Consider the following 60,948-nt stretch of genomic DNA (forward strand, 5'->3'; position numbering starts at 1 on the left):
GAAACAGTATTAATAACAAACTTTTTTAAGTCAATTGTGGTAAACTATCACCACAAACAATGAAGAGATAAGTGAAGACAAAGCGAACAAGAGATGTGCGCTGCTGATGTACTGCAAAATCAATGCACTTGGAGCTGGAGCCATGCTGGTTAAAGTGGACGGTTCGGAGGGGAAAAGACAGGATGGAGGAGTTCTGATGCCCACCCAGCTTACCTGGATGCAAGAGTGTCAGTTTTGTAGTGGGCTTAATGATGCACTAAGAATTCGTTTAGTTTGTGGAATCATTAGAAGAAAGCAGTCAAAAACGGTTTATAATTGAAGCACAACTGACATTTAAAAGAGCAGTTGAAATAGCTGAATCAATGGAAACTGCAAACAGCTGCGATTGAGCTGCAGTCAGCAATGAAGCTGAGCATGAACAAAATTGCAATGTCTAAACAGAAACCAGTCTGGCTGAACAAATTATGTTACCACTGTAGTGGGGCTCACATCCACCAGACCAATGCTGGTTTAAAGTTGCAGTTTCAAAAAGAGCCCTAATCTGCATGCTGTTGATGAAAAGTCTGATAATGATGAGAGAGATACAGCCTTGAAATTTACAATGTGAAACCTAACAATAGACAAACAATGTGCTTCACACCAGAAGTGAAAGCCATATTAACTAAAATGGTATTGGGCTCTGGCTTGGCTGCTTCAGTCATTCCATAAAATTAATTTGAACGACATGGAGGCTGAGGAGGTTGGCGAGGTCCTAAATGAATACTTTGCTTCAATACTCAAAACTGAAAAGGACTTTGATCAGGGTGAGGTCGAAATAGAACAGGCCTGTGTGCTGGACAATGAGGAGATTAAGGAAGAAGAAGTGTTGGATCTTCTTAAAAACATCAAGATTGATAAGTCCCCAGGGCCTGATGTGATATACCCCAGGTTGCTGTTGGAATTGAGAGAAGAGATTGCAGGAGCATTAGCTATGATCTTTGAATCCTCTTTGGCTGCAGGGAAGCTGCCGGAGGATTGGAGAATGACATATGTAGTTCCCTTGTTTAAAAAAGGTAATAGGGAGAATCCTGTGAACTATAGACCGGTGAGTCTTACGTCAGTGGTCTGCAAACTACTGGAAAGGATTCTTAAGAATAGGATCTACGAGCATTTAGAGAAGTATAGTCTACTCAAGGATAGTCAACATGGCTTTGTAAAGGGAAGGTCGTGCCTCACAAGCCTAATTGAATTTTTTGAAGAGGTAACAAAAGAACTTGATGAGGGTAGGGCAGTAGATGTGGTCTACATGGATCTTAGCAAGGCATTTGACAAGGTCCCTCATGAGAGACTCATCCAGAAAGTCATGAGGCATGGGATCAGTGGAACCTTGACTGTTTGGATAAAAAAATTGGCTTAAAGGAAGGAAGCAGAGGGTAGTAGTGGGACCCCTGCTCTTTGTGATTTTTTATAAATGACCTGGATGAAGAGGCAGAAGGATGTGTGAGTAAGTTTGCGGATGACATGAAGATTGGAGGAGTTGTGGATGGAGCTGTAGGTTGTCGAAGGGTACAAGAGGATATAGACAGGATGCAGAGTTGGGCAGAAAAGTGGCAGCTGGAGGTCAATCCAGATAAGTGTGCGGTGATGCATTTTGGAAGGACAAACCAGAAGGCTGAGTACAGGATTAATGGTCGGTTACTTAAGAGTGTGGATGAACAAAGGGACCTTGGGGTTCAAATCCATACATCCCTCAAGGTCGCTGCACAGGTTGATAGGTTAGTTAAGAAGGCCTATGGGATGCTAGGCTTCATTAATAGGGGATTGAGTTCAAGAGTAGAGAGGTCATGTTGAAACTCTACAAATCTCTGGTGAGACCACACTTAGAGTATTGTGTTCAGTTCTGGTCACCTCATTATAGGAAGGATGCGGAAGCTATGAAGAGGGTGCAGAGGAGATTTACCAGGATGTTGACTGGATTGGAAAACAATCTTATGAGGCAAGGTTGGCAGAGCTGGGACTTTTCTCTTTGGAGCGTAGAAGAATGAGAGGGGACTTGATAGAGGTCTACAAGATTATGAGAGGCATAGATAGGGTGGATAGCCAATCCCTGTTTCCCAGGGCACAAATAGCAAACACCAGAGGGCATATATACACAATTAAGCGAGCGAAGTTTAGGGGAGACATCAGGGGTAAGTTTTTTACACAGAGGGTTGTGGGTGCCTGGAATGACTTGCCAGGGATGGTGGTGGAGGCTGTATTTAAGGGGTATTTAAGAGCCTCTTGGACAGGCATATGAATGAAAGAAAAATAGAGGGTTAGGGGGCAGTGTGGTTTAGTACTTTTTTTTAGGAATATATGGGTCGGCACAACATCGAGGGCCAAAGGGCCTGTACTGTGCTATAATATTCTAGTGTCTAGTGTCTAGTGACATTTCAAGGATACTGAACTGAAGCCAGTAGATATCCTAGAGAAAAATAACTCCTGTGGTAATGACATTTGTAACATTGCGATACAAGAGCCATCCAGCCAGATTGAGCTTCTATATGGTAAAACCAGAAGGGTCAGCATTCTTGGAACATGAATGGCTGAGGCAACTACAACTTCACTGGAGATCAATCCATCATTTGTACGTCACATCCCCTGCAATAGTCAACTGAAAGTGAATTAAGGAAGGTACTGGATGATGCTGTACACCATGAACCGTTCCTCAACTGAAGGCAAACAGGTGTTGTTGCCAACCACTGTGCCTCTAGTTGGAAAGCATATTGGACCATAAGACCATAAGAAATAGCAGCAAAATTAGGCCACCTGACCCACCGGGTCTGCTCCACCATTCAATCATGGTTGATCCCTTTTTTCCCTCCTCCTCAAATCCAGTTCCTGGCCCTCTCCCCAATACCTTTGATGCCGTGTCCAATCAAGAACCTATCAATTTCTGCCTTAAATACACCCAATGACCTGGCCTCCACAGCTGCATGTAACACCAAATTCCACAAATTCACCACCCTTTAGCTAAAGAAATTTCTCTGCATCTCTGTTTTGAAAGGGCGCCCCTCTATCCTGAGGCTGTGCCCTCTTGTCTTAGACTCTCCCACTATGAGAAATATCCTTTCCACATCAACTCTATCTAGGCCTTTCAACATTCGAAAGGTTTCAATGAGATCCCCCCTCATCCTTCTGAATTCCAGTGAGTACAGACCCTGAGCCATCTAATGTTTTTCGTATGATAACCCTTTCACTCCTGGAATCATCCTTGTGAACCTCCTCTGGACCCTCTCCAATGCCAGCACATCTTTTCTAAGATGAGGGGCCCAAAACTGTTCACAATACTCAAGGTGAGGCCTCACCAGTGCCTTATAAAGTCTCAGCAACATATCTTTCCTCTAGTATTTTAGACCTCTTGAAATGAATGCTAATATGGCATTTGCCTTCCTCACCACTGACTCAACCTACAAGTTAACCTTTAGAGTTCTCTGCACTTGGGCTCTCAAGTCCCTTTGCATCTCAGACTTTTGGATTTTCTCCCCATTTAGAAAATAGTCTGCATATTTATTTCTACTACCAAAGTGCAGGACCATGTATTTTCCAAAATCTCCTTCTCATTATCTGTTTAGGTCCTTCTGCATCCTACCTGTTTCCTCAACATTACCTGCCCCTCCACCAACCTTCATATTATCTGCAAACTTGGCAACAAAGCCATCTATTCCATCATCTAAATCATTTATATACAGCATAAAAAGAAGAGAAGCCAACACCGATCCCTGTAGAACATCACTAGTCACTGGCAGCCAACCAGACAAGTATCCTTTTATTCCCACTTGCTGCCTCCTACCGATCAGCCAGTGCTCTAACCATGTTAGTAACTTTCCTGTAATACCATGGGCTCTTAACTTGGTAAGCAGCCTCATGTGTGGCACCTTGTCAAAGGCCTTCTGAAAGTCCAAATACACAACATCCACTGCATTCCCTTTATCTATCCTACTTGTAATCTCCTCAAATAATTCCAACAGGTTCATCAGGCAGGATTTTCCCTGAAGAAAACCATGCTGACTTCGTACTATCTTGGTCTGTGTCACCATATACTCCATCACCTCATCCTTAACAATTGACTCTAGCATCTTCCCAACCACTGAAGTCCAGCTAACTGGCTATAATTACCTTTCTGCTCCTTTCTTAAAGAGTGGAGTGACATTTGCAACTTTCCAGCCCTCTGGCACTGTGTCAGAGTCCAATGATTTTTGAAAGATAATTTCTAATGCCACCACAATCTCTAACGCTACCTCTTTCAGTACCCTAGAGTGCAGTTCATTTAGTCTGGGTGACTTATGTATCTTAAGGTTTTTTAACTTCTTGAGCACCTTCTCTCTTATAGTGTGTGGCATGTGGCCAAGTGGTAAAGGTGTTCGACTAACAATCTGAAGGTCGTGAGTTCGAGCCCCAGCGCAGGCAATGTGTTGTGTCCTTGAGTAAGGCACTTAACCACACATTGCTCCAGCCCACCCAGCTGAAAATGGGTACCGGCAAAATGCTGGGGGTTAACCTCGTGATAGATTGGCATCCTATGCCAGGGGACGTACTCTGGTACTCTCAGTCACTTCACGCCACAGAAACCGGCATAAGCCCTAGCCCGATGAGCCTAAAGGCTCGGGACAGACTTTAACTTTAACTCTCTCTTATAATAGTAACTGCACCCACTTATCCCTATTCACACACTACAATATCAGGCACACTGCTAGTGTCTTCCACAGTGAAGACTGATGCAAAATACACATTTAATTCAACAGCTATCCTTGTCCCCTGTTATTATTTCTCCAGCCTCATTTTCTAGCACTCCTATTTTTCTCTTTTATTTTTAACATACTTGAAAAAACTTTTAATATCCGCTTTGATATTACTTGCTAGCTTGCTTTATATTTCATCTTTTCCCTTCTAATAATTTTTTTTGGTTGCTCTCGGTAGGTTTTTAAAAACTTCCCAATCCTCTATCTTCCCACTATTTTTGCTTTGTTGTATGCCCTTTCTTTTACTTTTACAATAGCTTGAGACTTCCGGTAAGATGGCGATAGTTTAGTCGCTTAAAACTGCCGCTCCGTTTCATTTCTTATCTCCGTACTCCTTATCTCCTTTTTTTCTACTCCAGACTGTTAAATTTTTTGTTCTCCTACCTGCCTGTGAATATGTCTCCCCTACAATGGCCTCAAAACTCCCTACATCTGGGAAAAAAGAAGTCTTTGTGATTGCGACTGTCGCTGGTTCCTCTGCCGAGATTATCTCCATTTTGGAACAGCACCGACAAGAGATTATATCTGAACTTAAGTCTGAATATAAGTCTTCTTTCGGTTCGTTGGAGTCAAAATTGGATCAAATTAATTCCAAAGTGGAAGATCATGCCAAGTTAGCTACCAAAGATTTAAAATGTCGTGTTCAGCAGCTGGAGGCCATTTGTTCCAATTTGAGAGAGCATAACACCAAGTTAACATCCAAAATAACTGATCTCAAAGGTCGGAGCAGACGTCATAATCTACAAATCATATAACTATATAACCATATAACAATTACAGCACGGAAACAGGCCATCTCAGCCCTTCTAGTCCGTGCTGAACGCTTACTCTCACCTAGTTCTACTGACCCGTACTCAGCCCATAACCCTCCATTCCTTTCCTGTCCATATACCTATCCAATTTTACTTTAAATGACAATCCTGAACCTGCCTCCACCACTTCTACTGGAAGCTTGTTCTACACAGCTACCACTCTGAGTAAAGAAATTCCCCCTCGTGTTACCCTTAAACTTTTGCCCCCTAAATCTCAAGTCATGTCCTCTTGTTTGAATCTCCCCTACTCTCAATGGAAAAAGCCTATCCATGTCAACTCTATCTATCCCCCTCATAATTTTAAATACCTCTATCAAGTCCCCTCTCAACCTTCTACGCTCCAAAGAATAAAGACCTAACTTGTTCAACCTTTCTCTGTAACTTAGGTGCTGAAACCCAGGTAACATTCTAGTAAATCTTCTCTGTACTCACTCTATTTTGTTGACATCTTTCCTATAATTCCGTGACCAGAACTGTACACAATACTCCAAATTTGGCCTTACCAATACCTTGTACAATTTTAACATTACATCCCAACTCCTATACTCAATGCTCTGATTTATAAAGGCCAACATACCAAAAGCTTTCTTCACCACCCTATCCACATGAGATTTCACCTTCAGGGAACTATGCACCATTATTCCTAGATCACTCTGTTCTACTGCATTCTTCAATGCCCTACCATTTACCATTTCTGTCCTATTTGGATTATACCTACCAAAATGTAGGACCTCACACTTATTAGCGTTAAACTCCATCTGCCATCATTCAGCCCACTCTTCTAACTGGCCTAAATCTCTCTGCAAGATTTGAAAACCTACATCATTATCCACAACACCACCTCCCATCTGCATACTTACTAATCCAATTTACCACCCCATCATCCAGATCCTCGGTCTGCCGGAGGCTATCGAAAGTGGATCTCCTGTTGAATTTTTTTCCTCTTTACTCTGTGAGATATTTGGGAAGGATAATTCTTCTGACCCCACCCAACTTAGACAGAGCTCACCATACATTTCTGGCTCTAGTTGGGCTCTAGGCCACACCCAGTTATTCTCTGTTTTCATCAATGTCAGGTGAAAAACCTTTTGATCATGGAAGCATGTCAGAGAGGAAAATTAGATTACAAGGGTCATTCTATCCGTATTGTTGAGGATTATGCTCCTCAAGTTCTGAGGCTGCGTGCCGAGTATAAAGAAGTTATGAAAGAGTTTTACAATCATGGATTCAGGCCTTCTCTGCGTTATCCAGCCCATCTCCAAATAACTCTTAGTACTGGGGACAAAAAATGGCTTAGCTCGGTTACGGAAGCTCAGAAATTTATCGAAAGTCTCCCTGCCATTTCGACTCCTTCAGACTCGGTCTGATTATTTAAAATGGCCGATAAGTACTTTTTTTTCTCTGTTTTTTTCCTGTATTCTTTTAAAATTACTGAATTTTTTTTCATAGTTTCTCACAGGTAGGCTGCTCTGGATTATTACTGAGTTAAGTTTAATACTCTTTGATGGAACTGTTTCTCTTTTCTTTATGTATAATTTTAGTTCGTAGTGCATAAGTTCTCTGGTTTTTGAATTGTTAATTAAACGGAGCTTGTGACGAAGTTAAGAAACTGGAAGTTGGTTTTTGGGGTGGTTATTTTTCTGAAGAGCCTGCTGCTGTTTTTTGGTAGCTTTCTTCTTCTGGGATTTAAGCAGGGACTCGCTAGTGCCAACACCATTTATAGAACCTTTAGTTATTCTTGTTATTCAGGACATTTCTTTGTCCTGATTCTCTTGTTTTATACTTTTGCCCCAGAGCTGTTAATTTGAATGTTTGATCTTGTTTACGCCTACTAACCTTTATGTTTTTTTAAATGACAATGGTTAGCCCGTTGAATCTTATAAGCTGGAATGTTAAGGCATTGAACCATCCTGTTAAAAGAAGGAAGGTGTTTTCACAACTTAAGCAGCTCAAAGCTGACATTACTTTTTTGCAAGAAACACATAGAGTTTTGATGACTCTTGTCTTATGTCAAGGTGGGTAGAAAAGCACTTCCATTCTGCCCTACTGGCTAAAGCTGGGGGGGGGGGGGGTCTCAATCCTTATTAATCAAAATGTTCTCGTTGAGCTTCACAACAAAGGGTCATTTTATTATTGTCTCTTGGAAATTGTATAATACTAGGGTTGTCTTGGCTAATATGCATGCTCCCAATTTGGATGACGTGGACTTTTTTGATAATTTTTTCTTCTTTATTGCCCAACTGAGTTTATATTCTCTTATATTGGGTGGTGATTTTAATTGTTGATTAGATCAAGTTTTGGATCAATCGTCCTCTGTTCCTAGACTACCTGGTAAATCTGCTTTATCTATTCATTCTTTTCTTTCTAATTATGGTATCTCTGATGTGTGGCGTGTTTTCGATCCTACTGAGAGAGATTATTCGTTTTTTTCACATGTCCATCATACTTTTACTATAATTAATTATTTTGTAATGGATAACCAGCTGAATCCATCTGTTCACTCTTGTGATTAAAATCCATTGATTTTGGATCATGCCCCAATTACCCTGTCTATAAATTTTCCTGGTTTCCCTCAAATGAATAAAAATTGGCATTTAAACCCAGCCTTGTTGTCGGATAATGATTTTGTAAAATTTATGAAGGACCAGATAACTTTTCTTAAAATACTGACATGTCATCTGAAATCTCATCCCAGGTTCTCTGAGATGCCATGGAAGCGTATTTGAGGGGTCAAATAATTTCATATACTGCGAATCTGAAAAGAAAGTCCTATTTAGAGCGATTAGATTTGATTAGTCAGATCAAAGCAATAGACCAACTATATGCCCAGACCAAAAATCCTGAACGGTACAAGACGCGTGTAGAACTTCAAACTAAATTTGACCTTATTTCCACTCATCTAGTTGAACGCCAACTTCTTGAAAGTAAGAGCCAGTTTTATATCATGGTGGTAAATCTGGTAAATTTGTAGTCAACCAACTAAGACGCTGTAAAGCTAAACAACAAATTACAAAAATTTGAATGGGAAGTGGGAATATTACTTTGAACCATTCTGAAATTAATAACACATTTAAGAATTATTATTCTTGACTTTGTACCTTTGGATCTTTAAATGATTGTATCTCTGTTGAGCATTTCTAAAACAGATTAAATATTCCGTTAATGCCCCTCCTCCCCTTCTTACCCCATCCCTGACATATTTAGTTGTTTGCCTGTTCTCCATCTCCCTCTGGTGCTCCCCCTCCCCCCTTTCTTTCTCCTGAGGCCTCCTGTCCCATGATCCTTTCCCTTCTCCAGCTCTGTATCACTTTTGCCAATCACCTTTCCAGCTCTTAGCTTCATCCCCCCCCCCCCCCCCTCCGGTCTTCTCCTACCATTTCACATTTCCCCCTCCCCCACTACCTTCAAATCTCTTACTATCTTTCCTTTCGGTTAGTCCTGACGAAGGGTCTCACCCCGAAACGTAGACAGCGCTTCTCCCTATAGATGCTGCCTTGCCTGCTGTGTTCTACCAGCATTTTGTGTGTGTTGTTTCTAAATATTCCTTCGTTTTCTTCCGATCTTAAAGCAAAACTCAATGAGTCATTATCACTAGAGGAAATATCCTCTGCCATTTCTGCACTGCAGTTGGGTAAATCTCCTGGACCTGATGGGTTTTCTGAAGAATTTTATAAATTATTTTCCTCACTGCTTTCGTCTCAATTATTCTTAGTTCTATCTGATTCGTTTAAACATGGTAAATTGCCAGCATCATTTAACAAGGCATGTAGCATTCTTTTAGCCAAAAATGGTAAAGATCCAACAGAGTGCTCTTCGTATAGGCCGATTTCTTTGTTAAATGTCGATGTTAAAGTTTTGGCTAAAATTTTGGCTTGTATTCTATTATTTTTGAAGATCAAACTGGTTTTATTAAAAATCACCTTCCCTTTTTTAATATACAGCATTTATTTAATATCCTATATTCACCCTCAATTGGGACTCCCAAATGTGTCATTTCTCTTGATGTGGAGAAAGTGTTCGATCGTGTGGAGTGGAATTACCTTTTTGCCCATTAGAAAAAGTTGATTTTGGACAAAGTTTTATTACATGGATTAAATTGTTATATTCATGTCCCACCACTTCTATTTTCACCAATTCTCAGCAATCCCAGTCTTTTAGCCTTAAACATCGCACATGACAAGGATGCCCTTTAAGTCCCTTACTTTTTGATTTGGCCATAGTGCCACTGGCGATTGGGTTTTGTAGCTGTATTGATGGGGATTTGGAGGGGAGGTGTTGAGCATAAAGTTTCTCTTTATGCCGATGATCTTTTATTTTTATATCAAATCCGACTACTTCCTTACACCCAATGTTTTTACTTCTTAATAAATTTAGTCAGCTTTCCAGTTACAAACAATTTACACAAGAGTAAACACTTCCCAATCAATAGAGAAGCACAAGCATTAGTATTTCATGACCTCCCTTTTAAAGTAGTTAATAATCAATTCACTTACCCTGGTATTACAGTAACAAGGAACTTCAAGAATCTTTTTCGAGAAAATTTTGCTAATCTTTTAAATTCTACAAAACAGAGTTTGACACAATGGTCACCTTTATCCATGTCATCTGGTAGGTCGAATTAATGTTATAAAATGTATATCCTTCCAAAATTTTATACTTATTTCAGTCTTTACTAATTTTTATTTCTAAAGCTTTCTTGACTCGTTAGATTCTATCATTTCATTCTATCTATGGAAGGGCAAACGTTCCCGACTTGATAAAGCTCACCTTCAAAAATCTAAAAAGGAAGGTGGTATGGCCTTGCCTAATTTTTGTTTATATTATTGGGCAGCGAATATACATTGTCTTACTTTTTGGTCCTTCTTTCATAATCAGTCTGACTGCCTAAAATGGGTGGCAATGGAGTTGAACTCCAGTAAGGATCTCTCCGTTTCTGCACTTCTTGGATCCAAACTGTGGTGAACTACATATACCTGTCTGGACACGCCCCCTGCTGACTGCTCCTGTGGCTCCTCCCACGGACCCCGGTATAAAGGCGATTGGAGACACCAGCCCGGCCTCAGTCTCCAGGATGCAGTGTGGTGGTCAATTGCTGCTTGTTCCTTCTTCCAGCCAATAAAAGCCTATATCCTGCCTCACCTCTCAGAGAGTTATTGATGGTGCATCACACACTTCCTTATCACTTGCCTAGACAAATTGTTAATCCTCTTATTAGACATACTCTTGTGAATATGGGCTCAGTTCAGAAAATATAATGACGTTCATGGTCTCTCTCTCTCTAGTCCTATTTTACACAATCATCTTTTCCTGCCTTCTATGCAAGACTCAACATCTCATGATTGGCACAGAAAGGGCATTAGGCACTTTGAAGATCTTTTTAGACATTAGGCATGAAATTAGACATTTCATTAACCCTTTAATATCAGACTTTCCTGAGATGCCCAAGAAAAATGTTGTGGATCTGTTTCTTTGTATTAATGTATTAGGTAAAGGTTTAATATCTACTATTCGTGATAAGTTAGTGATCTTGAGGCATGCTCCCCTTGAAAAAATTAGAACTGTCTGGGAGCATGATTTAAATATTTCTTTATCTGATGCAATTTGGGATTCAATTCTTAAGTCAGTTAATTCACCCTCTTTATGTGCTCGCCACTGCCTTTTGCAGTTTAAGGTTGTGCATAGGGCTCATATGTCTAAAACTAAATTATCACAGTTTTATCCTGACATTAGTCCCTTTTGTGACAAGTGTAAAGGGGGCGAGGCTTCTCTTATTCATATGTACTGGGCTCTTCCTAGTCTAGAGAAAATTTTGGAGAGAAGCTTTTTTAACTTTACCCATATTCTTAATTGCCACTTAGAACCTAACCATCTGGTTGCTCTTTTTGGCACCTTGGGTGAAGTTGACATGCATTTGAGTCTGACTAAACATCGAACATTATCTCTTGCCTTTCTTTTGACGAGACAGTTAGTTCTTCTTAGGTGGAGAGATGTTGCCCCACCCACTCATGCTCAATGGCTTAGTGATATTATGTCCTGCTTAGACATTGAAAAGATTCATTATTCACTTCTCAATTCAGACATAAAGTTTCATAAGGTGTGGGAACCTTTTCTTGAATACTTTCATAACTTCTCTTTAGATTAAGTTTATCCTTTTTTCTGTACTATAATCCGTTACTTTCAACTTTTTTTCTGTAAATTTTACAGTTTTTTTGATGTGAATTACATTATAGCTTTGGTAGTAGGCATTATATTTTCTTTTTATATGTATATATATTTACAGTTCTGTGGGGTCAAATGCTCCGATTAATTTTTCTTTTACACATTGAAATGGTTGGCCTGGAGTTTTGTAGTGGGAGAGTGAGGAGGATACTAACTTTATATGATTTTTTTGGGTTGTTTTTCCTTATTGTTATGAATTATATATTAGACACATTTGTTTTGCACTGTATAAATCTCCATTTTATTATTGTATTTTGTTGTTATATTGTAGAAACTCATAAAAAATTAATAAAAAAATAATAGCTTTGACTTCCCTTGTCAGCCATGGTTGTACTATTGTACCATTTGAGTATTTCTTCATTTTTGGAATAAATATGTCCTGCACCTTCTTCATTTTTCCCAGAAATGCACGCCATTGCTGCTCTGCTGTCATCCCCGCCAGCATCTACTTCCAAATTACTTTGGCCAACTCCTCTCTCATACCACCGTAATTTCCTTTACACCACTGAAATGCTACTACTTCAGACTTTATTTTCTCCCTATCAAATGTCAAGTTGAACTCAATCATGTTATTGATCACTAGATCCTAAGGGTTCTTTTACCTTAAAGCTCCCTCATTGCCTCTGGTTCATTATATGACACCCAACCTGAGGTAACTTCTACCTTACAAAAGGACTGCTTGACAATTTGATGGCCAAAAGAACATCTTTATCTGGGATGGGAAATGATATTTACAATACAGAGACTTCCTGGTACCTCGTGCGGCATGGGTGGAGGAACTATATACAATGCATACTGGGAGTAAAAAGAGCGGAAGTAAAAACCCCGCCAACCCCGGATCCCGCCTCTTGCTACCAACAGCTTCCGGATTAGTATTAACTTACTTTTAATAATACTCACATTACAACACTTCTCCCCCTTTAAAATCCAACATTCCCCAAATATAGAAGAACTGGGAAATAAAAACAGTGGTATTGTTAGCAACAATAAACACCTAAAAAATGTGGCAAATTCAATATTCAATCTAACAATAAAAAAACTATCCAATCAAAGATTCAGTCTGTCAGAAGATTTGCGAGGGTGCTGCGATCTATGCCCTAACTCCGGTGACCCAGCAGGCACCACTGGTGAGGATGTTTTAGGTGGATCTGGTGTTGGGGACATGAGAGGGGTCTGTGTGTCCACGTGAGAATGTCTATCCTCTTCAGGGGACTCTGCCCCCTCTGCTAGTGTCTCTCCCTCTAGCAAAGTCACTGGTGGACATGCTTTCCTGGTATGCATTAAATGGTCATTGCTCGTTAACTGTTTTGGACTACCGAGCGTCTTTGAAATCGGTGGCAATCTATTCTCAGCGTTATTGGGATAAACAGCATCTGCAGTTTTGCCACCTGGTTTGGAACGCACTGAAGAAGGAACTTCGGTTTTTGAATCATCGTCATGACCATAGCTCAGAATAGACCCAATTGCAAATTTTTCATAGACTTCCTTGTTATAACTTGGAACTATCTGGAGTTCAACAGCAGGAAACTGCAATACATTTTGGAAAAACTCTTGTGCTTGAACAAAGGTCTTGTCTGTTAAATCACAGTCATTGATTTTGATGATATATTCATTCTTTTGTGCATTAAGGTTATTGCATGAACTTCACATGAGAGATAAAAAAAACTGCTTGTAAAAGTAGATGCAAACACCAAAGCCCAGCTGGATGAATGGAATACCAAAAAGAAACGAGTCTGTGGAGTTCAGAAAACAGCAGATTTGGCAGATGATTCTGTGGATGAGGAAACCAAGAGATCAAATTGTAAAGGGAGCAATAGAAGGATTAATAAGATAATACCCCAGTGAACTAGGTGGACCTTCCCAATATCAAGATGCACAAACTAGAAAGAAGAAAAAGGAAAAGAAAGAGGAGGATGACGTAAGTACTATGGAAATGAAAGCTGATAAACGAATCCTAATTTCTCAAGAAATTAGCAAATTCAGAGATACTCACAAGAAACTGGAAGAAGAAAAAGAAAGGCAAGAAAAAGAATGACAAGAATTTGAAAAAGAGTGAAGAAAAAAGGAGAAGAAAGGCTTTTCAGAGCTATCAGAACTATTCCCTGCAGTCCCAGAATCAATTCCTATGACAACAATGAAGGAGGTCCCAGGACCCAAGATTGCTTCGCAGCCAGAAGTCTCACCTGCCAAGCCAAGTGATCCCCGTTGTCAGGAAAAACATTATTCCACAAGAGTAAGAAAGCCTCCACAATGATTAAATCTTTAGGGCTGAATGGGACAATTTAAAATTTACTATGCTGGGGATGTCTATGTAGTAGTTGTATTATGTAGTATGTTGAGTTAGGGCATATAGCTAAGCAGGTATGTGTGGTGCATAGCCAAGTGGTTAAGGAGTTGGTCTAGTGATCTGAAGGTCGCCAGTTCGAGCCTTGGCTGAGGCAATGTGTTGTGTCCTTGAGCAAAATACTTAACCACACATTGCTCTGTGACGACACCGGTGCCAAGCTGAATGGGTGCCAACATCGGTGGCTGGAGAGGGGAGACTTGCAGCATGGGCAACTGCGGGTCTTTCATACAGCCTTGCCCAGGTCTCAGTTATCATTGAAAATCGATGGACAGCCGAAGAGAAGAGAGAGCTAAGCAAGCAGGAGTTTTGAGTATTTAATATTTCAGTAATATTTGTATATTATTGTAAGTATATTGTTCAATTAAGCATTCTTGTTCTTTTAAATAATTCATAACCACATAACCATATAAGAATTACAGCATGGAAACAGGCCATCTCGACCCTTCTAGTCCGTGCCGAACATTATGGGTTATGTGTAAAAATATGTGAATTGCATACCATGCAATGCATTCCACGCTACCATGGAAAATAAGCATGCCCCACTTAAAGTAAATACCAACTTAGACCTGCATCTCTTGGCTCCCTTGCTTTCCTTTCAATTAGTGCTTATGTTTCGCAGTTACAAACTTAACAACGTGGAGGACATACAAATTCCATGCAGGCTGTGTGGAATTGAACCGGTTCACTGGTACTGTCATAGCATTACTCTAACCACTGCACTTCCATGCCGTGTCCTAATGTTTGAAAGCTTGAGGACCACTGTATGTGTATATAAGAACTATGTGCGAGATTTTATGTTCTGTTAGTGCGAGGGTTTATATTTTGGAGGTGGTGTGGGTGCCAACGTCACTGGCTCACAGTTATATTATCAGTGTTCTGGTTTATATGACCATCGTGTAATCCTATAGCAAATAACGTGTGAGGCTTGGGAGGAAATGAAAAATATCATCAGCATGCTTTTGTGTGAAAAGGAATTGGATAACTCACAATGAATTGTAGGATTATTACTATCAAGACACCCTCAATGTTTAAGATGGTGTGGTGAAGCACAGTAACGACTTGCAGGTAGCAAACAAAACAATAAATTACTGTATTTAATTACACTTTTTACAATCAGTGCCTATAATTTCTCTTTCAGAATTAAACTGTGAACTGAGATCTCGAAGGTGCAGGACAGTTGCTGCGTGGGGTATAAAGGATAATTCGAGATGGCTTGACCTGGGCATGTGAGTGGGGAATGAGCCATTGCTGGAGCAGACGTGGAGGCAATTCAATGTGCCAAGACCAAGGTGAGGTGAATGGAGGCACTGCAAAGATGAGGCAGCGGGGCCCAGATCTGAGAGCAAGGAAGGATTCGAGTTTTTGACAATTTAAGTGCTGGGCCATATTGAAAAGGTCAGAGTAATGGGACCGGAGGCAATGACAGGATCATTCAGCTCTCTGTTTCACAATACATCACTGCACTGAACCGAGGCTGTGGCCTGCAACCAATGAGCTCCTGAATCGGCTGTAGTGATGACTGGCTTCGTGGCTGTGAACTCACTTCCATGAAATTCAGTTCTGAGTGTTATTTGCTTACTTTTTCAGTTTGCACAACTTGTTTTGGGTTTTTTTCTGTACATTAACTGTTTGATAATCTTCATTTTTTAATGTGTCAATCTTTGTTCTGTGGCTGCCTGTGAGGAGACAAATCTCGCGGTTGATTTTAATATACATACTTCAACAAAAACGTACTTTGAAAATGGAAATGAAAAAATAACAGTGATTATAGTTGAAAATCCAATGGAAATAGATTCTAAATAGTTCATCACTGACATCATAACAGAGGGAAATGTGTATATTCATGTAAAGCTTAACAAATGATTAGTTTGATGGCTATTGCAAAAACACTTCTCCACGACAAGGAAAGCCAGATTCATTCCGACGAGAATTTGAATAGGTCTTCCATCATGCATATTAATCGTATATTCAGTGACATTTTATTAGATACACGTGTGAACCTGCTCACTAATGCAAATATCTAATCAGGGAATCATGTAGCAGCAACCCAATGCATAAAAGTATGCAAGCTTGGTCAAGAAGTTCTGATGCTGTTCAGTATTCAGACCATAGATCAGAATAGGGAAGAAATGTGATCTAAGTGACTTTGACCAAGGAATGATTGCTGGCATCAGACACATTGAGTTGCGTATCTCAGAAACTGTTGATCTCCTGGGATTTTCATATACAATTTTTGCTTGTAGTCAAAAAATTTGAGCCATATCTGAGGGGCCTCTATAAGCAGATAAAGAATAAGTAATTTATTCCTCATATAAGAATAAAGGATGTCATGGTAGCGTATTGGTTGGTGTAATGCTATTATAGCTCAGGGTGTTCTACAGTTTGGAGTTAATTCTGGCACCGTTCTGTAAGGAGTTTCTGGGGAAGGTGACGATTTTCCTTGGGTACTCTGATTTCTACTTACAGTCCAAAGGACTGTCCAATGGTTCTGGTTTCCCCTACAGTCCAAAAATTAATTGCTCATTGTAAATTGTTCCATGATTAGGTTAGGATTAATTGGGATTGTCGGGTTGTTGGGGCAACATAGCTGTAAGGAACCGTATCGCTAATTAATTAATTAATTAACAAACACGCAAACAAAAAATAAATAAATCCCAGAAAACTTTTCTCCATTTTCTCATTATCCTTACAAAGCATAATCGCCAGATTAGCATCTGAGAGGTTTCCATTGGGAATTTCACTTCAGATGATATATGTGCCAGTGGAAGAGAAGCATCAGGAGGATATGAGAGGAACCAGATTAATTAGTCAACATTAGCAGCGAACAAGAGCATTTCATTATATCAGACCAGCAGGGTGTAGAGATTCAGGCATGTGATCTAAGAACTTTCTCAGTAACTCTGTCTCAAAAGGCTGCTTCCATGATAAAACTTTGGAGAAGTTCTGTTCATTACTGCAGTCGCAGTACACTGCACTGAGTTGAAGCAATAAGGAACATATGAAAATCTGTTAGTTCTTACATAAGAAGCCCAGGGAATTAGTTTTTGAAGAATGCTTAAAAAAAACCTTGTATTAGATACATACACAGGTGCTAATTATCCTTAATGTTGTTTATGGCTTTTGTGTGGGTCATTGCTTCAGTTGTATACTTGGACCAGTTTCATTCATCTCATCTCCCTGCTGTCTCCTAACTGCAAACACACACACACACACACACACACACACACACACACACACACACACACACACACACACACACACACACACACACACACACACACACACACACACACACACACTTCATGCAACTACACCGATGTCTAGTGTCAGTGAACACAGTGAACCTTTGGCAAATTTACACCTGCCTGTCAGCTTGTGCTTTGCAAGGATAATTCGTCAATATTCCAGTTCCTATTGTATTACCCTGGGAAAGGTTTCACTGCTAATATAACTGTGAAGCAGTGTTTGGGTTATGGTTAGAGATAATGGGGGCTTTGGAATGTGAGCCATCCAAGTAGGGCAGCAGGTTTTGTGTCGTGTGCCTGACACTGGTGTGAGCTGAGCTCCTTTGTTTGGTGGGAGAGGAAGAGAGAAGATTTTGGAGAGAATCGGTCAATAGGATTCGACCCAGAGGGGGAATGTGATTTGATGGAGCGAGGCACTGACATCAACTGAAAATCAGTGAATATTACTCTTGGGAAGAGTTGTGCTCCAACTTGTGCACATTTGACTGTTTTAACTATAATGGCCCTTACTGTTTCTTTCTTTCTTCCTTTTCTTTGCTAACCCTTTAGTAAAGTTACGATTCATAAATATAATTCCTTTAATCATATGCAGTGTGCTGTCTGTTATTTCTTAAAGCCAACTTGTAACAGGGTTGTAAATTACATAGCATCCACATAAAATGGGGTTTGAGATGGGAGAATCATCCCAAACTCACAGGTTTGGTGGGACCGCAATGTGTATTCCATTGATTTACGCAGCCCAAGGAAACCAGGCTTTCACTATCACCGGTAAACGAGAGGTAGTTAGACCAAAAAAAAGACACTTAGCAAGTTATCCACTTGCACCTGAAATGGTTTCTCTCCACTGGTGCTGCCAGACCTGCTCAGTATTTCTAGCTTTTTCAGGAGTAAAGGATGTGGAGAGAGTTAGCCTTCACTTAACGACAACATTTTGCTTCTGTATTATTCCAGATCATTTTTCAGCACTTTAACTGTGAGGTTTGGTGTCTGCATGCTGTTGGCTAAGTACAGCCCTGATGCTATATTTAAGTCAGCTGAAGTTTACCACTCTTGTTTGCCGAATCAGGTGGTGGTGAATTGGCATATTGGTGTGAGAGCAAAGATCTGGCTGAATGATCCCACAACAGACTCACTGTCATCGTCAGCAAAGCCAAAGAGGAAAAAGAAGCCACACGTCCATCAGTCAGTCTTCATTAGGAAAGCAGAGGTCGAGAGGATCAGCTTTAAATTCCTTGACATTAGCAAAGACTCTGTCCTGGGATCTGCAAGTGTCATCACAAAGAAGACACAACAGCACTCTTTGTTCGTAGAAATTTGTGTAGACTCAGCATGTCACCAAGAATTTTGACAAACTTCTACAGATTCACAGTGGAGAGTATCCTGACTGGCTGCATCACAGCCTTCATAAAATTCTATTGTATTTTTTTTTCTTGCAAATGCCTGTAAGAAAGTTGATTTTGGGATAGTATATGGTAACATATATGTATTTTGATAACAAATTTACTTTGAACCTTGAACTTCGATCTCCCTTTATGAACTTTGCTCCCAGATAATATTAAGAAGTCTCTCATCATGTTAAACATGCACCTTCCTAATTTGAAAGTGAATGTTTAATTATTTAAAATTTGTAATTGTTTTGAATGGATCATATAAAAACAATAGATTATTTACGGTAGAGAAAGCAGGATCTCCCAGTGGTCACACATTTTAATTCCATGTTCTGTTCCCATTCTAATATGTCAATCCAGGGCCTCCACTACTGTCAAGATAAAGCCACACTCTAGTTGGAGGAACAACACCTTATATTCCGTCTAGGTAGCCTCCAATCTGATGGCATGAACATTGATTTCTCTAACTTCCATTAATGTCCCTCCTCCCCTTCTTATCCCATCCCTTATTTATTTGTTTATTGTTTTTTCCTTTTTTCTCTCTCTCTCTTTTTTCTCTCTCTATCCCTCTCACAATAACTCCTTGCCTGCTCTCCATCTTCCTCTGGTGCTCCCCTCCCCCTTTCTTTCTCTTTAGGCCTCCCGTCCCATGATCCTCTCCCTTCTCCAGTTCTGTATCCCTTTTGCTAATCAACTTTCCAGCTCTTAGCTTCATCCCTCCCCCTCCTGTCTTCTCCTATCATTTCGGATCTCCCCCTCCCCCTCCCACTTTCAAATCTCTTACTATCTCTTCTTTCAGTTAGTCCTGATGAAGGGTCTCAGCCTGAAATGTCCACTGTACTTCTTCCTATAGATGCTGCCTGGCCTGCTGCGTTCCACCACCATTTTGTGTGTGTTGCTTGAATTTCCAGTGTCTACAAATTTCCTCGTGTTTAGATTATTTACTATTTACTCCTTAAATACTTAATTTTAATCAAACATGCCTTTTTATAAACACAGAGAATTGCAGCACATTGCCAAACTAGTAGAGCTGCTGCCTCAAATCTCCAGTGAGCCAAGTTCAGATCTAATTGAATACATCACAGTCAGCAACAACTTCATCAAGATTGAGTGTATTTGAGAACATACTTTACATAGTCAAACCAAAATCCACGGATGAACCAGAGGATTCGTAGTTTGCTAAGGGTCAAATTTATGGCATTCAAGACTAGTGATCAAGAACTATACCAGAAGTCCAGATATGACCTACAGAAGGCTATTTTAAGAGCAAAAAAATAACCTGATTGAAGTTAAAGATGGAATCAGATGTACATCAGCTCTGGCAGGGATGCAGGTCATTACTTCCTAAAACGCAAAACGTAACTTCATGAATGGCCGTGATACTTCACTCGCAGATGAGCTCAGTGCCTTTTATGCACACTTTGCAGGAGAGAATAGAACTACTCCTGTGCGAATCCCTGCTGCACCTGTGACCTCTGACTCAGAGGCCCACGTCAGAACATCTTTTGAGAGGATGAACCCTTTCAAGACATCAGGTCTCGGTGGTGTATCTGGTAGGGCGCTGAAAACTCATTCCAATTGCCCGGCAGGACTGTTCAAAGACAACTTCAGTCTCTCATGACTGCAGATGGATGTTCCCACCTGCTTCAAAAAGGCAAGAAGAGCAGGGTGAGCTGTCTCAACAACCAGCACCTAGGTGCCCTCATATCTACTGTGATGTACCCTGAGAGGTTGGTAATGGGCAGAATCAACTCTTGGCTAAGCAAGGGCCTGGAACCACTGTAATTTGCCTGTTTTCACAGTAGGTCTACAGTGGGTGCAATCTCAATGACTCTCCACTCAGCCTTGGATCACCTGGACAATAGTAATACCTGTGTCAGCTTTTGTTTATTGGTTACAGCTCAACATTCAACACCATCATATCCTCAGTACTAATCAACAAGCCCCAAAACCTGGGCATCTGTACCTCCCTCTGCAACTGTATCCTTGACTTTCTCACAGGAGACTGCAGTCAGTGTGGATCAAAAATAACATCTCCTTGCTGATAATCAACACTCTTGCACCTGAAGGATGTGTGTCAGTGATATTAAACCTGATTCCAATTCTGATTTTGATCCAACTCTGACCTCGGCTGCTGTTAGTGGGGAGTATACTCATTCTCCTTGTGACTACGCTAGATTCCTCCAGGACCTCTGTCTCCTCCCACATCCCAGAAATATGTAGTTGGTAGGTTTGATGGGCACTACAAGTTCTCTGTAATGTGTGGTGAAATCTAGGGACGAGTTGATGGGAATGCTGAGAAGAATAAAATGGCTGAGAGTAGAATTATTGTAAAAATAGTCTCTCACTGGCCGGTGGGGATATTGCGTCAATGGATCTGTGTAGTTCCCCTTTGCCTTACAGCCACAAATTCTACTTCATATATTATTGGAATGTATTCAAGAACCTTCATAAAAGCATTAGCATCTACTTCTGAATTGCATTAATCTTTAACAGCCACCCAAAAAAATGCAATCAACTCTACCCAATGCCGTATTGTCCTCTAGCCCCTTCACTTTCAAAAGTCATATCAACTTTCTTGCACCATCCTTGAAGAATATATAATTTTTGATTTTAATTTAATTAGTCTGTACTTAACAAATATCTGACAGTGAATTATTTATTAGCAAATGAATTATGATTCGGTATTATCAATGCCGAGAATGGAATTTGTACCTATTTCACAGGCTGGCTGAAGATAGAGTTCCATGAATCTGCAGGAAAAATGTCAGAATTGTTTACTCTCTTATGTTAATATTGTTCATCACTAGTCAATATCTGCCTCCACAACCACCACCTTTATAGAAATGGATCATGACCCTTCCCACACATAAGCATAAGTGTACTTGGGTGAAATTAGATAAGGAATGTGATGCACCATCAATAACTTTCGGAGACGTGAGTCAAGGTAGGCTTTTATTGGCTGGAAGAAAGCACCGTCAGCAGCAAGCGATCACCACACAGCATCCTGGAGACTGAGGGAGGAGCAGTGCCTCCAATCGCCTTTATACCGGGGTCTGTGGGAGGAGCCACAGGAGTAGTCAGCGGGGGGGGGGGGGGGCCGTGTCCAGACAGGTATATGTATATGTAGTTCACCACAGAATGGTTTTATTAATCCGCTTTCTTACACAAAGTTGTTCCAAAAACTGATCAGTATGTTTCCTACGAATGACTCTCAATTAATTAATGCCCACATGTGCACCCATGCCATGAGTGCAAACTTAACAGTAAAACAGAAAGTGCTGAAAATATTCTGCAGGTGAGAGAGCATCTCTGGAAAGGAAAACACAGCATTATAAATGCAGGCCAGTGATCTTTCATTAGAACTAAAACTCATTTGATATTCAACGATTTTTAAAATGCTATGCGGATTTGGGAGTAGGTGAGAACTGATTCTCTGACTGTAATGTTATGTTAAAGTTGTACGTGGCATTGGTGAGGACTAATTTGGAGTACTGTGTGGATTTTTGATCACTTGCCTACAGGAGAGATGTAAACAAGGTTGAAAGAGTGTAGAGAAATTTTACAAGGATGTTGTCGGGTCTGGAGGACTTGAGTTATAAAGAAAGATTGAATAGGTTAGGACATAGAAGATTGAGAGGAGATTTGATAGAGGTATACGAAGTTTTGAGGGGTATAGATGGGATAAATGCAAGCAGGCTTTTTCCACTGAGGTTGGGTGGAACTACAAACAGAGGTCATGGGTTAAGAGTGACAGGTGAGAAATTTAAGGGAACATGAGGGAAACTTCTTCACTCAGAGAGCTGTTTAAGAGAAGGCAGCATTTATAGAATGGAATAAAGAGTCAACATTTTGGGTGGAGACCCTTCATCAGGACTCCCAAAAATGCAGAATAAAATGTAGGAACAATGGAAAAAGTGCAGGACAGGTAAATAATAAGGTACAAGGTCATCACAAGATAGATTGTGAGGTCAAGAGCCCAACTTAACGAATCAGAGAACCATTTAAGTCTTATAATAGTGGTGTAGAAGCTATTGTTAAGCCTGGAGGTTTATGCTTTCAGGCTTTTGCATCTTTTGCCCAATGGAAGAGGGGAGAAGAGAGAATGTCCAGAATGAATGGTGTCTTTGATATTGCTATCTGAAATAATTGAACTGATTGCTGAGTCAGGAAATTTTAAATGTGCTCATTCACAAGTTTTGCTGACCTTACGCTGATGTTGAAACTCTGTAAGAGGATGAAGGCAGAGAGATCAGAGTACTGAAGTGGTAAACAAGTGAAAGGTTGTATTCAATCTGTGGACTGAACACAGATCATCCAAACAACACACAAAATGCTGGAGGAACTCAGCAGGCCAGGTATCATCTGTGGAAAAGAATACAGTCGACATTTCAGGCTGAGACCCTTCATCAGGACTGGAGAAAAAAAGATGAGGAGTCGGAGTTAGAAGGTTGGGGGAGGGGAGGACAAAACACAAGGTGATAGGTGAAACTGGGAGGAGGGGAGGGGTGAAGTAAAGAGCTGGGAAGTTGATAGGTGAAAGAGATGCAGGGCTGGAGAAGGGAGAATCTGATTGGAGAGGACAGAAAGCCATAGAAGAGAGAAAAGGGGGAGGAGTGCCCAGAGGGAAGCGACAGGCAGATAAGGAGATAAGGTGAGTAAGGGAAATGGGAATGGGGAATAGTGAAATGGTGGGGGGCATTGCCAGGAGTTCAAGAAATTAATGTTCATGCCATCAGGTTGAAGGCTACCCAGACGGAATATAATGTGTTACTTCTCCAAACTGTTTGTGGGCTCATCGCAACAGTAGAGGAGGTCATAGACTGAAATGTCAGAATGAAAATGGGAATCCAACCTGTGTTAAATTGCCCAGTGTTGAGAAAACCTCATTGTGAACAGTAAATGCAGTTTTGAACTGGAATAAGTACAAGGAAACCATTGCTTCATCTAGAAAGTGAGCTTGGATTCCTGGATAGTGAGAGGGAAGACTAATTCACAGCCATGAATTTATCAATTTGCTTCGAGATTCTTAAGCAAGATCACTGATGATTCTTTTTTTCTTAGCAACGCAGACAAAATGCTGGAGAAACTCAGCAGGCCAGGCTGCATCAATGGAAAAGAGTAAGCAGGACTGAGATCCTTCATCAGGATTGGAAAAAAAGGATGAAAAGTCAGAGTAAGAAGGTGGGGGGGGGGAGGAGGAAGAAGTACAAGGTGGTTGGTGATGGGTGAAACCAGAAGGTGGGGAGGGGGTGAAGTAAAGAGCTGGGAAGTTGATTGATGAAACAGAAAAGGGCTGGTAGGAGAGGATAGGAGACTATAGAAGAAAGGGAAGAAAGAGGAGCATCAGAGAGAAGTGATGAGCAGGTAAGGAGAAAAGGTGATAGAGGGGAACAGGAATGGGCAATGGTGAAGGAGAGGAGGGGTGAACAATTACCAGAAGTTCGAGAAATCAATGTTCATGCCATTAGTTTGGAGGCGACCCTGACTGAATGTAAGGTGTTGCTCCTCCAACCTGAGTGTGCTTTCATCGCAGCAGTAGAAGGGGCCATGGACTGACATGTCGGAATGGGAATGGGAAGTAGAATTAAAATAGGTGGCTACTGGGAGATTATGTTTATTTAGAAGATGGAGCATAGGGGCTCGGCAAAGCAGTTTCCTAATCTATGTCGGGTCTCACTGATGTTCAAGAGGCTACACCGGGACACTGGATACAGTAGACGGCCCCAGCAGACTCACAGGTGAAGTGCTGCCACACCTGGAAGGACTGCTTGGAGCACTGAATGGTAGTGAGGGACAGAGACAGGTGTGGCACTCGTTCCGCTTGCAAAGATAAGTACCAGGAGGATCAGCGGGGAGGAAGAAGTGAACAAGGGAGTCAAATAGGGAGCGATCCCTGTAGAAAGTGGCAAGTGGGTGGGTGGGTGGGGGGAGGGAAAGATGTGATTGGTGGTGGGATCTATTTGGAGATGGTGGAAGTTATGGCAAATCACGTGCTGGATATGGAGGCTATTGGGTGAGGTTTAGAGGAACCCTATTGCAGGTATGGTGGCAGGAGGATGGTGTGAGAGCACATATGTGGGTGAGGGCACCATTGATGATGGAGAAAGCGAAGTATCTTTCTTTGAAGACAGAAGACATCTCATTAGTTCTGGAATGAAAAACCTCATCCTGAGAGAAGCTGCAGCAGAGATGGAGGAACTGAGAGAAGGGGTTAGCTTTTCTCTTATGTTAGATTTCAAAGAGACCTAGGCATCCACATGCACAAGTTATAGAAATCCAACATGCAGATACAACAAGCAATTGCAAAGGGAAGTGGTATATTTTACATTATTACAAGACAATTTGGATATGGAATTAATTATGTTCTTTTACAGCTATATGGGTCCTTCGTAAGATTGAACCTGATCTATTGTATATGGCTTTGGTCACTTTAACTGAAAAAAAGAGATATACTTGCAATAGAATGAGTGCATGTTCTATTTTGAAGAGAATGACAGCATTGAAATTAATTTGTGGAATATAGACTTTGGTCTGGAGTTTGGAAAAAAAACGGGATTGGTATATTTCGCAGTATGGAAGCATTTTTATGTATATTGCACGTCGTGGTAACTGTGACCATGAGCTGTGGCATTATCAAAAAGTGACTAATTAATATCATATCTGCCTTCAGCTTCACAGCAATGTTACTGACTCAGAAATAATCCAGCAACCCATAGTTGCCAAGGGCCTTCATCAGGACAAGGTTTTAAAGTATGCAGGCATAGATAGATAGATAGATAGGTAGATAGATAGATAGATAGGTAGATAGATAGATGATAGATAGATAGATAGTTTATTGATCCCAAAGGAAATTACAGTAGCATTACAAGTGCATGGATATAAATATTAGAAGAGATGTAGAGAGAATAAAAAATGAGTTACCACAGACTAACAGGAGAGAGTCATCTGTTAACCTAATGGCCGAGGGTAAAAATAACCTCATATAGTGCTCTCTGGAGCAGCGCAGTCTATTACTAAGAATGCTCCTCTGTTCAGCCAAGGTGGCGTGCAGAGGGTGAGGAACGTTGTCCAGAATTGCCAGGATATTCCGTAGGGTCCTTTGTTGTACCACAGCCTCCAGTGTGTCCCGTTTGACTCCTATAACAGAGCCAGCCTTTCTTATCCATTTACTGAGCCTGTTGGGATCACCAATGTTGATGCCATTGCCCCAGCACACCACTGCATGGAAGGTTGTACTGGTGACAACAGACTGGTCGAACATGTGAAGGAGAAGCATGAAACTCCGTCTCCTCAGGAAGTAGAGGCGACTCTGGCCCTTCTTGTACACAGCTGCTGTGTTGGTGCTTCACTCAAGCCTGTCATCCAGGTGCACACCCAGGTACTTGTAGGTCCTCATCACATCCACATCCTTACCATCAATAGTAACAGGGAGCAGTTCATGCTTAGTCTTCCTAAGGTCCATCTTGTCTTATTGATGATGAGCTGCAGATGATTCAGTTTGCACCATTTGACAAAGTCCTCCACTAGGGCTCTGTATGCACCCTCCCGTCCTCCCGTTATACACCCATCTATTGCTTAGTCATCTGAGAATTTCTGCAGATGGCATGACTCAGTGTTGTATCTAAAGTCTAAGGTATACAGGGTAAACAGGAAAGGAACCAATACAGTCCCCTGTGGGGCCCCAGTGCTGCTTATAGCCATAGAACATTGCAGCACAGAAACAGGCCTTTTGGCCCTTCTTGGCTGTACTGAACCATTTTTCTGCCTAGTCCCACTGACCTGCACCTGGACCATATCCCTCCATACACCTCTCATCCATGTACCTGTCCAAGTTTTTCTTAAATGTTAAAAGTGAGCCTGCATTTACCACTTCACCTGGCAGCTCATTCCACACTCCCACCACTCTCTGTGTGAAGAAGCCCCCCCCCCAATGTTCCCTTTAAACTTTTCACCCTTCACCCTTAACCCATGTCCTCTGGCTTTTTTCTCCCCTACTCTCAGTGGAAAAAGCCTGCTTGCATTCACTCTGTCTATACCTATCATAGTTTTTTGCTTTGTTGTATTCCCCCTCATTTTCTTTTACTTTAGCTTTGAATTCCCTTGTCAGCCATGGTTCTATTATTTTGCCATTTGATTATTTCCTTGTTTTTGGAATACATCTATCCTGCATCTTTCTCATTTTCCCTACAAACTCAAGCTATTGCAGCTCTACTGTCATGCCTGCCAGCATTTCCTTCCAATTTACTTTGGCCAATCCTCTCTTATATCACTATAATTTCCTTTACTCCACTGAAAGACTATTACATCATACTTTATTTTCTCCTTATCAAATTTCAAGTTGAACTCAGTTATATTGTGATCACTGCCTCCTAAGGGTTCTTTTACCTTAAGCTCCCTAACTACCTCTGGTTCATTACATAACACCCAATCCAGTATAGCTGATTCCCTAGTAGGCTCAACAACAAACTACTCATAAAAGCCATCTTGTAGGCATTCAACAAATTCACTCTCTTGAGATCCATTACCAACCTAATTTTCCCAATCAACCTGCATGTTAAAGTTTCCTATCATAACATTGCCATTTTGACATGCCTTTCAATTTCCTTTTGTAATCTGTGGTCCACATCCCAGTGACAGTTTGGAGGCCTGTATATAACTGCCATCAGGGTCCTTTTACCCTTGCAGTTCCTTAACTCAACTCACAAGGATTCAACATCTTCTGATCCTTTGTCACATCTTTCTATTGATTTGATGCCATTCTTTACCAGCAGAGCCACACCACCCCCTCTGCCTACCTTCCTATCCCTCTGACACAACGTGTAACCTAGGACATTCAGCTCCCAGCTACAAGCATCCTTCATGTATACCTGACAAGCTGTAATTGTGCAAGAAGACCATCCACCTTATTTCTTATACTCCATGCATTGAGATATAACATTTTGAGTACTGTATTTTCTACCCATTTTGATTCTACATCCCTAATGTCACCCAGCCGGCTGCAGTTTTGCCTTATCATCGGCCTGCCTTTCCTGACATTCTGACTGAATGCTATCTTTCCTTTACCAACCTGGAAATCCTGCAACTCAGCTTTCTGCCTAGTTCTCTAAATTCTCTCTTCAGGACCTCTTTGCTTTTCCTTTGTATGTCATTGGTACCAAAATGAACCAAGACATCTGGCTGCTCTCCCTCCCCCTCAGAAATGCTGTTGACACCATCTGAGATGTCGCTGACCCTGGCAACTGGGAGGCAACATACCATCCATGTGTCCCATTCACGTCCACAGGATCTCCTGTCTGTTCCTCTGACTATTGAGTACCCTATTACTACCGTTCCCTCCTCTCCCTCTTCCCCTTCTATACCGCAGACCTATGCTCACTGCCAATTACCCGGTCTCCATTGCATTCCCCTGAGAGGTCACCCCCCCCCCCCCACAACAGTACCCAAAGCGGTATACTTATCATTGAGGGGAATACCCCAGGCATTTTCTGCATGAATTGCCTATTCACTGTCCCATTCCTTCTCCTGACAGTCACCCAGCTACCTGCCTCCTGCAACTTAGGGATGACTCTCCCTGTAACTCTGATCAATGATCTCCTCACTCTCCTATACAAGCCAATCAATTACTCATTACTCAAGCCTAACAACTCTCCCATACAAGTACTCCACAAGGATCACATACCCTCCACCTCTAAGCTAATGTTCTCTCCTTTATCCTTGAGTGGACTAACCCTCTCCTTACTTATCCTCTTGCTTTTGATGTATGTATAAAATGCCTTAGGAATCTCTTTAAATTCTACTTGCCAGGAACTTTTCATGGCCCCTCCTGGCTTTCCTAATTCCCTTCTTGTTTTCTTTATAATCCTCAAGGGTTCTGTTTGATTTAGTTTCTTGAGCTTTGCATTCATTTCCTTTTTCTTGTTGATTAAATTCATCTCATCACTTGCCATCCAACGTTTGCTCACCCTGCCATCCTTGTCCTTCCTTCTGACTGGAACATGCCTGTCCTATACCCTGTGCATGTTGGATGTGGACTTGCCCAAAAATAGCTATTGCCAATCGACTCTTTCTGCTCCCTGCCGAATGCTCTTGTACTTTGCTCTGCTCCAACTTAATACTCTCTTGCAAGGCACATTCTTATTCATAATTATCAAAGTTTTGGGTAAGGGATAAAGACGTCTGTCTGGTTCATATCAGAATGAAAGACTAGAGAGGTTGAGATTGTTCTCCCTTGATGTTGGATTAGGGTCTAAATTGTTACTAATTGTTTTTGTTTTGTAGATTAACTTTCTTAATTCTTGCTTTTTTTTAATCACCTGTTTCTCAGTAAATATTCAGCGGATTTTCAGTAATCTGAAGTATAGCTGGTTTTGTACTTCTCTAGTTCCTTTGATTCTAAGAGCATAAGACCATAAGATATAGGAGCATAATCAGGCCATTTGGCCCATTGAGTCTGCTCCACCATTTCATCATGACTGATCCAGTTTTCCTCTCAGATCCAAACTCCTGCCTTCCCCCCAAATCCCTTCATGTCCTGACCAATCAAGAATCTATCAAATTCTGCCTTAAATTACATAAAGACTTGGGCTCTACAGCTGCCCGTGGCAATGAATTCCACAGATTCACTATGCTCTGGCTGAAGAAATTCCTCCTCATCTCTGTTCTGAAAGGACGCACCTCTATTGTGAAGCAGTCTGTGATGACCTTAGACACCCTCACCATAGGAAACATCCTTTCCACATCCACTCTATCAAGGCCTTTCACCATTTGATAGATTTCAATTAGGTTGTCATTCATTCTTCTGAATTCCAGTGAATCTATGCCAAGAGCCATCAAAAGCTCTACATATGATAAGCTGTTTAATCCTGGAATCATTATCGTGAACCTCCTTTGACCCGCTCCAATACCAACACATCCTTTCTAAGATAAGGGGCCCAAAACAGCACACAAAATTCCAAGTGAGACCTCACCAGTGCTTTATAAAGTCTCAACATTACGTCCTCGCTTTTATATTCTGGTCCAGGTGTTGTATCTACTTCTAGACTTTTTAGTTTCCCAAGAACCTTCTCTCTAGTTGGTAACTTCACGCACTTCATGAACCCCTGGCACCTGGAACTTCTACCATACTGCTAGTGTCTTACACAGTGAAGACTGATGAAAAATACTGTTCTGTTCGTTTCCTTGTCCTCATTACTACCTTTCCAGCATCATTTGCCAGTAGTCTGATATCCACTCTTGCCTCTCTTTCTGAAGAAACTTTTGGTATCCTCTTTAATATTATTGGCTAGCTTACTTTCATATTCCATCTTCACCTTCTTAATGACTTTTTTAGTAGCCTTCTGTTGGCATTCAAAACTTTCCCAATCATCTAGCTTCCCATTAATTTCCCTCTCTTTGGCTTTTACATTGGCTTTAATTTCTCTTGTTAGGCATGGTTGTGTCATTTTGCCTTTTAATACTTCTTCCTCTTTGGGATGTATATATCCTTTGCCTTCCAAATTGCTTCTAGAAACTCCAGCCATTGCTGCTCTGCTAGCATGCCTGCCAGTGTTTTATTTTTCCAGTCAATTCTGGCCAAATCCTCTCTCTCATGCCTCTGTAATTACCTTCACTCCACTGTTGTGCCGATACATCTGACTTTAGCTTCTCCTCAAATTTCAGGGTGAATTCAATCATATTATAATCACTTACCCCTAAGGTTTCTTCTACCTAAAGCTCTCTAATCAATTCTGGTTCAGTGCACAATACACAATCCAGAATAGTTGGTCCCGTACTCTCAACCGCAAGCTGCTCTAAAAAGCCATCATTCTAGAAACTCCCCCTCTTGGAATCCCACAACAACCTGATTTTCCCAATCTACCTGCATTCTGAAATTACCCATGACTATTGTAACATTGCCCTTCTGGCATATACTTTCTATCTTCCATTGTAACTTGTAGACTACATCCTTATAGGGCTCTGTATACAACTCCCAGCAGGATTTATTTTATCCTTGCAGTTTCTTAGCTCTATCCACAAGAGTTCAACACCTTCTGACCCTATGTCATCTCTTTCTAATGATTTATTTTCATTTTTTACCAACAGAGCCACACCACCTCTTCTGCCTTCCTGCCTGTCCTTCTGATACAATGTGTAAAATCCCAGCTATAATCTTCTTTCAGCCATGATTCAGTGATGCCTACAACATCATACTTGCCAGTCTGTAACTGTGCTGCAAGTTCATCAACCTTATTCCATATTATGAGCGCATTCAGATATAACACCTTTGATCCTGTGTTCACCTTTTTCAATTTTGACCACCTTTCAAGTTGCAAATCATCTTGTTGTTTGCAATTTTGCCCTATCAACTAGATAGCAGTCTCACCACACATTGCTTCTATTTGTAAACCAACTACCCCATCCTCAGCACTATCACTCTGATTCCCATCCCCCTGCAAAATTAGCTTAAACCCACCAGAACAACTCTAGCCAACCTGCCCGCAAGAATATTGGACACCCTTGGGTTCAAGTGTAACCCGTCCCTGTTGTACAGGTCATACCTTGCCCAGAAGAGATCGCAATGATCCAAGAACCTGGAGCCCTGCTCCCTGCACCTGTTCCTCAGCCATCTGCCAAATCATCCTATTCCTACCTGTATCCAGAGATACCGGCCACATGTCAGATGCACTGCCGCCTGGCTGGTCGGAGGACACACCACATGCCAATCAACATTTGGTCCCTCCCAACTAATCAATGCACTCCTAAATTATTGGTCACCTTAATTGGATTATCTCGCCCAGCCCCATGCTTTAAAAGGTGAGACTTGGCCTTGGCTTGCCCTCTCTTACAGACCACCACATTGGAGGTAAGTGCATTGATTTATGCTTGGGAAGGTCTATCATTTGTCCTGGTAAGGGAGCCGCAGCTATCCAAGGTCAAGGGGGATAGCTGTTGTAGTGCTTTTCCCTTGTTCTTTGTTTGTGTAACTGTACCCTGCCCCCACACCGCTTCCTGTGTATTGTAGTTGCTTGTGTTGACCCAACTTCCCCTTGTAAATAAATTCCTTATTATTAAAACTGTGCGTGTCCAGGCCTCTACCGTTGAGACTCAAAGAACCAGTTATTTTCCATCACAACATTACTCTCACTGGCATGTGGCGCAGGCAGCAATCCAGAGATTACTAACCCGGAGTTTCTGTTTCTCAGCTTCCTACCCGGCTCCCTAAAATCTCTCTTCAGAACCTCCTCAGCTTGTCTACCTATGTCATTGGTGCCAATAGGTACCAAGACTTCTGGTTGCTCACACTTGCCCTTGAGAATGCCATGAACACAATTCAAGGCATCCCTACCAGGGAGGCAACATATCATCTCGGTGTCTCTATTGCGCCCACATAACTCATTTCTGTTCCTCACCTCTCTGCTCTTCTGAGCCACATGACTAGACTCAGTGCAAACGATCCGGTCACTGTGGCTCCCCCCAGTAGGTCACCCCACTCAATAGTATCTAGTTATTTTCTTCTTATTGAAGGGAATGCCACAGGTGTACTCTGCACTGGCTGTGCATTTCCCTTCCTTCTCCTGACAGTCACCCAGTTACCTGTATCCTGCAGGCTAGGGGGTAACTACCTCCCTGTAGCTCCTGTCTATTACCCTCTTATTCTCCCGTATGAGTTGAAGATCATCGAGCTGCAGCTTCAGTTCCATAATACGGTCTCTCAGGAGCTGTGGTTGGTGCACCTGGTACAAATGTGTTTATCTGGGAGACTGGAGATCTCCTAGACTTCCCACATCCCACACACAGTAAAAAAAAAACACTGCCTCTATTCTCATTATACTATGCACTATTAAGTGAGGACTAAACAAATAAGAACACAGAGTAACGTACAAGACAATCTACCTCACCCAAGTCTGATCTCGTCTAAGCTTGATGAGCAAAATCCACTCTAAAGACTGTCACAGTCCAAAACAATGGCCTCTCCACTTGCACTTCAATTATTCTCCTTGGCTCCTTCTAAAGAAACCCACTTGCTGATTGGTCGCTCCTTAACTCAGCAAAACTGCTGCGAATCTCTGCCTTCAGAATATCGATTGCTGCCCTGATTTAAAAAGTAACTCTTTTCACTCACCCCAGTGTGGATTATCCAGCTCCAATGTCATGGCAGCGTAAATTAAAACTGTCATTACTGGCTGTTCTTAGCAGAGAAATTTCCCTTAGCTGACCAACTTGAACCAATTCTCAGTATAAAAGACAACCAGGAGGCAAGTTCTATGCTGGAGTCACTTACAGTAAGGATATCTCCTGCTGTGTTATTTGCTCAAACTGCTTTACTGTTATTTCTTTGTTTTGAACATCTAATACAATGGCTTTGTGCTTCATTATTGACCTGCTGGACAATATCATCTCCAGATACAATATTAGATTAGAGAGGGTTTAGGGATAAATCGGAGATAAGTCATTCCAGTTTACGAGAAATCTGGGGAGGATAAGTAAGGGAAGCATGGAGTAGGTTGTTGGATCAGACTGTGCAGTATATACAAGTATGTTTCCTAGTGCTCACAGTATGTATATGCAACCTTTGAGTACGTCCCCTGGTAGTTTATTGCTAAGATTCTGGAAGTTTCCTTGGGTCTGCATTATTCAAACAGAGGCTTTCTAATTAGCTGACTCTTATCTGCAAATCTGAATTGAATATTTTTCATTTATGTGTATGAAAAGAGCTGTCCAACCTTCTTCTTCTTTTAGTCTTTCTTTTACTTTTTGTTCTTCCGTCTCTTCACTTACAAGACCTCTAGCGCTGTGCGTTTTCAATTTTCTTTGTTTTATTCATAAAAAGATAGTGAAGCAACAAGATTTGTGTTTGTTTCCTGACTTCCCAAAGAACCTTGGATTAAAAACATCAGAATGCAACAAGGTTAAATAGTGAGCACAACACTGTGGGCCAAAGGGCCCACATTGAGCTGTATTGTTCTATGAGCAACACACACAAAATGCCGGAGGAACTCAGCTGGTCAGATAACAACTATGGAGTGCAGTAGAATTAACAGTCGACCCTTTGCTCCTAATAAAGAGTCGCAGCCCGAAACATCAACTGTTTTTGAAACATTGACACTGCCTGACCTGACAAGTTCCTGCAGCATTTTGTGTGTGTTGCTCTGGATTTCCAGCATCTGCAGAATCTCTTGATCTTTGTTCTAGGAAACTGTTTTCTTGGATTTGTGAGTCAATAACCAGAAGCCAAGGATTTAAATAATTTGCACAAGAGTAGAAATAAAGAAAGTATAAAGAGAAGGTTATTAACACTTACCTGAAAGAGTGGTAAAGGAAGATTTGACTGTATTCTCCTTGACATCATTCTTAATGGACTTGACAAAGGAGATGTAAAATTTGTTATTTCACTTGTTTAGGATTATTTAGTATCAGGGCTCATGGTATCAAAAGGCAGAGACAAGGAGACATCATTTTCACCAAGTGAAACTTCGGCATCAATTCAAAAGGCACAAAAGGTTGAGGGGGAACTTGATAGAGGTATTAAAAATTATGAGGGGGATAGATAGAGTTAACATGGATAGGCTTTTTCTATTGACAGTAGGGAAAGGTCAAACATGAGGACATGAGTTGAGAGTTGGGGGCAAAAGTTTAGGGGTAACGCGAGGGGGAATTTCTTCACTCTGAGAGTGGTAGCGGTGTGTAACGAGCTTCCGGTAGAAGTGGTAGAGACAGGTTCGATGTTGTCATTTTAAAATAAATAAATAAATAAATAAATGGATAGGTATATGGACAGGAAAGGAAGGGAGGGTTTTGGGCTGAGTGTGGGTAGGTGGGACTAGGTGAGAGTAAGCATTCGGCACGGACTAGAAGGGCCGAGCTGGCCTGTTTCCGTGCTGTAATTGTTATATTGTTACATGGTTATAAGTTAGTTTATCTTTTACACATTGGTTGCTTGACTTGTTTGTGTTTCTTCATTGATTTTATTGTGTTTCTGTATATTGTATTTACTGTGCATTGCCCTCAAGAAAATTAATCTCATGGTGGAATATGGTGACATATGCTGTATGTACTTCACTAATAAATTTACTTTGAAGTTTGATGACAGTGGGGTAGAAGCAGTACCCTCTTTCATGCTTTATATGAGAGAGAGGAGAAGAGGGAATGTCTGGGTTGGGTGGGGTCTTTGATTCTGCTGGCTGTTTTACTCAGGCAGTGAGAAGTATAGGCAGAGTCCATAGAGGGGAGGCTGGTTACTATGATGCCTGCCCTTCCTAAATATTAAATGTTTCTTTGTATTTTTATTTCCTATCCTTGCAGCTAATCCTGGGTACGTTATACCTATTTACAACACCTGTGTGTTCTGTGTTCAAACAATAATATGATCCCAAGTCTGGGCACTTTCTGTGAAATATAGTGACAGCTGTGGTCTGGACTCAGCTTGAGAAAATATTTTCCATTGGCTTCTCTGGGGACTAAATTTGGAAGCAGACTACAGCACATTGTAGCTGTGAATTTAATACTAACAAATGAAGATAGATAAAGACAGGTAAACGTAACAACTCAAGATTCAAGATTCAAAGTTATTTATCATATGTACATCGAGACACATGGGAAATGTGTCATTTGTGTTAACAACCGATAGACCCAAGGGTGCGCTGGGGCTCCTCACAAGTGTCGTCACACATCCTGGAACCAACATTACAGGCACACAACGGTTGGCAGAACAACACACAGCATGACAAGCAACAAAACAATGACAGTAAAACAAGCCCGCTCCTCCCTCCCTCCCTCCCACGCACATACACAGTCCTTCAGCCCCAGCTGACAGCTGTCTTCAGGCTCCAGCAGATTTGGACTCAGAACCACAGACACTGTGCCTTCAGCTTTCTCAGTGAACTTGCAGAGATCCCCATACTTGGCCTCTGGCCAGTGGGCCTCATCTTCCTAGTAATCTGATAGGAAAATCAATGGAATGAAATTAAAACAGTTGGATTATCTGTGTGAAATATCCAGAACCATAATTCCACTCTACATGCAATTAAGAAAATCTACTATTTCCTGTGGAAACTCTGGGCTTTGAAATTCAGTTGTCCATAGAAAGCAAGGCCATAACGCTGCTCAGACTTTTTCTTAATTTATTCATTTTCATGATTTAGGTGTTACCAGCAAAGGCAACATTTATTGTCAATCCCTATATGTGGCTGTGTATTTTGTGGTGAGCTGCCTCATTAACCTCCACTGTCCTGGGCATCCAGGAACTGTGATATATACACTCAGTCGCTAGTTTATTAGGTACACCTGCACGCCTTGTTCATGCAAATCTCTAATCAGCCAATCATGTGGCAGGAACTCACTGCATAAAAGCATGCAGACATGGTCAAGAGGTTCAGTTGTTTAGACCAAACATCAGAATGAAAAAGAAAAGAGATCTTAGTTACTTTAACTGTGGGATGATTATTGGTGCCAGATGCGGTGGTTTGAGTATCTCAGAAACCGTTGGCTTACTGTGATATTTTCACGCACAACGGTCTCTAGAGAGTGGTGCAAAACCAAGAAAAACATTGACTGAACGGCAAAAATGCCTTGTTAATGAGAGAGGTCTGAGGAGAATGGCCAGACTGGTTCTAGCTGACAGGAGAGCTACAGTAACTCAAATGACCACATGTTACAACAGTGGTGTGCAAAAGAGCATGTTGTTGTTGAAGTGGTTGGGCTACAGCAGCAAAAGTCCACAAACATATCTACTAAAATGGTCACTGAGTGTACTTAATTAGAAAGTTGTGCAACTCAGAGAGGACACATTCTGTTCTTGCTTGGTGGCAGGATTTATAGGTTTAGAAGACCGCTATATAAGAAGTCTACTTCCTGTCAGAATTGCAGACCAGTAACTGAACTATGAAATGTAAACATGTTGCTCTTCCTGGGCACACACATTATACAGCCATCTCCAGCTATGCAACAAGAGTAGGTCTATTATAAAGTAGCATATATTACAATAAAAGGGAAATTAAGCTTCTTCATTAAATGATAATCTGCTAATAATGCTAAGTTTTTGAGTCAATAAAAATGAAGATATAATTATTCCTTATTTCACTATAGTTCCACTGGGAAGAAGATAGGTGAATGGGGTTGAGAGGAAACATTAATTGAATGGTGGAGAAGACTCAGTAGGTCCAATGACCTAACTCTCCCCCTGTTTCATAGTCTCCTGGTCTAACTTTCCTTCAGTCACTGATTATCACAGCACTGCTAGATCACAACTGTTAAAAATCCACATTCAAAATCACCTTTATGCATCAAAACCACCCATTTCAATTTGCCTTGCCATTGCTATTCCCACATGTCTGTCCTTGGCCTCCTCTACAGCTATGATGAGGTCTCACTCACACTGGAGGAGCAACACCTTATATTCCTTCTGCGTAGCTTCTAAACCTGATGGCATGTATATCTCATTTCTTTAACTTGTAATCTCTACCCTATCTCTCATAACTCCATCATCTTATTCAGATTTAGCCCCCTTTCATTTCTAATATGAATGAAGGGTCTCGGCTCAAAATATTGAGTTTATTACCTTCCAGACATGCTGCCTGACTTGCTGAGTTCCTCCAGCATTTTATGTGTGTTGCTCTAAAGTTTAGATAACTCTGTCCACGGTAAGATCCACTGTAATCAGCTGTGAGGATTTCATTCACAATTGAACATTCAGCCATGATTGAATGGTAGAGCCACCTCAGTGAGCTGAACGGCCTGACTCTGCCTTTATATCTCATGGACTAACCTTCCTTCTGGCACTCTTAAGTTATTCCTGTTTGCTTTGCATGAATTTCTGTATAGCAAATAAATAAAATGCCATTCTTTAAAATCTTGCACCATTAGGTATATCAATGGTAATGTTATTATTAAAGTATTTATATGCTGAAAAATGACTTTGAACCTTTAGAAAACTTTACCAAACACACAAATGTAACATTGTGTTTATCTCAAATTTGACAGGGCCTGAATATTGTGTAGAGGGTATGCATAAGGAATTCACTAGAATGAACATAGAACAGTACTCCAGCACAGTTCCTCCAGCAATTTGTGTGTATTCTTATAATGGGTTGGCTTTGTGGAGCCGTTCCGACCATGCCTGGTGTAATAGTCCATTTCTTTAATAATGGGGACATGTAAATGTGTATATATTGTTTCTATACTGGATTTAAGGTAGATATTTCTGCTTATTTTGTAATAATATTGTAACTGCATTGTGAGGTGCATTGTATTATAATTCATGTGTAGTATTAAGTTAATATGTAGATAATTAAAGACATTATATCCTGGTGTTTTAAAAAAAAAACCTGAAGGGATCGCTTTCAGTAGCAGGAGAGAGAGAAATCGAGTTGCCTGAAGTTCACACTGGATCAGGTATGGAGGTGTGACTGTGCTTTCTGGTAGATACATTTTTGTAAATATTTGAAGTTTCCTTTTTGCTATTTTCACTCATTTTTATAAATTTGATTTTTGACTCACTTAATGAACATCCTCGAACGAAAGCACTAAGCGGCTCCAGCCATCTTTGGTCAAAACCCACCAATTTAACATGCTTATATCACTATATTCTTCCATTCCATGTTTGCAAAGTAGAAAAAAAATATTGCAAAGGCATACTCTTATCGTAGTATTATCCTCACTAGAATAAATATTACCGGTACATTATAATACTGTAGAGGATTACTCTATCTGTTTGAGTCCATTGGTAGTTTTAGGATGGAGCCACTAGATGGAGCTACATTCATTAGCGACAGACATGTTGAGAGGAAAGTAAGGTGGGATTTTCTTTATCAACTATCCTGATAATCATTTATGTGTGAACATAGAGTCATAGAGAAGTACAGCACAGAAACAGGACCTTTCATCCATCTAGTCCATGCCGAAAACATGTAAACTGCCTACTCCCATTCACCTGTACCAGGATAATAGCCCTCCTTACCCCTATTGAAACTTCTCTTAAATGTTGAAATCAAACTTGTATGCACCACTTGTGCCGTACTAGGATGATTTGGCATATGGAAGTGTGATTGAGGATCTGGTGCAGTGGGCAAGGTTTTAAATTTATTGATCATTGGGACCGTTTCTGGAAAGGTATGACTTTACAGAAGAGGCAGGCTCCACCTGGCCAAGAGGGTGACCAATATCCTAGTGCTGTTGAGAGGATTTAAACTACTTTGGCAGGGCGATGGGAAAAGGAGTGATAGGGCTACTGGGTTACAAGCAGAGGTAGTGTATAGTGAAACTGTCAGGAAGGACAGGCAGATAATAGGGCAAAATTGCAGTCACTTGTGCTGGCAGCTTGTTCCACACTCTCGTAACCCTCTGAGTGAAGTTTCCCCTCTTGTTCCCTTTAAAGTTTTTACTTTTCATGCTTAACTCATGACCTCTAGTTGCAATCCAACCTAACCTCAGTGGAAAAATTCTGCTTGCATTTACCCCTATCTATACCCCTCATAATTTTGTATACCTCCACCAAATCTTCTCTCAATCTTCTATATTCCAAGGAATAAAGTCCTAACCTATCCAATCTCTTCTTATAACTTAGGTCCTCCAGATCAGGCAACATCTTTGTAAGTTTTCTCTGTACTCTTTCAACTTATTTACATCTTTCCTGTAGGTAGATGACCAAAACTGAACACACTATTTGAAATTAAACCTCACAAATTTCTTATACAACTTCAACATAACATCCCATCTCTTGGACTCAATACATTAACTTATGAAGGCCGATGTACCAAAAGCTTTCTTTATGATCGTATCCACCTATGACACCACTTTCAACAAATTTTGAGCTTGTATTTCCAGATCCCTTTGTTGTACCACACACCTCAGTGCCCAACTATTCACTGTGTAAGACCCACCCTGGTTGGTCCTACCAAAATGCAAAACCTTGCATTTGTCTGCATTAAGTTCCATCAGCCACTTTTCAGCCCCTTTTTCCAGTTGATACAGATCCCACTGCAAGCCATGATAGCTTTCTTCACTGTACACTACACCCCCAATCTTGGTGTGATCCACAAATTTGCTGATCTGGTTAACCACCTTATCACCCAGATCATTGATATAGGTGACAAACAACAACAGACCCAGCACTGATCCCTGTGGCACACCACTAGTCACAGTCCTCCAGTCAGAGAGACAACCATCTACAACCACTCTCTGGCTTCTCCCACAAAGCCAAAGTCTAATCCAATTTACAACCTTATCTTGAATATCTAGCGACTGAACCTTCTTGACCAACCTCCCAAGCAGGACCTTGTCAAAACCCTTGTTAAATTCTGTGTAGACAACACCCACTGCTTTGCCTTCATCCACTTTCCTGGGTAAACTCCTTGAAAAACCCTAAAAGTTTGGTTAAACATGACTTACCATGCACAAAGCCATGCTGACTATCCTTAATCAGTCCAGGTTTATCAAAATACTCATACATCCAGTCCCTTAGAATACCTTCCAATAACTTTCCCACCACTGATGTCAGAGTTACTGGCCTATAATTTCCTGGTTTATGTTTATAGACTTTTTTAAATAGCGGAACAACTTGCCTATCATCCAATCCTTTGATACTTCTCCTGTCACTAAGAATGATTTAAATATCTCTATTAGGGCCCTGGAAATTTCTGCACTTGCCTCCCAAAGAGTCTGAGGGAACACCTTATCAGGCCCTGGGGATTTATCCACCCTAATTTGTGTCAGGGTAGCAAGCACCTCCTGCTCTGTAATCTATACAGGGTCCATGAAGTTGACGTCACTTTTCCTCACTTCTATCAGGCTCTGTGTCTGTCTCCTGATTAAGTACAGGTGCAAAGAATGGATTTAAGAACTCCCCCACACATGGATTACCATTACATGGATTACAGTCCTTCCAGCGGACTGATTTTGTCCCTTGCAATCCTTGTGTTCTCAATATATCTGAAGAATCCCTTAGGGTTCTCCTTCACGTTGTCTGTTAGAGCAACATCATGCCTTCTTTAGCCTTGCAGCTTTCTTTCTTAAATGTTCTCTTGTATTTCTTATACTCCATAAGCATCTCATTTACTCCTACCTGCCTGTACCTGCTATGTGCATCCTTTTTTCTCTTAAGCAGGGCTTCAATATCTCTTGAAAACCAAGTTTCCCTACACTTGTATTCTTTATCTTTTATTCTGACAGACACACAGAAGCATGTACAGTAAGTACAGACATAAAGCAAAGAAGGAGTAGTTTCTTTAGCTAGAGGGTAGTGAATCTATGGAGTTCATTGCCAAAGAACGCAGTGGAGACCTCGTTATTGGGTGCCACAGTAGTGCAGTGGTTAGTGTGATGCTATCACAACTCAGGGCGTCAGAGTTCAGAGTTCAATTCTGGCACCGTCTATTATAGTTTTTACATTCTCCTGAAGACTGATCCAGTTTCCTCCCACAGTCCAAAGACTTAACTGTTAGTGGGTTAATTGGTCATTGTAAATTGTCCTGTGATTAGGCTAGTGTTAAATAGGTAGGTTGCTGGGTGGTGCACATCATTGGGGTAGAACAGCCTGTTCCGTGCTGTATCTCTGAATACATAAACACATTTTTAAAGGGATACCTAAGGCAAAGGTTGATAGGTTCTTGATTAGTAAGGGTGTGATTGATTATGGGAAACAGGCAGGAGAATGGGGTTGAGGAGAAAAACAGATCAGCCATGGTCAAATGGAGGATATGACTTGTTGGGCTGAATGGCCTAATTCTGCTATGTCTTATGGTCTATATATGGTTAGCACAATGCTATTGAAAGTCCGTCTGTTCCAAAGTTTGGAGATTAATTCCAGTGCCATTCTGAAAGGAGTCTCTGTATGTCCTTCCCAAGGAATGTGTGGGTTTTCTCCAGGTCCTCCGGTTTCTTCCCACAGTCCAAAGACGTGCTAGGTAGGTTAATTGGTTGTTGTAAATTGTTCCATGATTAGGTTAGGGTTAATTAGATTTTATAGGGATTGCTGAAGAGTATGGCTCGAAGACCAGAAAGGCCTACTCCATCCTATATCACTAAATAAAATAAAATAAATAGGATGGGCATGCGCTCATTACCTAAGCTTGTTTTGGCAGTTATCGGTCTGCATTGTTTATTTTGTTCTGTATACACAAGCTCGGCAATAGCTGCCACTGACCTCCCCGCCCCCAGTACAATATACAACCTAAATGTAGCACGTCGTTCCTCTGTGCGAAGCTCGCTTGCAATGTGCTCATTGCAAAATGAAAGTAGATCTGCATTCACAAAATTCCTTTCGCAACCTCTGGATTTTAAAACCAGTGAGGAGATTCTTAATTTGCCAATAGGGATTTGCACACAGGGATCTCCTAGAACAACACTAGTACAATGTCACAATGGTTACATACTATACTTCTAGTGATATTAGACAATTGTCCATGACACGCTGAAATTGTTCCCCACTCTTCCCCAGAAAAGAGGCATTGAATCTTTTATAGTACTGCGAAAATGTCTTAGGCACATATATACTGTGTATAGCTAGGGTGGCTAAGACTTTTGCACCATACTGTAGTAATTTTATGTATTGACCTGTACTACTGCTACAAAAACAAAGAACAATTTCATAACGTATATGAGTGATGATAATCCTGATTCTGTTATGGGTCTCTTTTCAGGCTGAGAGTGGGAAGGGGGCAGGGAGAGGGGTATCATAGTTGGGAAAAAGGAAATGGAGAGGGAAGCACCCAAGAGATAGTCTGTAATGATCCATAAACCAGTTGTTTGGAATTATATTGCTTTGTCTGGTGTGTCAGGGCTGGGTTTTTCTGCACCATGCCACCCTTCACCCTTGCAATTTCTCTGCCACCTGCTCCAAACCCTTCCCATGGCGCTCCACCCTCAACGTTCCCAACGTCCTTTGCTCCCGCCTGATTTACAAACTCACTCTCCTCTCTCTTTCTCTCCTTCTGTCTCTATCTCCACCGCTCTCTCTCTGTCTCTCTCTATCTCTATCTCTACTCTCCCTCTATCTCTATCTACTAGGATGGTACAACCACTCTAAATCCTCATTTTAAAAAAAACAACCTCCATCAAGGGTGTTCATACCAGCATTGGTAAAAATGGGGGAACTGGAATTTCCACTGCACATTCCAGCTATTTTGGGTTGCCATGTACAGTAGACCTGAGACAATGTGGGATCTTTTCTGGTTTCCCTTTAGATTATCTCTGCCATAATTGAGAGACTTTTGATTTGTGTTATAGAGAATATGTCAAGAGGAGTGTCCTTTTTTTGTAAATTTTCCAAGGATAAACAGAAGAATCCATCAGCATTTCAGTGATACAATTCCAAAAATACTTTGGCTTATTGAGATTTTCTCTTTCGAGTCCCATTTTTTCTAATTATTTTTTTTAAACCCTGTATGATTGATGAGGCTTTTAAAGAATGGAATAGATTGGGTATTAAAAGCTTTCAGGACTTGTTTGTAGAGGGAAGTCTCTTTTCATTTAAACAACTGTCAACTAAATATAGATTTTTTTATGGTCTCAAATAAGTATGGATCTATATCTAATATTTATAATATGCTGTTGGGAATGAGAAGTGTTCCTTTAGATAAAATTAAAAATCTTTGGGAACAAGATTTACAGACTTCGATTTCTGAGGAAACTTGGAATCAAATTTTTAAATTGGTTAACTCTTCATTGTTATGTGCCTACCACTCTCTCCTACAATTTAAAGTGGTCCATAGGGCCCATATTATCAAGGATAAATTGTCTCATTTTTATTTAGATTTATCTCCGTATTGTGATAAATGTAATAATGGAGAAGCTTCACTCATTCGTATGTTTTGGTTATGCCCGAGTCTTGGAAAATATTGGAAAGAAGTATTTCAAATTTTCTCAATACTTTTCAAAGTAAGCTTTAAGCCTAATCATTTGACCGCTTTATTTGGTATTATTGGAGGAAAGGATATTATTTTGGAGTCATTTGACTTGTACATTTTGGCTTTTATTTCTTAAATGGAAAGGTGCAGCCCCCCCACACACGCCCAATGGTTATGTGATATGATGTCATGTTTAAGTTTAGAGAAGTTTCGATGTAATATCTCTGAATCTGGTCAAGACTTTCAAACATTGTGGGGATCTTTTCTGAATTATTTTCAAAACCTTTGATTTGCTGTTAAAGATGATGACTAATAATTTTTTTCCTTTCTTTACTAATCAGCTTCGGTCTTGGTAGTGGGTTTGTTTTTTTTAATATAATAAAATTACTATATTTCAATGTTATGAATTAATCAATCTGTATGACTATAGGGTAAGGAGTCTTTATATGCAATTTAGTATAATGTATTGATATATAAGAATCCAGAGTACAAGAAAAAATATATATGTAAATTACTAAAGATATTGGAAAAGAAAAAAAGCATTTCCGTGATTAGTTGTCCTCTTGAATTTGGCCTTGTAATTGTGTCAGTGCTGCTCAATTTGCTCAGAATATAATATCCAGTTATCGCTTGTGCAATCAAATGCATCTTTCCAATGTTGCCAACCATTTATGCTTATTTTTATGTATGATTACTGTCACCCAGTATTCACTGTTTATGAACCTAATGAACTTTGCCTGTTTTCTGCCTTTTCTTAACTCAACTGTCTCTGACCCTAGTGAAGAAGAAAATGTGATGCACATTTTAGACTCAAATGTCTCACTGTGCTTTATTTTTAACTTGAATATCCTGCTGGCCTTTAACAGGTAGGTAGTCATCTCAGGTTTGTTTAAAACTTCCTCATCACCGCAGTTATGTTTTGTAACTCTGAAAACTAACGACAAACATCACTAGGAAAGACGATACAGATAGTGAGTTGGCATTGATTTTGGGATGCTGCTGCTTGAGAAAGTATCTCAAGTTAGGGTTAGGAACTCCATCTATACTTCTCAATGCCTCAGTAAGGTTGACAGCATAACCAAGCTTCCACCAATCCTGAACATCTCCCTTCTCCCATTGAGCAGGAGATAAAAAAGCCTGGAAGTATGCACCATCAGGCTCAAGCTCAGCTTCTATCCAATGTTAGAAGACTATTAGATTGTTTTCTAGAATGTTAAATTGGATGCTTGACCTCTCAATTTACCTCATTATGATCTTTCACCTTATTGTCTACCTGCACTTTCTCTGTAGCTGTTAGTTTATTCTGCATTGTTATTGTTTTACTATGTTCTACCTCAATGCACTGTGTAATGATCTGAACTGTATGATCAATGTGCAAGACAAACTGTTTTTGGGTGCATCTGACAAGAATAAACCAATTCCAATTCTGAAATAATAGAAAATGAGGTTCTCCAGATACAGGAGTGATGCCAGGAAACCAGGGAGTTTGAGGAATAGTGATAGGGGATAGTGAATAGCAGTAGTGATAGGGGACTCTATAGTTAGGGGATCAGACAGGCGATTCTGTGGATTCAGGAAAGAAACTCGAATGGTAGTTTGCCTCCCAGGTGCCAGGGTCCAGGATGTTTCAGATCGCATCCAAGATATCCTGCAGTGGGTGGGAGAACAGCCAGAGGTTGTGGTGCATAGGTAGGAAAAGGGAAGAGATCCTGAAAAAAAGAGTACAGGGAGTTAGGAAGGAAGTTGAGAAGCAGGACTGCAAAGGTAATAATCTTGGGATTACTGCCTGTCCCATGCAACAGTGAGAATAGGAATAGAATGAGGTGGAGGATAAATGCGTGGCTGAGGGATTGGAGTGGGGGGGGGCAGGGATTCAGATTTCTGGATCATTGGGACCTCCTTTGGGGCAGGTGTGACCTGTACAAAAAGGACGGGTTGCACTTGAATCCCAGGGGGACCAGTATCCTGGTGGGGAGGTTTGCTAAGGCTACTGGGGAGAGTTTAAACTAGAATTGCTGCGGGGTGGGAACCGAACTGAAGAGATGAGGAAGAAGTGGTTGGCTCACAATAGAGAAAGCTTGCAGACAGTGCAAGAGGGAGGATAGGCAGGTGATAGAGAAGGGACGTGCTCAGACCGGAGGTTTGAGATGTGTCTATTTTAATGCAAGAAGAGTTGTGAACAAAGCGGATGAGCTTAGAGCCCCGATCAGTGTTTGGAGCTATGATGTGGTGGCCATTACAGAGACTTGGATGGCTCAGGGACAGGAATGGTTACTTTAAGAGGAATATGAAAGGTTTCAGCCAATTGCCATATACAGTATAATGAACATGTTCCTGAGGATGAGCAACATTCGATGGAAATTAATGCAGAACAGAGGTAGTGGCTTTATACAAAGTGTCAGCAAAGTCCCACTGTGGTTAGGGCCGAGCTTTACAGTAGTAGAGACAGAAGTCTGTTTTAATTCTATTGGGTCTGTAAGGAGCTTATACCTTCTCCCTGTCACTGTGTGGGTCTCCTCTGGGTGCTCAGGTTCGACCCACAGTCCAAACATGTGTGGTTACTGATACGTGGGCATGCTATTTTGGCACTGGAAGGGTGGTGAAACTTGCCGACTGCCCCGCACAATCCTCACTGATTTGATTTGATGCAAACAGTATGTTTCATTTTCTGATTTGATTTACATGTAGATAGATAGATACTTTATTCATCCCCATGGGGAAATTCAACTTTTTTTCCAATGTCCCATACACTTGTTGTAGCAAAACTAATTACATACAATACTTAACTCAGTAAAAATATGATATGCATCTAAATCACTCTCTCAAAAAGCATTAATAATAGCTTTTAAAAAGCTCTTAAGTCCTGGCGGTAGAATTGTAAAGCCTAATGGCATTGGGGAGTATTGACCTCTTCATCCTGTCTGAGGAGCATTGCATCGATAGTAACCTGTCGCTGAAACTGCTTCTGTCTCTGGATGGTGCTATGTAGAGGATGTTCAGAGTTTTCCATAATTGACCGTAGCCTACTCAGCGCCCTTCGCTCAGCTACCGATGTTAAACTCTCCAGTACTTTGCCCACGACAGAGCCCGCCTTCCTTACCAGCTTATTAAGACGTGAGGCGTCCCTCTTCTTAATGCTTCCTCCCCAACACGCCACCACAAAGAAGAGGGCGCTCTCCACAACTGACCTATAGAACATCTTCAGCATCTCACTACAGACATTGAATGACGCCAACCTTCTAAGGAAGTACAGTCCACTCTGTGCCTTCCTGCACAAAGCATCTGTGTTGGCAGTCCAGTCTAGCTTCTCGTCTAACTGTACTCCCAGATACTTGTAGGTCTTAACCTGCTCCACACATTCTCCATTAATGATCACTGGCTCCATATGAGGCCTAGATCTCCTAAAGTCCACCACCATCTCCTTGGTCTTGGTGATATTGAGACGCAGGTAATTTGAGTTGCACCATATCACAAAGTCCTGTATCAGTTTCCTATACTCCTCCTCCTGTCCATTCCTGACACACCCCACTATGGCCGTGTCATCAGCGAACTTCTGCACATGGCAGGACTCCGAGTTATATTGGAAGTCTGATGTGTACAGGGTGAACAGGACCGGAGAGAGTACGGTTCCCTGCGGCGCTCCTGTGCTGCTGACCACCGTGTCAGACCTACAGTCTCCCAACCGCACATACTGAGGTCTATCTGTCAAGTAGTCCACTATCCAATCCACCATGTGAGAGTCTACTCCCATCTCCGTTAGTTTGTGCCTTAAGATCTTGGGCTGGATGGTGTTAAAGGCACTAGAGAAGTCAAGGAATGTAATCCTCACAGCACAACTGACTCCATCTAGGTGAGAGAGTGATTTGTGCAGCAAATACATGATAGCATCCTCCACTCCCACCTTCTCCTTATACGCAAACTGAAGAGGATCCTGGGCGTGCCTGGTTTGTGGCCTCAGATTCTGTATTATCAGCCGCTCCATGGTCTTCAACACGTGCGACGTCAAGGCAACAGGTCTGAAGTCATTCAACTCCTTTGGTTGTGATAAATAAAGCTAATTTTTATATCTTTTTAAAGGGAAGGAAAACATTTTTGTCTGATAGTAGGATCCAAGGCAGGAGATGATGGTTGGTATATTAATGTATTGATAGGGTGCATTCTGAAGTTATATGATAATAGCAGATATTAATCCAAGCAAACAACTGTCTTAATGTAAATTGTAAACTGAAGTTGAAGGCATGGGCTGGCCCATGGGCTAAGAGATATGGTTTGCAAAATGTTAACCATGAGACATTTGATAACAGTAAGACAATGGGCCTGTGTTAATTGGCTCACATCAATCCAGCAACTATAGAGTTGCACCATTATATACAAGGTCAGGGAAGTTTGCAGACCAGACTGATATTATCACTCTCAATCAATAATTAGGCATCTGGCTCTCAGTCACCAGAAGGTTTTAAAATATTTGTGTTAATTAGTTTGTCACAGCAGGAGTGTTTGAACATTCAGAGGTGTTTACTACTGCAGATACTTAATTCTGTGGAAGACTGTCAAACGAAAATAATGAAGTAGACAATATGCTGCCTGGTTTAGAGTATGGATTATGATCAGAGATTAAGGGAGCTAGGGCTTTACTCTTTGGAAAGGAGGATGAGAGGAGACATGATAGAGGTGTACAAGAGGAATAGACAGAGTGGACAGCCAGCACCTCTTCCCCAGGGCACCACTGCTCAGTACAAGAGGACATGGCTTTAAGGTAAGGGGAGGGAAGTTCAAGGGGGATATTAGAGGAAGGTTTTTCACTCGGAGTGGTTGGTGCGTGGAATGCACTGCCTGAGTCAGTGGTGGAGGCAGATACACTAGTGAAGTTTAAGAGACTACTAGACAGGTATATGGATGAATGTAAGGTGGGGGGGTTATATGGGAGGCAGGGTTTGAAGGCCGGCACAACACTGGGCTGAAGGGCCTGTAATGTGCTGTACTATTCTATATCATTGTAACTATTGAAATTGTATTGAATCACCTACTGTTGCCTTTGATCTTAAGGGTATTAAAATATGATGTACTTTCGAGTTTTGGAGACTCTACAAGACAATCCCTATTTGTCATGATGAATAAAATCTTTCATATCCACAATTTCTCCAGTTTGTCCTGTGACTTAATTACCATCACAACATACACCAGAACTCTTAAAACTCAGATCAGAACTCTTAACAAGCAGATTGCAAAGGACATTTTAACCTTGTGATTTTTTTTTTTGAGAGTTACAAGTTTGACACACATAACTATGGAACAAAGGAAATGATTGGCAAATGCAAGGTCAGGATGAAAGCTCTGAATGTGGTACTATGGGATTCTTTCATGTGCTGGCTGGCAAATGAGGGAACTGAAAATTATTTGATGTATTGGACCTCATGTCCAAGCTATTGAAGTCAGCTCAGTACAAAGTGTTCAAAGTGACCTGAGAAAATCTGAAAATAGTTATGGTTGAAATGAGAGCATTACAAATAATTGTAGATGTTAGACATGGAAAAGAAAGAGAAGAGATTTAATATCTACAGGAAGTCAAGAGTGCCAGAATGTGCGAGGACAAAGGCAGAAGATGAAAAGTTATAAGAATAAATTAATGTAGAAAAAGATATCAAACAAGGTATATGGAACGGTTCAGCATGAACAGGCCCCTCTGGTCATCAAGTCTGCACTGAGCTAATGCTGTTAAACTAATTCCATTTACCTATCCCTCTGATCCCTGCCTGGTCATATGTCTGCCTAAATGCCTCTTAAACTTCTCTATTGTATCTGCTTCTATGAAATCTCTGAGCAGTGCATTTCGTGCACCCTCTGTGTAAAATCAAAACTTGCCTCACAATTCTCGGTCAGTTTTCCCCCTTATACCTTATACCTGTGCCCTCTAATGTTTGGTGTTTCCACTCGGGATAAAGACTCTTGACTATTTACCCAATCTGTGCACCCTCATAATGTTATGCTATATCTTTTTATCCAATTCTGACACTCCATAGAAAACGGAGACATGAGATCCTACACATGCTGGAAATCTTTGAAAAACACGCACAATACGGTTGACGTTTTGACTGATATGATCAGTCCCATAACATTAAACTTTCCTTACAGCTAATACACTTTTATTCAGGCAACATCCTAATTTTATTACACTTTTAATCAGGCACCCTTTCGAAAGCTTCTAAGGTGAGACAATCAGACCTCTAGATATATTTAAAATGGAGTCAAACCAAAGTGTTATACAATGGAGCTGACTTGCCAATATTTATACTCAGTGCCCTGACTGATAAAGTCAAGCATGCTGTGTGCATACTTCATCACCCTATTGCAGTTGTATTCAAGTATTATAGACTCAACCAGATCTGAGGGATATTAGTGCCAACATCCATAGATCTCTCAAAGTTGCTGCGCAAGTTGATAGAGTGATTAAGAAGGCGTATGATGTGTAGATCTTTATTAGTTGGGAGATGGGGTTTAAGGGCTGCAAAGTCATGTTGCAGCTCTATAAAACTCTGGTTAAACCACAGTTGGAATATTGTGTTCAGTTCTGGTCATCTCATTATAAGAAGGATGTGGAAGCTTTGGAGAGGATGCAAAGGAGGTTTATCAGGAGCACTGCATACACAGAGCCCTTAGATCAAAGGTCAAAGATCCCTCCCAACTGTTCCATAAACTCTTTAAGCCCCTACCATCAGGCAGAGGGCACCATAGCATTAGGATGAGAACTATTAAGGTGGGAAACAGCTACTTCCCCCAGGCTATGAATCTACTGAACTCTCTGCTACCACCCAGGTCTCATCACTTATAAAGAACCAGTAGCGTTATACTGTCTACTTTTGAACTTGTGCCATAAATAGACCTTATGCTAAGTGTCAATCTTCTGGAATTTCTTTCATTATTTGTGGTAATATTACTTTGTGTTCCAAGTGAGGTATATGTACTGGGTTGTGCACCTTAGTCTGGAGGAACATTGTTTCATTTGGTGGTGTCCATGTGTACAACTGAATGACAATGAACTTGATTGGAGAGCAGGTCCTCTGAGGATATATTCGTTGGAATGAAAAAGGATAAGAGATAACATAGAACATAGTAATTTACAGCAAATTCCAGGCTGTTTGCCCCACAATGTTGTGCTGAGCATGTACAGTACCTACTCTAGAAACTGCCTAGAATTTCCCTAGTGCATAGCCCTCTGTTTTCTAAGCTCCATGTATAAACCATATAACAATTACAGCACGGAAAAAGGCCATCTCAGCCCTTCTAGTCCATGCTGAACGCTTACTCTCACCTAGTCCCACTGATCTGCACTCAGCCCATAACCCTCCATTCCTTTCCTGTTCATTACCTATCCAGTTTTACTTTAAATGACAATATCGAACCTGCCTTTACCACTTCTACTGGAAGCTCATTCCACACAGCTACTACTCTGAGTAAAGAAATTCCCTCTCGTGTCACCCCTAAACTTTTGCCCCTTAATTCTCAACTCGTGTCCTCTTGTTTGAATCTCCCCTACTCTTAATGGAAAAAGCCTATCCATGTCAACTCTATCTATCCCCCTCATAATTTTAAATACCTCTATCAAGTCCCCCTCAACCTTCTACGCTCCAAAGAATAAAGACCTAACTTGTTCAACCTTTCTCTGTAACTTAGGTGCTGAAACCCAGGTAACATTCTAGTAAATCTCCTCTGTACTCTCTCTATTTTGTTGACATCTTTCCTATAATTCGGTAACCAGAACTGTACACAACACTCCAAATTTGGTCTCAGCAATGCCTTGTACAATTTTAACATTATATCCCAACTCCTATACTTAATGTTCTGATTTATAAAGGCCAGCATACCAAAAGCTTTCTTCACCACTCTATCCACATGAGATTTCACCTTCAGGGAACTATGCACCATTATTCCTAGATCACTCTGTTCTACTGCATTCCTCAATGCCCCACCATTTACCATGTATGTCCTATTTTGATTAGTCCTACCAAAATGTAGCACCTCACACTTATCAGCATTAAACTCCATCTGCCATCTTTCAGCCCACTCTTCTAACTGGCCTAAATCTCTCTGCAAGCTTTGAAAACCTACTTCATTATCCACAACACCACCTATCATCTACCTATCGAAAAGGCTCTTAAAAGACCCTATTGTATCTGCCTCCACCACTGCCACCGGCAGTGCATTCCACACACCCACTTACTCCTGACATCTCCTCAGTACCTTAAAACTATGCCCGCTTGTGTTAGCCATTTCAGCCCTGGGAAAAAGCCTCTGACTATGCACACAGTCAATGCCCCTCATCATCTTATACACCTCTAACAAGTCACCAGTCATCCTCTGTCACTCCAAGGAGAAAGGGCCGAGTTCACTCAACCTATTCTCATAAGGCATGTTCGCCAATCCAGACAACATCCTTGTAAATCTCCTCTGCACCCTTTCTATAGTTTCCACATCCTTCCTGTAGTGAGGTGACCAGAAATGAGCACAGTACTCCAAGTAGGGTCTGACCGAGGTCTTATATAGCTGTAGCATTACCTCACAGCTCTTGAACTCAAACCTATGGTTGATGAATGCCAACACCCAAATGCCTTCTTAACAACACTATAAACCTGCACAATAGCTTTGAGTGTCCCATCGACATGGACTCCAAGATATGTCAGATCCTTCACACTGCCAAGCATCTTACAATTTATTATTTTCTGTCTTCAAATTTGACCTACCAAAATGAACCACTTCACATTTATCTGGGTTGAAGTCATCTGCCACTTCTCAGCCCAGTTCTGCATCCTATCGATGACCTGCTATAACCTCTGACAACCCTCCAGACTTTCCCAACCTTTGTGTCATCAGCAAAATTACTAACCCACCCTTCTACTTCTTCATGCAGGTCACTTATAACAATCACAAAGAGGAGGGGTCCTAGAACAGATCCTTGTGGAACACCAGTGGTCACCAACCTCCATGCAGAATACGAACCATCTACAACCACCCATTGCTTTCTGTTGGCAAGCCATTTCTGGATCAGCAAAGCAAGGTCTCCTTGGATCCCATGCCTCCTTACTTTCTGAATGAGCTTTGCATGGGGGAACTTTATCAAATGCCTTACTGAAATCCATATACACTACATCCACTGCTCTAACTTCATCAATGTGTTTTGTTACACCCTCAAAGAATTCAGTCAGGCTTGTAAGGCATGACCTGCCCTTGACAGAGCTATGCTGACTATCCCAAATCAGGTTATATCTCTCCAATGCTCATAAATTCTGCCTCTCAGAGTCTTCTCCAACAGCATGCACACCACTGAAATCAGACTCACCAATCTATAATTTCCTGGGTTATCTCTATTCCCTTTCTTGAACAAGGGAACAACATCTACAAACCTTCGATCTTCCGGTACTTCTCCTGTCCTTATTGATGACACAAAGATCATCACAAGAGGCTCAGCAATCTCCTCCTTCACTTCCACAGTAGCCTGGGGTATATCTCATCTGGTCCCTGTGATTTATCTAACTTAATGCTTTTCAAAATCTCATGCACATCCTCTTAATGTCTATATGCTCAATCATTTCAGTCCACTGTAAGTCATCCCCACAATTGCCAAGGTCTTTTTCCCTGAAGCAAAGTATTCATTATGTATCACCACTACCTCCTCCAACTCCATGCACACGTTTCCACTATTGCACCTGTTTGGTCCTATTCTCACATGGCTCATCCTCTTGTTCTTCACATACTTGTAGAATGCCTTGGGTTTTCCTTAATCCTGTTCACCAAGGCCTTCTCATGGCCCCTAATTCCATTCTTAAGCTCCTTCTTTGGAACTTGAAGTTTTCTACAGTTCTACCAGTACCCAGTTTCTTGAACCTTTTGTAAGCTTCTCTTCTTAACTAGATTTCTACATCCTTTGTACACCATGGTTCTTTCGGCCTACAATCCATTCCTTGCCTCAATGGAACATGAACACCATGCAAACGTTCCCTGAACATTTATAACGTTGTAGAGGTATACAAGATGATAAGAAGCAAAGATTGAGTGGACCTTATCACAGGGCAGAGATGGCTAATACAAGGTAAGGTAATTGGAGGAATTAAAGGGGGGTGGGTGCCAGTGGTGTTTTTTCATAGAGAGTGGTAGTGTTACCAGGTTGAGATATGGCCCATGTGCAGAGTGAGAGGCACTGAAGCGGGTCGATAGCGCACAAAAACTTTAATGCGAACAGTGTTAAAGGGAAAATAAAACAATAAACACTAGGCCAAGCAGGGCTGTTAACTAAAACTCTCAAATGGGAAACAAAGCCTACACTGCTGCTGAAAAGAACATCCAAATATTAAATGAATACTGCAAGTCTTCAGAGACAGTTGACTCAACAGTCCAATTTCTCAGGCAAGGCTAAATGCGAACAGGCAGCGAAGCGTTGCTGTGCTCTGTTCAAGTCTTGACAAGCACTATGATGACAAGTATGGAGCTAAATACGATCACAATTGGATAATACTTAGCTGACACATACATATTCACAAGCGCAATTGCCGTATCTACTGTGCTGCCAAATCTGTGGTCGTGACAGGTAAGTGCTTGGTACATGTTGGCACATCGATGAAAGAAAAATGGAGAGCTGCATGGGAGAGGAGTTAAGTTGAGTGTACAGCAGGTTAAAAGGTTAGCACAACATCACGATTCGAAGGGCATGTACAGAGCTATACTGTTTTATCTTCTAAGTGAAGCTGATGTGGGAGGGAATAAATATCAATAACTTTTATGTTTAGTGTCAAGATATTTAGAAAATTGGTTATATGTTGCAGTGGAGGTAACAGTTTTGGTAAAAGATATGAAGCTTATTTGGAGAAGTGATCAGTTTGGATTATCAATGCCTAGACTTGATCATTAGAAATGTTAAATTTAGCTTTATCTGTATTTGAGAGGAAGTGAATAGTGGTAAATAATTAATATATAATACTTCCATTTTTGAGTAATTATCTGCTAATATAATTTAATATATGTATATATTGAATGTTTGTGTAGGTCTGTTACATTTGTAAAGGGCATATGAGTGTCTGTGTATCCTTAAGATCAAAAGACCATAGGACATAGGAGCAGAATTAGGCCATCTGGCCCATCGAGTCTGCTCCGCCATTTAATCATGGATGATTTTTTTTAATTAAGAACTGTATATGCCATGTGGTATGCCTTCTGTTGTTTCAGCCGCTTCTATTAGCTGCATGCTAACTTCCTGAAGGGTGATTTTTGGTAAGCTTATTTCTGCTACTTGCCTCAATGAACAGAAACACAGAAGAGCCCACAGGCACTACATCTGGTGCCCAGCTCTGATCATCTAGAAAGAGTATTGCCTGCAGGCTCTTCTCACAGTGACACACTTCTCAGATGGACTGCCGATTATCCAGTTACAGTGAGGTTGCTTCCTCAATGTCCCCCCTTCCAACTTATCGGCTCTCCAAACTGATGAAGTTGAGCAGATGATTCATTGATTTATTTAGTTGTTTTTTCACACAATTAACATCCCTCAGCAGGTGATTTAATTATTCACTGATCGCTTGAATTCCCCCATGTGGAAAATGGAGACGTGTCTCTGAAAGCACATTAGCAAAGCCTTAATAGTCTTGTTGTTATGCAGAATCTGGGGGAGCCATGGACATAGCTGTTAACTGCTTGGCTTCAGCCTAACTCCACATGTTCTATCAGTTTTAATGTTCATTTCTGCCACTTCACAACAGGAGATAATAGCCTTGAAGGACACTGAATGATGTTTCTGTTATTTATTAGAGTGCCTATTTCTTCCTTTATTTTAATTGGATTACAAGACGGTTTGATGTGGCAGAAATAACTAGCAAAGAAATTTAAGATGAAACATTTCATTAAATAAAGAGCAGTTACTAAAATAACTTCAAAAGGTAATGCCTCAAGAAGGTATTAAGGGCCATCACCATGCAGGACATGCCCCCTTCTCATTACTTCTGTTAGGGAGGAGGTACTGGAGCCTGTAGACCCCTACTTAATGCTCTAGGAACAGCTTCTCCTGCTCTGCCATCAAATTTCTGAATGGTCTATCAGCCCATGACCCTTACCTCACTATTCTTCTTTAGTGCTATTTATTTGTTTTATTCCTTTATCTAACTTATTGTATAATAATATTATGTCTTGCACCATACTGCTTCTACAAAACAACAAATCTCACAATGTATGCCAGTGATAATAAGCCTGATTCTGATTTGGAGCATTGTGAGCAGTTTTTGCCCTATATACAAGAAAGGATGAGCTGGCATAAGAGAGTGGCCAGAGGAGGTTCACAGGAAAGATCCCAGGAGTGAAAGGTTAATGTACGAGGAGCACTTGATGGCTTTAGGTCTGTATTCATTGGAGTTTAGAAGAATGAGGGGGGCTCTCATTGAAACATTTCAAATATTGAAAGGCCCAGATAAAGTGCATATGGTGGAGATGTTTCCAATTTGCTGTTGTTTACTTGGTCAGTGAATGTGCAGGTGGGGGTGAAGGAGGAGGGTTGATGCACTTTGCTGCTGCTTGTGTGAAGGGAGGGGTGGGGGGCTTTGGGATTTCAAAGTTTCCACCGTTCAATGGGGTTTCTTTGTTTCGTGAATGTCTGTGAAGAAGACAAATTTAAGGTTGTGTACTGGATACATACTCCAATATTAAATGTACTTTGAAAATATCCAAGCAAATTAATGTGTTTCACATTGAGCTCCTCATCCTCCACTTCCTTCTCCTTGCTAAACAGTGATGCAAAGTATTCAGTTAGGACCAACCTCATCCACATCCACTGCCTTCATGTTCCCTCCTTTTTCCTTAAGTGAGGAATGACCTGGATGTGAGCATAGGAAGAAGGATTAGTAAGCTTGTGGATGGCACAAAAACTAGGACAGTCTTGTCAATAGTGAAGAAGGTTGCTTTGGGCTTCAACTGGATATAGATGAGCTAGAGATTTAGGTGGGTAGTCCAATCACACACAAGAGAAAATCTGCAGATGCTGGAAATCCAAGCAACACACTCAAAATGCTGGAGGGACTCAGCAGGCCAGGTGGCACCTAAAGATTTACGTGGGGTAATGACAGATTCCAATGTTAAGTAACTTGTCTTTTCTTTGTCAGTTCAGAACTGGTCATTTCCTCCAGACATCCATCTGTGATTTTGATTCACCATTCTCCATGAAGTAGGCCTGGCTATCTGGGTATGTCTCACAGTCCTGATAGTAGCAACACTTTATACACACACAAAGTCATGAAATATATTTCTGAACTGCCACATTAACTCATTTACTTCCACACTATCTGAGATATTCCCTCCGTTCTACTCCTTCCTCTCCCACCCTACTTGATAATGAAAAGTAATAATTTCTCTCTTTTCCTGTTCTGATAAGGATTGTGGGTCTAAACTGTTTATTCTGCTTCTCTTGCAACAGACGTTACCTGTTGCAACGAATGTTTTCTACATTTTCTGTTTTTATTTTACATTTCCAGTAGTTTTTTTAAATTTTCAAAGTAAAAAGAATCAAATTGTCAAATGATGGAGCAGACTAGATGGGCCCAATGGCCTAATTTCTACCTTATGACCTTATGGTCAAAAGAATGTTTCTTACTTGCTAACATCCCGGTTAATTTACTGATTTGTATAGAGAAGCATGGAAAAGAAATCCAAAGGCACGAGTATAAATCGCCCTACCTGTTCGTAATACCACTGTTTTCATAATTAGATTAGATTAGAGGACACCCAGTCCTCGTTTATTGTCATTTAGTAATGCATGCATTAAGAAATGATACAATGTTCCTTCAGTATGATATCACAGAAACACAAGACAGACCAAGACTAACTGACAAAACCCACATTATAACATAGTTACAACAGTGCAAAGCAATGCCGTAATTTGATAAAGAGCAGACCATGGGCACGGTAAAAAAAATGTCTCAAAGTCCCCGATAGCCCATCATCTCACGCAGACAGTAGAAGGAAGAAAAACTCTTCCTGCCATGAACCTCCAGCGCCGCAAACTTGCCAATGCAGCATCCTGGAAGCCCCCGACCACAGCCAACTCTGAATCTGCTGGAAAACTTCGAGCCTCCGACCAGCCCTGTGACACCGAGCACTGAGCACCATCTCTGCCGAGCGCTTCGACCCCAGCCCCGGCCGCCAAGCAACAGGCAAAGCCGAGGATTCGGGGCCTTCCTCTCAGGAGATTTTTCCAATCACACAGTAGCAGCGGCAGCGAAACAGGCATTTCAAAAGTTTCACCAGATGTTCCTCTGTGCTTCACACGTCCGTCTCCATCAAATCAGGATTGTGCACGGCATCCTACTTGACAGATAACAGATATTCATCCTGGAGTGACCGCTGTGCGCTGCGTCGCGCCGCCATCTTTTCCTTAGAGCGTCTCCTTAGTGTAGGAGTTAGTACAACACTTTACAAGGTCAGTAATCTGGGTTAAATTCCTGCCACTGCCTGTAAGGAGTTTGTACGTTCTCCCTGTGACTGAGAGGGTTTCCTCTGGGTGCTCTGGTTTCTTCCTACGCTCCAAAGATGTATGGGTTTGTAGGCTAATTGGATAAATGGGTGTAATTGAGCAGTGTGGGCTCAATGAGCCAGAAAGGCCTGTAACCGTACTGTATCTCTAAATAAAATACGGTACTGTGCAAAAGTCCAAGGCTCATATATATATATATATATATAGCTATATATATATAGCTATGGCGCTTAAGACTTTTGCACATTATTGTATTTGTCAATGTGGAGTGGAGAATGAGGTTGTAAATCTAAATGGAGCAAAGGATGTTGGGAATGGCAAGGGTCGAGTGCTGTGGGAGGGGTGGGGTGTGTCATAGATGGCAGAGAAGAAATACTTGGGGCAGGGGCTGTTGCAGGTCTAGACACACTCAGCCGTAAGACACCAGGCAAGGTCACTTGATTCCAAACAATTGGATATTGATCATTACAGAATGTATCTCTGTCAAGGTCTGGATCGGTTCCCCTTTAAATTTAGTTAGGTTGCGATCCGGACCATTGACTCCTTGTTCCCGTCTAATTGCGTTTCACGTGTCCCTCGAACTTGGCAATCAAGGTAATCTACCCTCGACCCGAACCAGCAACTTATAAGCGCCTCGCTTTAGCAGTTCGGGGCGAGAACATTAAAGAAGCCTTTACAAGTTATCGCCGCTACGACAAGCCAGAGCGATCCAGCCCGCATCGGAGAACCAGCAATTCGCCTTCCGTCACCAGAGTGGGTCCGGGCAAGGTTAATCTCCCAGGGGTGAGTTGAAGGCGGAGTCCTGACTCAATGTTTATGCCCCTTGTCTGTGTTTTACCCCTCGAAGAGTCTCGGCTCGGTGCCTGAGCGGAAGGTGGAGTCCTGACTTGATGTTCCTGTCCGTTGTCCATGTTCCCCCTGTCCGAGTCCAAGGTCCGCGGCAGCTGACCATGTTCCCGCTGTCCAAGCCATGACCGTGGCGATCCCCGTTCCCTGTTTCTAAATCCCAGGTCCGTGGCAATTTTAGTCCCTAGTCTGAAGTTCGTGTTCCTTTGTCCTCGATTTTCCGATCTTCTGTGTAACTAGCAATAAACACTATTGTACCTGAGAAAGAAGTGTTTGTGTCCTGCATGTGGGTCCTCTCCCAACACCCCTGTCCCCACACCGTGACAAACTCTGGTACTTCCTGCTCCCTTATCCTTTTCCAAGCAAGGATTCTCCTCTCCCTGCTCCCTTCCCACTCAGTCCACAACCTAGATTCATATCAGAATCAGGTTTATCATCACAGACATGTCATGAAATGTGTTTTTCTTTTGTGGCAGCAGTACAGTGCAATACATCAAGTTACTACGGCACTCTGCAAAAGCCTTTCTTAGACACCAAGTTATATATGTGCCTAAGACTTTTGCACAGTACTGTAAACCCCACAATATTGTCTGAAATGGAATATAACTGCATGCTCATGGCTGGGATTTACCTCATTTGTGGTAATAACCATTTCTTTATGTAGAGTGCAACATAAGGTAACAGCAAACAAACCTATATCCTCATCCAGTGCCGGCAGGAACAGCCACAGCTTTGCAAAGATATTTTTTCCTTTATGTGCACTCAGCTGTTCCACATAAATAGATGAACACTTCCAAGCTATCTATGTTAAATGTAAATTTTATGTCTCAGTTTCAAACTCCAATCTGTCCTTCACCACTGAGCAAACAAGAGAAAGAACAGGAAGAACAATCAAGACTAATTGCATATTACTCTGCCAGCCGCTCACTGCATGCACAATCACTCACTCAATCCTGCCCACCTCCCAGCTCAGAGCCAAGCATCCCTGGGTAATTAGGGATGAGCGAGCCCAAAGCCACTCACACAAATAGAAAAAGAACAGATGAAGGAACATATTATTGACCTGACTGGTCCCTTAGCTGAAGAATCTAATAGCTTGCCTCTTAAGATTTCTGCAGCTCATCGAGTATGTTTGCAGACATTGGAGAATGTGTCAGAATACGTGATGCTAATGGCACATGTACAAGGCTAATTGTGTGGCATCTCCAGAGGCTAAGCAGTTCACATTTACTGTATGGATGCCCAAAATGCTAACTTTGATGTCTATAGTGCCAAATGGAGAGGCTTACTCTTGTGTGTTGCAAATGGTTTCAACATTTAATTGAAAGGTTCTCTATAATGTGTTTTTTTTTTTAATATTACCTAATAAGTTGATGTGATGTTGCGGCCAAGAAAGCTCTTCAGTGCCCCAACAGGCTAAAAGAATTTGGCATGCTCCCATTGATCTTCATCAATTTTTATCAATGCACCATAGAAAGCATCCAATTTGGATGCATAACAGTTTGGTCTGACAACTGCTCTGCATGTGACTGCAAGAAAATGCAGAAAGATGTGGACACAGCCCAATATATCTAGGGAACCAGCCTCAACTTTAAGGACTTCATCTACTTTTCTCAGTAAAGCAACCAGTGTAATCAAAGACAGTGAACATTCTATCCTCTTCACTCACCCATCGGACAGGAGATTAAAAAAAAAGTCTGAAAGCAATACCACCAGACTCAAGTGCAGCCATAACCACCATGTAATCAAGGACACTGCTAAAAATGGTTCCTGGTACAATAAAATGGGCTTTTGGCCTCACCATCCACCTCATTATGATTGTTGACTTGCACTGTGCTCTCTCTGTAGCCATTACTCTTTTTTTTGTATTGCTATTGTTTTACATGTTCCACCTCAATACACTGTAATGATTTGGTCTGTATAATCAGTATGCAAGACAAACTTTTCACTAGTTATCGGTAATGATATCTCAGTCCAAACTGCCCAGTGCATCACCAGCACCAGCCTATC

General features: G+C 41.2%; 1 long non-coding RNA gene across 1 annotated transcript; it reads right to left on the reverse strand.

The window, feature by feature from the left end:
- Positions 1–35,536: 35,536 nt before the first annotated feature.
- On the reverse strand, positions 35,537–59,131 carry LOC140737692 (uncharacterized). Its single transcript, XR_012101233.1, has 3 exons — positions 58,931–59,131; positions 56,384–56,439; positions 35,537–35,690 (listed from the first exon to the last, which is right to left on the reverse strand). It is a non-coding gene; the product is annotated as an uncharacterized lncRNA (long non-coding RNA).
- Positions 59,132–60,948: the final 1,817 nt, after the last annotated feature.

Source organism: Hemitrygon akajei, chromosome 13 (genome assembly GCF_048418815.1).
Source record: "Hemitrygon akajei chromosome 13, sHemAka1.3, whole genome shotgun sequence".
NCBI lineage: Eukaryota > Metazoa > Chordata > Chondrichthyes > Myliobatiformes > Dasyatidae > Hemitrygon > Hemitrygon akajei.